Source organism: Podarcis liolepis, assembly GCF_965112155.1.
Source record: "Podarcis liolepis genome assembly, chromosome: 1".
In the NCBI taxonomy this organism is placed as follows: domain Eukaryota; kingdom Metazoa; phylum Chordata; class Lepidosauria; order Squamata; family Lacertidae; genus Podarcis; species Podarcis liolepis.
The window spans coordinates 9,100,146-9,165,915 of record NC_139554.1 but is presented as its reverse complement, the minus strand read 5'-3'; the positions used below and the strand labels follow the sequence as shown (position 1 = coordinate 9,165,915).

At 45.8% G+C, this 65,770-nt stretch overlaps 1 protein-coding gene and 1 long non-coding RNA gene across 2 annotated transcripts; one reads left to right on the top strand and one right to left on the bottom strand.

The window, feature by feature from the left end:
• Positions 1-8,842: 8,842 nt before the first annotated feature.
• Positions 8,843-35,590, top strand: LOC310713490 (homeobox protein SIX4-like). Its single transcript, XM_083517696.1, has 3 exons — positions 8,843-10,016; positions 26,732-27,432; positions 32,917-35,590. The coding sequence occupies exons 1-3, from the start codon at positions 9,130-9,132 to the stop codon at positions 33,702-33,704; spliced, it is 2,376 nt and encodes a 791-aa protein (XP_083373822.1). The 5' UTR covers positions 8,843-9,129; the 3' UTR covers positions 33,705-35,590.
• LOC310685892 lies at positions 34,293-41,249 on the bottom strand. The gene is made up of 3 exons (XR_014515585.1): positions 38,496-41,249; positions 37,255-38,181; positions 34,293-36,871 (listed from the first exon to the last, which is right to left on the bottom strand). It is a non-coding gene; the product is annotated as an uncharacterized lncRNA (long non-coding RNA).
• Positions 41,250-65,770: the final 24,521 nt, after the last annotated feature.

The following is a 65,770-nucleotide window of genomic DNA, read 5'->3' as shown; positions in this document are numbered from 1 at the left end:
ATGCTCAAGTCGATAACGGTGTCCCAAAGGCATTAAAATCGCAGATAACCAAAATGGGACTGGGTGCTCTGCAATAATGTCACAATCTGACACAGATCCAGGCTTGGTATGCAGTTAGGGGTCATGTCAGTCAAATCCTAACCGTGAATGCGCTGATTTCAGTGGGGACTTGCTCCCGAGTAAATTGGGTCAGGAATGCAGCTTCCCCACACTAGAGGGAAATCGTTTTTCATTCACAGGGTCAAAGTACTTTTTGTCTTCCAAAACAAAGCCTAACCTGTGTTTATTAAGATTTTCTCAAGAACAGAGAATAGGTCTATAGGGCAAGGATTGGGAGCCTGTAGCTTTTCAGCCAGCAGGAGCAGTGGTTAGGGATGATGAGTCCTGCAGTAGCTGGAGGTCCGCATGGCTGCTATATGAGAAGGGTTCATGCTAAATGACTGGCTTGGGACTGGGAGTTCAATTTAGGGCACAGCCTAAGTTCCTTATGGATCGTGTCTGTCTTGTCAGCAATCTACAAGGCGCTTGGGGATCTGTCGGACTAGTCCAGGCGGCAGATGGAAGAGAAAGACGTCACATAAAATACAGTTGGTGGCTTCTGAGCAGAACAGTCACAGCCGCTTTTATACATGAAAACTGATTTGCAATCTGTACTGCCAATCCAAGTTAATAAATTTGCTAGGATCATACATCTGATGTCCTTTCCCATTCCAAACACCTCCGTGAAATCAGTGTCTGATTTTGATTCACAAAACACGGGAATGTGCCTGTCTCTGCTGCGGTGAGCTGAACCCAGGAGTAACTGTTAAGTTGTGGGTGAACATATCAGACGACACAGCAGTTCTTCAACAGCTCTTGTTTATTCACAGGCCAGAACAGATCTGAACTGAAAGGTTCAGCCAGCCTGCTTATATAGAGCTCCAGTACAACGTAACTGTAACAAATTTCTGTAACTATCCAATCACTGAACGTCACTTTCGATCCCTTATTTGCATATGTGGACCTGAACTATCTACAGTATCCCCCTGCTGGCTCAGGGTGAGAACTTCAGTGCATAACAGTAACAATCCACTGTGTCCGTGGGTGAAAGGAAATGTTTTAAGAAAATGAATGAACTCTTCCCAGACAGAGAAAGGAACGGCTGATCAATCGTACTTTTTTTTTAAAGGAAGCTGTTTTGTTCTCACTCCTGTGTGCCATACTCAAGTGCCTCTTGTGCAACGTATAGTATTACGCACTATACATTTCAAACACATTTAAAACCTTAACACACAGTAATGATCCTGAGAACCGTACTTTGTTAATGGTGCTGGAAACTACAGTTTCCATGATTCTTTATAGGGAAAGGTGTATTTTCAGTGTAGAGAGTGTACTGTATAGGCCCACTTAACTGAATCGCGTTTACTCGAAAGTAAACATACATAGAGTTGTAGCCTTGCCGTTTACTCCCATATATGCTTCCTTAGAGGACATGGGTGGCGCTGTGGGTTAAACCACAGAGCCTAGGACTTGCCAATCAGTAGGTCGGTGGTTCGAGTCCCCGCAACGGGGTGAGCTCCCGTTGCTCGGTCCCTGCTCCTGCCAACCTAGCAGTTCGAAAGCACCTCAAAGTGCAAGTAGATAAATAGGTACCACTCTGGCGGGAAGGTAAACGGCGTTTCAGTGCTCTGCTCTGGTGTGCCAGAAGCGGCTTTGTCATGCTGGCCACATGACCCGGAAGCTGTATGCCGGCTCCCTCGGCCAATAAAGCGAGATGAGCACCGCAACCCCAGAGTCGGCCACGACTGGACCTAATGGTCAGGGGTCCCTTTATGCTTCCTTAGACTTAAAGCTGCAGTTTTGTGTACCGATATTTGAGAGGACAAAGGCTGCAATCCTATGGTTCAGCTGGGAATAAGTCCCTTTACAGTTAATGAAACTTATTCCTGAGTAGAAATGTGCTGCGTAGAATTGTGCTCTTAAGTCCTACTACAAACTATGAGTTTGGGGAGGCTTACTTGCAAATAAATGTGTTTAGGGTTGCAGCTATGATGGCGTAATCCAGGGGTATTCAAAATAGTACCAGCCAGGTGTTGTTGCTGTTTTGGACTCCAACTCCCATCAACCACTGCAAGCATGGCCATTGGTCTGGAATGATGGGAGTTGTAGTTTAAAAAAATGGTGGTGGTTAGCACTTGCCTGCAGCTGATAGAATCCATTATGAGAATCTGCACAAGAGAGTGGCGGCCAGGAGTTCAGTGTTATGTACACTGTGACTTGAGGTTCCAAAGATAGCAGCTTTGTATTTAGACACAACGCGCTCCCTGTTTATACTGCACTGTTTTAAGCACTGGCTTTCATAAATCCAAAATCAAATAAATAAACGTCATGTCACTACTAGTACAGGAGCATTGCAACAAAAAACGGGAGATTCTTCCAAAGTTAAGTTAAGCACATTTAGACCACAGTCCTATGCACAATTACCTGGGAGCAACACACACAATGTAACAGGCTGTTTTTGACTATGTAACTTCTATTTCAAACACAATTCAACATATAATATCTCACAAAGTGGTAGAGCATCCCATTGAAAAGCAGGACTTGCTTCTATGTAGAAACACATCAGAATGTGGTTTAAATTTAATTTTAAAGTGCTTAACTTGGCTGGACTGCATCATTCTTTGCCTTCTTGAGCGGCTCTTTATGATGACACTTTTGGTTTTAATCCATTAATGTGCTTCCCAACATTGGTGGTGGGCAGAAAGTAATTTGGGATGGGGGGGCAACTTTGCAATAGATTGACAAGGTTTTCGGACTCATAAGAATTTAACAACTTTTTTTCTTTCTCCCTAAATTAGGCATTAGGAGAAAACCAGGAGTGGATTTTTGGTGCGTAAGGATTCTGAACTCAGTTCAGATTCATAGAATCTTAGAGTTGGAAGGATTCTGAAAATGTATTCAAGGTTAAGCAATTTCTCAAATGCTCCTTGTAACTGAACACTGCTGGACACTTGTGTCTTCAGAGAAGGAGAAGAAGAAGAAGAAGAAGAAGAAGAAGAAGAAGAAGAAGAATAGTAGTTTGGATTTGATATCCTGCTTTATCACTACCCAAAGGAGTCTCAAAGCGGCTAACACTCTCCTTTCCCTTCTTCCCCCACAACAAACACTCTGTGAGGTGAGTGGGGCTGAGAGACTTCAAAGAAGTGTGACTGGCCCAAGGTCACCCAGCAGCTGCATGTGGAGGAGCGGAGACGCGAACCCGGTTCCCCAGATTATGAGACTACCGCTCTTAACCACTACACCACACTGAACAGGGTAGGGACCTTTAGAAGCAGGCAATCTCTTGGGTCCTCCAGTGGGAGACTTGCTTAAGAACCCTTGGAGCTGTTACAGGAGGAGGAGGAGGAGAATTTATTTATATGCCACCCATCTGGGTTTCCCCAGCCACTCTGGTCATCTTCCAACAAACGAAAACATCAAACACAGGGTTGTTTCAGAAGTCTTCTAAAAGTCAGATAGTTGTTTATGTCCTTGACATCTTTTTTCCCCCATAAAATATTTATTAAGATTTTTTGAAATATTACAGTAAAAATGAAAAAGAAAAATACAAAATAAAAGCAGTTAAAAACACACGTATTTTCTATTACTTATTTTCCTTTAGCTTATTTCCCTGACCTCCTCACCCCTCCCTTTTTTGTATTCCACTTCAATTTATTGGTTCAGCAAATCCTTACCATTAGATTTTAACCCATTTATAACCCTTTTTTCATATTATCTTAGATCATTACAGCTGGAAACCCCTTAATTGCTATCCAACATCATTCTATCATTCATTAATTTTACAATATTTCTGTAGATAGTCTTTCAATTTCTTCCAGTCTTCTTCCACCGACTCTTCTCCCTGGTCTCGGATTCTGCCAGTCATTTCTGCCAATTCCATATAGTCCATCACCTTCATCTGCCATTCTTCCAAAGTGGGTAAATCTTGTGTCTTCCAATACTTTGCAATGAGTATTCTTGCTGCTGTGTTTATGTCCTTGACATCTGACGGAAGGGTGTTCCACAGGGCCGGCGCCACTACCAAGAAGGCCCTCTGCCTGGTTCCCTGTAACTTGGCTTCTCGCAGTGAGGGAACCGCCAGAAGGCCCTCGGAGCTGGACCTCAGTGTCCGGGGAGAACGATGGGGGTGGAGACGCTCCTTCATACAGGGCCACCACACCCTCCAGAATACTGGCACTCGAAGGCTGCATCTACAGACCCAGCGTTATCACGCAGCATGTGAGTATGTAGTTTACTTGTAAGTAAGCAATCTCTGAATGAGCAGCTTTATATAAGGAATGCATATAAAGGCATGGTTCTCAAAGAGTGTGGCAAAAGGATGACCGTGGCCGGAAGATTCAAGGACAACTAAAGAAACATTTAAACCTGCAGTATAGTATAGTAACAACAACAAAAATATTTGCAGAAGAGGTTTTGTTGTTTTCTTTTGTTTTGCAGTAAAAGTATGCCACTGGATTATTTTTGGATATACAACCGGAAACAGTATCTGTGCCTCTCTTAAAGAGCATTGGATTTTTTTGTGTGTTTTTTATAAAATATTTATTGCAATTTTTAAACAGCAAAGAAGATATCAAATACATAACAAATGAAAAAGATTGAAATAAGATTATAAGAAAAAGTAAGAAAACACAAAGAAAATACAGATAAAATAAAAATATTCTTAAATCATAATTTCATAAACTTTGGACTTCCTCACATCCCCCTTCCCTGCGTTCTCAAACATATAGTTATATGCAGCAATTTGTTACCTTGCTTCCATTCTTATTTTATAGATCTCAAATATTCAATTTCAACTTTAGCATGTATTGGTCATAAATTGAATTACTTAGCTTGAACAAAATATTACTTCGAATTTCATCATTTCTTTAAACATCACATATTATCATATATCTTACAATAAATTTACTGCTGCCGTGTTTCTTTCAATCGTGCATTCTCCTAACATTCATACAATTTGTGGTGTTTTTGTAAATAGTCTTTAAATTTTTTCCAGTCCTCTTCCACCATCTCTTCTCCCAGGTCTCGAATTCTGCCAGTCATTTCAGCCAATTCGATGTAATCTATCAGTTGCGTCTGCCATTCTTCCAGAGTGGGCAAATCCTGTGTCTTCCAGTGCTTTGCAATGAGTATTCTTGCTGCTGTTGTTGCGTACATAAAGAAAGTTCTGTCCTTCTTTAGCACCCCTTGGCCCACAATGCCCAGAAGGAAGGCCTCTGGTTTCTTAAGGAAGGTATACTTAAATACCTTTTTTAATTCATTATAAATCATTTCCCAGAAAGCCTTGACCCTTGGGCACGTCCACCAAAGGTGAAAGAATGTTCCTTCACTTCAAGAGCATTGGTTAATCTTCTACAGTTCCATACGACCGTATTGCTGTGAACAAGGATTTTCAACTCTGACAAATACAAAAAATCAGAAAAGAGAAAGGCTATTATGTGTTGATGAGGAGATGAGAGTTTATCTGTCTCAGATTAGACCTAATATAAATAAGATTACCCAGCAAAAGCAAACACACCTCTCATTGAGTTTGTATACATACTTAAGATATATATATATAACAGGCTCGTTTCTAATTATATTTTGGTAATGATTCATGTTCTGCTGCACGCCTATGCACATTTAGTGGACTCAGCGTGACGTGTGTCTAGATTGCAGCCTTATCTGAAGTAAGCCCTTTTGAAACTCAGTGGAGTTCCCTGCCAAGAAAACACCTTTGGGGGTTTATTCTAACATGCAGCTAGACACATCTTGTGCAGAGTCACGGAAATTGTGCAGTGTGAAATAAGCTTGTGCTGCAGTTGGGCACCTGGGATTTAATAAGGAGATAGGTAGAGTCTAAGAAGAGGAGAAAATGGTTGAGAAAAGACAAAAAGAAATATATATATATATATATATATATATATATATATATATATATATGGAGTCTTTGTCCTTGCCAGCAAGGAACTCTTTCCAAAGGCAAAGTGTTGTGGTTTAGTGTTCAGCAGTCTGTGGTCCAAAAACTGTCTCCAGCAGTTGCAGTTCTCCACAGGCCTTGAAGGACTTTTCTACTCAGCCTTTCAGTAGAACATAGACCTGGTAGCCCAGTTAGTGATTTCTCCTTCAACAGACAGTTTGGCAAATCGCAGGATAGCGCGCACACACACACACACACACACACACACACACACTCCCAGCCAACTATCAGCTCAGCTCTTTGCATCCCTTTCCCCTCCCTTCTCTGTCTTCACTTCTCAAGTATAACAGCAGCTGCAGCCTGGCAAAGGTCTCTGCTGCGTCTTAGGCCACGTTCTCACCATACCTTTATAGCACTATGATACCACTTTAAACAGCCATGGCTCCCCCCTCAAAGAATTATGGGAGTTGTAGTTGCTTACGTGTTCTGAGAGTTGCTAGGAAACTAATGTTTCCTGCACAGAACTCCTGGTGAAGATGAATTGATTGTGAAACCACTCTGGAAACTGAAGCTCTGTTGGGGGAATAGGGGTCTCCAAACAACTCTCAACAGAATCATAGAAATGTAGAGTTGGAAGGGACCCCGAGGGTCATTTAATCCAACCCTCTGCAATGCAGGAATTGCAACTAAAGCATCCATGACAGATAGCCATCCAATCTCCACTTGAAAACCTCTAAGGAAAGAGAGTCCACCACCTTTGGAAGGCCTTTGTTTCATTGTTGAACTGCTCTTGCTGTCGGAAAGTTGTTTAGTGTCAGAATTTCTTTTCTTGAGACTTGAATCCATTGGTTCGAGTCCTACCCTCTGGGGCAGGAAAAAACAAGCTTGTTTCCATCCTCCATGTGACAGTCCTATAGATATTTGAAGATGACATATCTCCTCTCAGTCTCCTCTAGGCTAAACATACCCAACTCTTTCAACTGTTCCTCATAAGGCTTGGTTTCCAGACCCTTGATCATCATGGTCACCCACTGCACACCTTCCAGCTTGTCAACTCCTATCCTGGAGAACTAATCCTCGAAGAAGACTTCTCCCAAATGGCAAGGCATGTGGACAGTTCAGAAGATAGCATCACAAGGCTGAGACGATTCCTCCTTTCGTCCGCCAGGCCCAGCAGAATGAACCAGGTAGACCAAGAGGTGCAAGGTCACCAGACAAAAACTGAAGGACAGGCAGACAGATCCACTGATATTAATTAGTTTGTTTTCCGGACCTTATTCCAGACAGTGTTGTAAATAATACATGGGTTAGAAGCAGCAGCAACCCTGCAGCTTTTGAGAAGCCATTTTGCGACTATCCTTCATTAACTCTTAGTATACCGCAGCAGTAAAAGTAAACAGAACCTTCAATGTATTTTACAGGGAGAATAGTCATTTTGTAACAGACTGCAAATCCTAGTCACAAAAAAATAATATTTTGGGTGGGGGCTCAGCTTTAGAGTTCTGTTTTGAGCAGGAAGGGAGTCTTGGTGCCAAACTGCAGGTTAAGAAAGGGAAATAATCTCTTTGCCCAAGAAATTGCTGCATCCTTTTCGATGAAACTTTGCTTTTTCTTGCTCCCTGTCTTTCTCATTTCCCCAAATTTCCAGCCTTTTTCCTGTGCTGTTTTCTTCTTTTTCCCTGCCTCTTTCTGTGTTAATTCTTGTTTTCTCTTCCCTCTTTCATTTTCTTTCTTTCATTTTGGGGATGGGCAGAATACTGGCTGCTTGTGTGGTGGGGGGGGGGTGTCAGAGTTTAGAATAAACCCTACTTACACTCCCATATTTTATCCCCCCAATGTCCACATAAGAGTGTAAGAAGATGGTGACTTACAGCGCCACCCTATGCTTGTCTACTCAGAAGCAAGCCCCATTCAGTTCAATGGGACTTCTAGATAAGTAGATACAGGATTTCACAGGATTCAATCCCACAGACGTGCTTACCGGTAACTGGGGTTGAGAAGCTCAATGGGGCTTACTTCTGAGCAATCCTCTACGCACTTTGGAGTAAGAACCGCTGAATTTAATGGCTCAGACTCCTAAATATATATGCATATATATGCATAATTAACCAAGTTATGTGGAGAGGCGGGGTTTGAACTCTCTAACCCCTACACTAGCTGTCCACAGAAAGTTATCTTACACTCTCAACCATTTATTTGGAAACCTGAAAGTTTAACTTAACTGGGAAGCTTAACTGGGACTGACTGAGCTCAATGAGACTTTATTTCTGAGCAACCCTCTGCGCACCACGCAGTAAGAACCACTGACTTTAATGGATCTAACTCCTAAATATACGTGCAAAGTCCTGTGTTATAGACCAAGTAATGTGGAGAGGCAGGTTCTGAAGTCTCCCTTAGCTAAGCGCTACAACTCCATTGAAAGATATCCACTCTCTCAACAATTTACGTATCTCGAAACTTGAAAGTTTTGCTTTTAAGGATGCCTAGAAAGAGGGACACCTACGCTTCCCTTTCGGGTTTTTCCCTGCATCTCCCCCATCCCAGCCGCCCCAGGGAAGCATTGCAGGGGAAGAGAGAGGGGGTGGCACAGACCAGCCGCGCACGCCCCGATCTTCCAGGTAGAGGTGTTTCGCTTTTCGAAAAAGGAGGGAGCAAAGCCTCGCCAAGCGGGCACCGACGGGAGGGGCGGGGCGGGGGAGGGGTTGATTGACGGTTCCCATAGAAACCCCGGGATGCCCCCGCCCCCTCCGCACTGGGCGGCCAATCCGCGCCCGCGCCCGGGTCCAGGAGGCTGCTTGTGCCATTAAAGAATATGTAGGCAGGCGAGAGGCAGAGAAGGCTTTGGAGGAGTCACGTTGTGGTGGTAGTGGAGGGGGGGCGGGGGGAGAGGAAGAAAAGGGAGAGGGGGGGTTGGGGAGGAGGAGGAGGTCGGACGGGGTGGGGGGAAAGGAGCCGCGATCCGCTTACACAAAGTTTTGCTCGAACAAGCTGTCTTAATGGTTCCTGCGCGGCGGCGAAGAAACCTGATCGGCTGAACGCCAGCCGGGTGGCGGGGCAAGGAGGAGGAGCAGGAGCAGGAACGGTGTGTGTGTTTGTGTATTGCACTGGGGAGGGGGGGAGAGAGAGAGGAAAGGGGGGGGGAACCCACAAACCCACACCACCCAACTCCAAAACAAGGGAGGGGGCGGTGGAAAATGTCCTCTGCCTCCCCCACCGCCCCGATCCCCGGCGTGGTGGCGGGGATCAAGCAGGAAAACGTGCTTGCGGACATGCTCTCCGGCGGCGTCGGGGCGCAGGAGAAGGCAGCCCGGGAAAGCTGCGCGCCGCCTTTCGCCAGGAAGCAGGAGGAGGACGAAGACGGGGAGGACGAAGACGACGACGAGGACGAGGAGGCAGCGGCGGAGGCGGCCGACCAGGTCCTGCTCCACGCCGAGCTGCTGGTGCGCAACCAGCCCGTGCGCCACGCTGCCCTCTCCGCCGCGCCCGCCTGCTCCTCGCCGTCTCCCGCCTCGCCTTGCTCGCCGCCGGCTCCGCTGGCTTTCTCCCCGGAGCACGTCGCGTGCGTGTGCGAGGCTCTCCAGCAAGGCGGCCACCTGGACCGGCTGGCGCGGTTCCTGTGGTCGCTGCCGCGGAGCGACCTGCTACGTGGCAACGAGAGCCTGCTGAAGGCGCGCGCGCTGGTGGCTTTCCACCAGGGTCTTTACGCGGAGCTGTACGGCATCCTGGAGAGCCACAGCTTCGACGCCGCCAACCACGCGCTGCTGCAGGAGCTGTGGTACAAGGCGCGCTACAGCGAGGCGGAGAGGGCCCGCGGGCGGCCCCTGGGCGCCGTCGACAAGTACCGCCTGCGCAGGAAGTTCCCCTTGCCGCGGACCATCTGGGACGGCGAGGAGACGGTGTATTGCTTCAAGGAGAGGTCGCGCAACGCGCTCAAGGAGCTCTACAAGCAGAACCGCTACCCGTCGCCCGCCGAGAAGCGCAACCTGGCCAAGGTCACCGGGCTCTCGCTCACGCAGGTCAGCAACTGGTTCAAGAACCGACGGCAGAGGGACCGCAACCCCTCCGAGCCGCAGTCCAAGAGGTGAGCGCGCCCGCGGGAAAGGGAAAAAACTTTCGCAAACTTTTTGGAGAGAGAAAGAGGAGGAGACAGGGAGTGGGGAATCGGCCGGGGACAAAGCAGCTCCAGAATCCGGGAGCTCCTTGAGGCGGGGAGAGAGGGAGAGGCTGGCGAGGGGGACGGAACTCTGCACATGGGCAGGGGGCGCAGGAGTGCGATCTGGCGTAGCAAGTCCCCGGGTTAAGAGACGGCACAGCCTGAGGCTCTTGCTGGACGCGGGGGCTCCGCGCTCTGCTTGATTTCCACTCTGTTTAGACCTTGTTCCCTGCCCTTTATCGCCTGTTGTCTTCCCTTCCCCAAAACTTCCTGCTGCTTTGCTTGATTCCTTGCCACCCCCCTCTCTCTCTTCTGCCCTCTGCCTTGTTAGATATGCTAATTTCCCGGCCCCTCAAAAGGCCTTTGGTGCCCCCACTCTACCCCAATGCCTCATCTTGATTTCTGGTTTAGCATCCATAATTCGCACTCTGAGCCACTGCCTCATTTCCAGCTTATTTCCCCCCTTTGCATCCCACCCCCATCCTTCTTGCCTGACTCTCTCCTTCCACCTTGTCTTTCTTTGTTTCTCCAACCACCACATGCCATCTCTTTTAACACCTTGCCTGCTCCTTTGCTTTTCCTGTCCTCCCCCCTTTCCCCTCCTGTCTGGCTTGCTCCCTCCCTTCCCCTGCCCTGTCTGTCCTAGCCTGGCTCTCATTCCTTGACAAACATGGCGTTTACCTTACAGCTTTCTTCTCTCTCTCTCTCTCTCTCTCTCTTTCCCTTTCCTCCCACCACTGCCCCAAATCTCTCACTTTTAAAAACACACACACCCTCTTCTTCCTTGCAGAGTGTAGAGCAAAATAAGTGTCTCTGGTAATCTCCTTGTCCCTTAAAAGTACTTTCTTCCCACTTCCTTCATCCTGCACTCAAGGCTACATAATTCCCCCACCCACCCACTAAAAAAGAAAGTGGTTATTTTGCTTCCAGATTCCCTGGATGGAAAATCTCTCCTCCACCATGGCTTGCACCCCATAACCTTCAAGGTATCAAGGGAGCACTTTTTGTAGCTTGATTCGTCCTGGGGTGGGGGTACCCCTTTATTCCTCTCCCAGTGCGAAAATATAAAAGTTCCTCTCCCCCTAGTGCTCCCCACTTTATCCACCAGCAAAACAGCTCCCCCCTCCAACAGCAAAACTTCTATGTGTTCTTTCCAATGCCATATTCTTTATTTCTCTGTTTACTCCTTTCCTTGCGCACGATTCATGAAATTATGATGTTCTGTATACATGGCCACAAACCGCCAACCTAACATTTAAAATCTGCTGTTGCCGCGGGGTGTGTGTGAAAAAAATGTTTCCAGATCTGCAAACTCCATACTACCATGGGAAGAAAAGTTTTCTTTCTCCATCTTAACCCTCTGCATAAATAGCAGCAGCCTCCTTTCCTAGGTTCCCTCAACACACCCAACAAACAGGCAGTCGTCTCTGATCATCTCCTCTTCTTGTTGCCCAAGGAAACTTTCTCTCCCCTCTCCCATTTTTATTTGACAGCGTTAATCATTTGCCCAGGTTTTATGTCACCAAGGGGTGGGAAACAGAGAGAGGGAAACTTGAAGCTCCTTCCCTGGCGGCAGGAGGATTGCTAGTCCCTCTCCCCACCCCCTCCTTGCACACTCACTCGGGTCTCTTGTTGTGAAACTTGATTCTGCCTTCGGTTCAGATCAGTTTTCCTTTCCCCCACAAGACAGGAACCGGGGACTGCCCAGGTCTATAATCCCAAGCAGCCCCTTGCCCTCAAAGGCTCCCAGGACAGAGCACCACCTTTCTGATCTCCCTTTATTCTTTCCCTCGTTCCCACTGAAAATATACTGGTGCGTGACTTATTCCTAAAATACCACAGAGGTTTAAATGTCTGAACCTGCAAAGCCTGCTCTCTCTTTTTCTTCCACTAGATCTGGGCCAATGGTCGGGTCAATTGTCCAGGGCTAGGAGACTTAAAATCGGGGCGGGGGGGGGGGGCTTTGGCTAGTGAGAGGCCACCCCAGAGGTATTCTGCTGGGCCAGCCAGGTGAGCTGACCTGCTTGCCTGCCGAAGGCACATTCCTCTCCTCCTGTTCCTCCTCTTCACTTTTCTTGCCCTCTTGCTTTCTTTCAAGAGGGGCTGGTTGACAGAAGGCAGGAAAAGTGGCTGGGTGGTGGTTGTTTTTTTGTGAAAGGAAAAACACCACCCTCAGCGACCCATCTTCAAGCAAGGACACACAGGTTGTGCTGAGGCAGGGAGCTCCTTTCAGTCCTTGGGGGACATAACATCAAAGCTACGAGTGGCAGGCGAGGAAGGAGGGTGTAAAACCGGGAGGACCAGCTGCAAAAGTCCGGCCCACGGAAGTTTGACCAGGCTGCAATTCTTGCAAGGCCAGTTGTTCGTTTGTTTGTTTTTTCTGATGGGTGTAAGGGGCAATTTGCTTCATTATTATTATTTTTTGCTGAGCAAAGACCCTCTGGCAAGCTTTGCAGGCTGCAGTTGCCCTCTTCCAGTGGTGGTTTAAATCAGTCCTTAAAATCCTGGGTCTTTTTATCCCTTCTTTTTTCTAAGCACCCGGAAGCAAACGTAACCCAGTAGGAGGTGTTTTATACCTCCGTGGGCTATATCACATGTTTTTATGTGGCTTAAGAAACACAGACACACACAAAACACTCCAGAAAATATTTGATTCTTGCAGACATGTGTTTGCTATCAGCAAGTGTTGTAGCAGGAACACGACTGGCTGTGACTTCCTGGAGCCTGTTATCAATGTTTTCAGTTTAGGGGTGCGGGGGAGGTATGCTTCACTCCCCAATTTCTCCCAGCCCCTTCCTCCAATCAGATCCCTGTTCTTCAGAAACCTCCATATATCTCCAGTCAGCTCACTGGCTTAGCAGGGCTAACTTGTTATAAGACTGAACTGTTTGTGTTCCGTGTATCTTGAAGGCAAACTGGATCCTAACCACTATCACCCCAGCTCCCCCCCCCCAGCCCTGCTTCCCCTCTCCTCTGCATGGATAAACTCCACCATCAAAACTAATTTGAATACTATTTTTTATAGAAAAGGGAGTGTAAAACTTAGAACTAATTTAATCCCTTCTGGGTCAATGAGGTGTAGGGACGGAGATTATGTGTGCACAAACCCACAGGATACGCTTCACCTCATAGCAAATATTTATTCCTGCCCCTATAACTTAAACCCTATGGGGAGAGGAGGCAGGCAGCCGAGTGATAGAATCATAGAGTTGCAAGGGAGCATGTGTGAAATATTCTTGCTTTCTTTGCTGATCTAAAATAAAGTGTTCATTTGACTTCATGGGATGTGTTTAGGGGCATCTATCTTCCTCAGAAAGCAGGTGTGTCAGGTTAGGTCAAAGGCAGAAGTTGTTTTTCCTTTAAGGACTATTTTTTAAACCTGCGTTAACACTTTTTAATAGTTGCAAGGTATAGATAACCAGCTCCTGCAAATATTCTTTAATCATTCTGCTTTGTGCAGTTTAATCAGGAGCCTATCCCAGAGCAGGCCCTTCACGCCTCTTCCATCTCATCCCTCCCAAAATCTCTATATTGGGGTTGGCAAGGTTTACCTTGCCTGGGCTGGTTTACTGCTGCAGAGCCTCCTCTGTGGACTGGATTGCGGGTGTGCATGAGCGCGCCATCCCACAATTTCTGGCATCTGCGTCCGCACAGAAGCGTTGCTGCTCGGCAAGTCCCCGCACCACGGTGCGTCGGTATAGGGCAGTGTGCAGGGACTCGCCAAGTGGGTGGCTCGGGGGCCGGCAAACCGACCCCCGTGAGCCGCTTGTGGCCCATGGGCCTTAGGTTGCCGACCCCTGCTCTATATCTTTCAGTTTTTCCCAAGAAGACATGCTTAATTTTGCCCTTCCCCCATTTTTTATCCTCACAACAACCCTTTGAGGAAGGTTAGGCTGAAAGAGAATGACTAGCCAAGATTTGCCCAGTGAGGGTCATGGCTGAGCAGTGATTTGAACCTGCACGTTCCGGGTCAGACACTCTATAAGTGCAACACCACACCTGTTCTCTTGCAGAAATCTGATGTTGTGTCCCTTTGCCTGCATTAAGACTTGACTGCTTTTCAGCTTTTAGCAATATTGGTTATTGCGATGAATCTGCCTGGCGAGCAATTGTCATCTCTTTCCCTGGCTATTTTCTTTTTTGGCTGCAGAAAGGGGGCCACTAAACATTGCATACAAATTTATTATCTTGTAGCTGTGTTTATCAGTGCTTGCATTTAATTCTTTTTTTTTGCCATCACTTGAATCCTTTCCAGTAATGGTTTGTTTTGCAAATGAGTAAGATACATGGGCTGTAACATCCTCTTAGTTTAGACCACAAGCATTGCAGAAAAATAAACAACTCGGCTCCTTTGCAGGGATGTGTGATCATCCCACTTCCAAACCCCTCTGAAGCTTCACAGCTGCAATAACCTTGGGGGGCTTACTCCTTTCATTTCCCCAGTGGGCTATTCCTTTCCTCCCATTAGGAAGTGCCAAGGAATTGAGGACATCTGACACATTTTGGCCAAGCTGTCACGGTGGTGATAAATCCATCAGTTCAAAGAGCTTTTAACAGGCTGTTGTGTCTGAGACCAGCCAGTGACATTTTGGGACAACTCTGACATTCTGCATATTGCCTGGTTGGCCATGTCTTGAAGTCCGTCTTCCAGATGTCATATTAAAGACTTCTATACTTTTTGTTTTCCTTACATGGGGAAAATGGCATCGCTTGGTGGTAGAGTACCTAGTTTTCACGCTGAAAGTCCCATGTTCACTCCTCCCAGGTAAGGCTGGGAAGGACTCTTACCTGAAAGCCCTTCTGTGAGCAGGTACATCATCTTAAAACAAAACCAACTATGCTTCTTGCTTCAGAATTCTTTCCTCCTGCATAATAGACAGATCAGCTCATGTAATGGATGATTTGGCTAAAATTCCAGTATTTTAGGTTGGACCAGATGAACCTACTCCACAATTCAGTGATTCTATAACCCACTAAAACAGGCATGATAATTATTTAAGTGAAATATTGTCCATACCTCAGGTTACAGACACTTCAGGTTGCATGTTTTCGGGTTACGGACGTGCCAAAACCTGGAAGTACCGGAACGGGTTACTTCCGGGTTGCAGCACGCACACATGTGTAGAAGCGCTAAATCGCGCTATGCACAGAAGCGCCGAATCGCAACCCGCGAGTGCGCAGATGCGGCGCTGCAGGTTGCGAACGTGCCCCCTGCACGGATCTCGTTCGCAACCCGAGCGTCCACTATATTTAATTTATTTCATTAACAAGTCTCTTCTTGTGAAACATCTCAAAGCAATTGGCTAGTTAGACACACACACACACACAAAAAAAAACTTCATTGCTTTATTGTCTTTTTTTTTAAAAAAAATCTTGTACTGAGATACTGTGAAGAGCGGGTTATAAAAGCAGCGTTCTAAATTCATTTTGCATGTGCCTATCGGCCATTAGTGAAGATGCCCAGGTGCCAAGATGACGCCTGACGTTTCCACCACCTGGAGGTACAAGACTAGGGATCCTGACTGTTTTCACACACTAACAACACATCCTGTAGAATTTTATCCATTATCTTTTATCTGCACAATCGGAATGAATTTCAGGAGCCAAAAGGTCGTATTGAAAAATACGACTTTTGAGCCGTCTGGACCCAAAATGGCAGCTAGGCATTCCGTTTTGTCAACTGTAACCCTGGTTTAAGGAGCCATTTGGCACCTACCTGTGGCTTATATATCTGAGTTTCTAACACTGTCAATAAATAGTTAGCATTTTAGGCCTCAGGCAGACGTGTAGAGAAAGAGAAGATAAATTAGCCACCTAATGTGTGATTCATGTAGTGCATAATTAATTTATAAGATTTGCTGCCGTAAGAATTGAAGGCCACTGTCCTGCTTATTTGAAATATTGATGGGCTGCCTTTCGCGTCCTGTCAAGGCAAGACCCAAATGTAATAAGCCATCATAAAACTTAATAAAACACCAGCGAACCAGCCCACTAAGCCCATCATCAGAACGCTAAAATCAAATGCTCATAGTTGAAACGGCACCAATTCAAACAGTTGTGCTATAAAACCCATGATGCAAAAGCAATTTTAAACAGTTGGGTTGTTAAAGCCCACTTTAAAGCCAGCAGTGATGGGACTTGGCAGGCATCACTTTGTAGCAGAGTTTCACAGGCATGGGGCCATAGCTGAGAAGGCCCTTTCCCCCTCTCTACCTCCCAGTCTAATTGACCTTGAAGGCAGGCACACTAGCCGGGCCTTGGAAGATGACTTCAAGGTGCAAGTAGGTCGTCTTTGGAATGCTCTCCCCTGTGGAGTTGTGCCTGGGCCTCAAGAATCCCCCAGATAATTCCAGAATATTCTGAATGTCATGGCGTGCAGCTCGCGAGGCCATAGCATGTCACAAACCAGGTTACCCAATGCTGATTTCTGAGCGCTAAGTCTGAACTAGGGCTAGTGGAAGGTTATTAGCCTGTCGGCAGCGCTCTCCAAAGCAGGCTAAAGCTGCATTTATTTATTTTTTGCAAACATGATGGGATATATTGGCAGTCAGGAGGCATCGACGTCTTCATTTTTAATGGAGTTGCAGGCTTATTCAAAAGTAAGGTGCTGGAAAGTATTCAAGTCTCTGTCTTTCCTTCCTCCATCCTAAGTAGAAAGAAAATGGCAAGTGTGTGCTTAAGCCATTTTTTCTTTAAAGGCTTTAAAGCCCTGTATGGTCTAGGACCCTCGTACCTACGGGACCGCCTCTCCTGGTATGCTCCATGGAGGACCTTATAGTCTGCAAACAGTAACATCTTGGGCCTCAAGAGAGGTTAGGCTGGTCTTGACCAGAGCCAGGGCCTTTTCGGCCTTGGCCCCAGCCTGGTGGAACGCTCTGCCACAAGAGATCAGGGCCCTTGGTCGGGGCTCAGCCTGACTCCCCTTCCCTTTTTGTATAAGAACTAGTTTGAAAGAGGCCTCCCAGCCTTCTCACAGGCCCATATAAGATCAGCGTACAAAGTTGAGCATTTACTGTTCCCAACCCAAATCCTGCAGAAAGCCATCTAATTCAGATTTTTTATTTTATCCCGACTTGTTTTTAAGAGGTGATTTAATTATTGTTTGATTTTATATCAACGTTTATATTTGATGTTAGCCGCCCTGAGCCCGGTCTCGGCCGGGGAGGGTAGGATACAAATAAAAGATTATTATTGTTGTTGTTGTTGTTGTTATTTCTTATACTTGCTGAGGAAGGGGTAATGACTGAGAAAGTGGCATGCATGCCGGAGGTCTCAGGTTCATCTCACAGCATCTTCAGCTGAGAAGGATGTAGCTGAGAAGGGTGTCAGGAAACAGGTGATGTGAAAGATGTCCGCTAAGGAGCCACTCTCAGTCAGGGCAGGCAGTTCTAGAATAACGACAGGTGAATTGTTTGTTCTGACAAGGCAGCTTCCTACGTCCAGCTCCGAGGGCCTTCTGGTGGTTCCCTCCTGCGAGAAGTGAGGTTACAGGGAACCAGGCAGAGGGCCTTCTCAGTGGTGGCACCCGCCCTGTGGAACGCCCTCCTGTCTGATGTCAATGAAATAAACAGCTATCTGACATTTAGAAGACATTTGAAGGCAGCCTTGTTTAGGGAAGTGTTTAATGTTTGATTGTATTTTTAATATTCTGTTGGAAGCCACCCAGAGGGGCTAGGGAAACCCAGCCAGATGAGCAGGAAATAAATAATAAATCATTATTATTATTTATTATTATTACGTACCTTTGGTCTCAATTCAGAGTAACCCTATGGAAATTAACGGACATGACTAACGTATGGATATGTGGCTGGTGACCTCATTGTATTGTTCTAGTCATCCTCTGAAAGCGGCTTTATTTTGGCAACCTTACCCAGACATACAACCAGTCGTCTATCTTTATCGTTAAACTGATTTTTATCTGTGTTTTAATGATAATTATTTTATGTACACTTGTTCTTACGGGTTTCCTGGATTTTACATGTGTTTCGTCTACAGTTTTGTTATATGCAGCCACTTAGCTATCTGATTTCATAAATATTTTGACATTAATGCAAGTGCATTGATTTCAGTGGGTCTACCGTGAGTAGAGCAGAATTGGATGCAATCAGACCCTCCAAGTGTCCCTGTTTTTCAGGGACTGTCCCAGATTTACAGAAGTCGTCACAGTTTCTGGTTTGATCCCAGAATGTCCCACTTTTTCTTAGGACGTTCCTATTTTCATCGTAGAAATGTTGGAGGGCATTAAGTTATGTGACCCCTGAGCCAAGGAGATAAGTAACTATTCAACCTTTAGAAGACATCTGAAGGCAGCCTTGTTTAGGGATGTTTTTAAAAAATGTTTAATGTAATATTATGTTTTTATATATGCTGGTAGCCTCCCCACAGTGGCTGGGGCAACACAGTCAGATGGGCAGGGTATAAATAAAATAGCAATAATAATAATAATAATAATAATAATAACAACAACAACAACAACAACAACAACAACAATAATAATAATAATAGAATAAGGTGTCCCTATTTTCATCAGAAAAATGTTGGAAGGTGTGGAGTTTATGAATCCTGGAACAGCAGGAGCTCCTCTAACCTCAAATAAAATTACAAAATGTGTTTTTAATAAACCAACCCCTCGCCTTCCCAGGCTTCAGAAGTGACATGTGTTGCAGCATGTGTTATTGTGAGAAACCTCAACACGCATGCAGAGCTTTGGATCATGACCAGCGGTTTTCTTAGGATGGTGCCTTAGCTTGGGAGCTACTTTCTGTAGGCTGGGGGGGGGGGGGGCGAGGAATTGTCCAAGGATTCCCAGATCTCAGAGTAACTTCAGCTGCTGCAGAATTCAGCAGCCAGGTTGCTCACCAGAGCAAGACGGTCTGAGCATATTACACCGATCCTGGTCCGACTGCACCAGCTACCAATTAGTTTCCTGGCCCAATTCCAAGTGCTGGTTTTGACCTCTAAAGCCTTAAACGGCTCAGGATGCAATTCCCCAAGGACCGCCTCTTTCCATATGAACCTACCCAGACTCTGAGATCGTCTTCTGAGGCCCTCCTTCGTGTGCCGCCTCCTCGAGAGGTCCAAAGGGTGGCAACGTGAGAACAGGGCCTTCTCTGCAGTGGCTCCCCATCTGTGGAATGCTCTCCCCAGGGATGTTCACCTGGTGCCTTCATTATACACCTTTAGGCACCAGGCAAAAACGTTCCTTTTTCACCAGGCCTTTGGTTGATCTGATTGACATCCTATGCCCTTTTAAAATGTGGGGTTTGTGTGGAGAGGAGGTTATTGGGTTGTTGTTTTGATTTTGACTGTGCATTTTGTGGTTTTACATTTTGATTTTACTCTGTGAACCGCCCTGAGATCTCCGGGTATAGGGCAGTGTATAAATCCAATTAATAAAAATAATAACAACTTCAGAACCCAAGGCAAAGCGCAGGAAGCAGGAAGTACAAGTGTCTCATTCATTCTTATTTTCTTTTATTCCTCTAAATTTTCACAATGTCCAGAATAGATTTTTCACGTCTTACCCCAGTGGGGTGAGGCAGGTCATGAGCCAGCCTTCGTCAGCACGGTGAACTCCAGCTATCTTGGACTACAAATCCCATCATTCCCAGTCAGCACACTGATGGGAGTTGTAGTCCAAAACAGCTGGGGGCTGATGGGAGTTGTAGTGACAGCTGGATATCACCTGGTTGGTGAAGACCATAGCTGTCAACCGTCCCTTATTTGGTGGGAAAGTCCCGTATCCCAGGGCCGTGGCCGTGTCCCGCTGCTGTCCCATATTGATGATGTCCCTTAAATTTCCCGGGTTTCAAAGGAAGCAGCTCCTGCCCCTCCTTCCCTGACGGCCAGGGAGGAGGGAAGCTCCAACTGTGTTGCTTGGCTGCGTTGCTCACCCAATAAGGAGTCTGAGAAGGACTGGGGGGATGGAGCTTGCATGCCTTGTGCCAATCAAATTGGCCGCGTTGCCTGGGAACTCGCCTTTGCTCAGCGCTTCCCAGCGGAGAGGTGACGGTGGTTTCCCTTGCTGCATCCCCTTTGCTGGGTTGCTGCGCTGTGGGAACCACCGCTTGAAGCTTCGTTTGGCTGCTGGCTGGGCTTTCTGCCTTTGGCTTGGAGGGGCTCAGAAGTTGAACATACCTGTGTTCGGAAAATCCCTTATTTTGGCTGCTGATCCCTTATTTTTGAGGCTGCTGGTCCCTTATTTTCAAATCTGTAAGTTGACAGCTATGGTGAAGACTACTTGTGAATAAACTATGAAGGGGGATCAAAAACGACTATAAGTCAGTGCAGAAGCACACATGCATGTGTGCCTGGATGCAGAAAAGTCTGCTACATGGTTTGGCGTTCCCAATGCATTTCAATATTTATCAAGGGTAAAATGATACGATCGAAACGTGTTTGGATGATCAATCTTTGCAGCTCTTTTCCTCTCTTCGTGTACACATGCAAGCTGTCCCAGCCTCAGCCTGATGGTTGAAGCTGATTGTAACTGACTGAATTGTTTTCATAATGCACCTACTAGCCCAAATACTCTGGATGCAAGCCAACCAGGTTTAATCGTTTTCAAGGGCCCATTGATCCCAAAGGAAGAATTAGGCATTGGGCTCACATCTCACCCATTGAAATCAGTGGGGTTTGAAAAGTACTGAAATTGGGCTCGACTGTGCCTTAAATAATTAAAATGTGCACCATAAATAATGCAAGAATTTAAATAGTATAAATGGCATGGGGTTAAGTGAGAACCTTCTTGTATATTTATATGCATGTAGTTGAAAATCAATAACAAATACTAATATAAATTATTTTTTTTTTTAAAAAAAAGAAATATCATGTGGGACCTGGAAATCACGTGGGACTAGATTGCCATAGCTTTAAAGACATTCTTTGTCCTTGAGAATAAATATATAGCTTCCAATCTTTGCTCAGAAGCTGCTTGCATTTTTCTGCATGGTAGCAAGTTCAGATAGCAGAAAATATTTCATCATTTAAAAAAAAATCAGCGGTGGGGAAAAAAAAGAAGTTACATAGGTGAGAAGGAATGATAGCCAACTTTGAGAAAGAATTACAGGGGTGTATGTCGTCCGTATAGTAAAAGCCATGGTTTTCCCAGTAGTGATGTATGGAAGTGAGAGCTGGACCATAAAGAAGGCTGATCGCCGAAGAATTGATACTTTTGAATTATGGTGCTGGAGGAGACTCTTGAGAGTCCCATGGACTGCAAGAAGATCAAACCTCTCCATTCTGAAGGAAATCAGCCCTGAGCGCTCACTGGAAGGACAGATCGTGAAGCTGAGGCTCCAATACTTTGGCCACCTCATGAGAAGAGAAGACTCCCTGGAAAAGACCCTGATGTTGGGAAAGATGGAGGGCACAAGGAGAAGGGGACGACAGAGAATGAGATGGTTGGATGGTGTTCTTGAAGCTACTAGCATGAGTTTGATCAAACTGCGGGAGGCAGTGGAGGACAGAAGTGCCTGGCGTGCTCTGGTCCATGGGGTCACGAAGAGTCGGACACGACTAAACGACTAAACAACAACAAACAACATGTCGTCCATAATTTTATCATTCCAAAAGTTGATAACAAGGCGCATCTTTCTATGAATTTATAATGTTGGTTCTTTGTTGCCCTTTTTGGTAAGTTACCATAAAGCCATTTGTCTTTTCCAAATTAAACTTGGGGAAGGGCTTCAGCCAGGGTTAGAAAGGGAGATATATAAGCTAGGTGCCAAATGGCTCTTTAAACCAAGGTTACAGTCGCCAAAGCATTGCGTCTAGTTGCCATTTTGGGTTGTTGTTGTTGTTTAGTCGTGTTCAACTTTGTGACCCCCTGGACCAGAGCACGCCAGGCACTCCTGTCTTCCACTGCCTCCCACAGTTTGGTCAAACTCATGCTGGTAGCTTCGAGAACACTGTCCAACCATCTCGTCCTCTGTCGTCCCCTTCTCCTTGTGCCCTCCATCATTCCCAACATCAGGGTCTTTTCCAGGGAGTCTTCTCTTCTCATGAGGTGGCCAAAGTCTTGGAGCCTCAGCTTCAGGATCTGTCCTTCCAGTGAGCACTCAGGGCTTATTTCTTTAAGAATGGAGAGGTTTGATCTTCTTGCAGTCCATGGGACTCTCAAGAGTCTCCTCCAGCACCATAACTCAAAAGCATCAATTCTTCAGTAATCAGCCTTCTTTATGGTCCAATTTATGGCCATTTTGGGTTAAGATGGCTCTAAAGTCTTATTTTTCAAATGGTGGACTGGCTGTGATTGATTATCAGTTAAACACCTGGCTAGTTCAGATGACAACTTTAGCTAGATTAAAAGATTTGTGAACTTAAAGAAGAAAAGTCTCTTGATCCAGGGACAGTCCACATATATATTGGCCTGTTCCAACCTCTTTTTATTAATGGGGAGTGCTCCTGCTCAGGTTGCACAGAAAAAGCATGTTGGTTCCTCAAATTCATTCTGATTGTGCAGATAAAATATAATGGATAGAATTCTGCAGGATGGGGTATTAGTGTGTGAAAACAGGCAAGATCCAAGGATCCCCAAACGTGCACCTCCAGATGATGGAGATGTCAGGCGTCTTCATCCTAGCATCTTCATTTGGCCGCAAGTGACCAATAGCTGGGTGCAAAATGCTGGCTGCAGCTTAGTAGCAGAGCCTCTGTGTTGCTTTCCAAAGGTCCCAGGTTCAGTGATAGTGGGCACTCTGGAAATGATCTCTTTCAGCTTCTGCCTTCTGGAAGAAGGTACAGGGTTATAAAGGCTAGGACTAGCCACCTGAGAAACAGTTTATCCAAATGCGATTTTGGTTTTAAACGCAGTGTAAGGTAGTCTCTGTGGGAGAAAACTGTATTCAATTATGGGGTATCAGAGTTTTTAGGGGGTTAACCAGGCTGGGATAGCTGGGATAGCAGGCTTGTGGGTTTCTGAATGTCTGGTGTAGATTTTTCAATTTCGTTGTTCTGTATGGGACAATGGCAATAAAGATTATCTTATCAATTATTGTGTCATATCGTATTGTATCCTAGGATATTCTGGTAGGCCTGGGAGAGAACCCTGTCCAGAATCCTGGAGAACTGCTTTCAGTGGTGTCCAAACTTTTTTCAAAGGGTGTCAGATTTGATGAAGTGAAGTTGAATGGGCCAGACTAAAGGGACAAAAAGGACTGATAATCCCGGGACCGGGGGGAGGGGACGCTGGAAGAAGATTGGATTGTTTTTATTCTCTTTTTTTTCTTTTATCGTCAGAAATGTTTTTATGAAAGTTGCAAAAATGTTGAAATGGATTTACTAGGCTCTTGTAAGAATGCTTAAAGAATTAGGTAAAAAGGTAGTGGTTATGAGAAGCTGGAATAAATAAGATTTAAATTTTAAGTTTTAAGGTTTAATATAAGATAAGTTGAAAATAGAGCAAGGTAATGTATTGACAGAATTATGGAAAGGATTTGCTGTGACAATTATCAATCAAGATACAAGAGACGGGAGGAGGAGGAGGTCAGGGAAAGAAGGTAAAGAAAGTGGAGAATTTGAAAAGGATGGATTTATTTTTTATTTCTGTTATATTTTTTAAAAAATGTAATTTTGTTTTTCTTTTTTCTCTGTGATTTAAAAAAATTCTTTTTTCAATAAATATCATTTTTTTAAAAAATGATGAAGTGAAGGGCAGTGAGGATCAACCAAAATTGTTGACCTTTTTCAAGGATTGAAGTTATTGAGTTTAACTGCCACAGGTGCCGGATTAAACCTACCGGCAGGCTGGATTTAGGGGGTGAGGAGTGCAGGGGGGCATACCCCCCCAGCAGTGCGATCCTGGTGGGGTGCCATTGTGGCTGTCCCCTCAGGCGGCGCACCATGCCCCCAGGACATGCACCACGCCTCAGCGGGCGGCACACCACACTCCCGGGATGCGTACCTGTCCCCCCGCCTGCTCTCCGCTCCCCCCCCCCCGGTGCCAGAGCATGAAGCTCCACCACTGGCCGGATTAGGTCCCCAAAACGGACTTTGGTCATGCCTGGTAGATGGACCAGTGGTTTAAACTGTCTATATGAAGCAGCGAATCTAATGCACACCTCAATTTTCAGAACCTTGAAACCAAAAAAGCATTTGCTGGGGAATGTAAATGTGTATCAAATCTACTGCGCACCCTAATTTTCGCAAAATTGCATTCGAGTAAATACGGTTAAAGGTAAAGGGACCCCTGACCGTTAGGTCAGGTGGACGACTCTGGGGTTGTGGCGCTCATCTCGCTTTATTGGCCGAGGGAGCCGGCGTACAGCTTCCAGGTCATAGAATCATAGAATCATAGAGTTGGAAGAGACCACAAGGGCCATCGAGTCCAACCCCCTGCCAAGCAGGAAACACCATCAGAGCACTCCTGACATATGGTTGTCAAGCCTCTGCTTAAAGACCTCCAAAGTAGGAGACTCCACCACACTCCTTGGCAGCAAATTCCACGGTCAAACAGCTCTTACTGTCAGAAAGTTCTTCCTAATGTTTAGGTGGAATCTTCTTTCTTGTAGTTTGGATCCATTGCTCCGTGTCTGCTTCTCTGGAGCAGCAGAAAACAACCTTTCTCCCTCCTCTATGTGACATCCTTTTATATATTTGAACATGGTTATCATATCACCCCTTAACCTCCTCTTCTCCAGGCTAAACATGCCCAGCTCCCTTAACCGTTCCTCATAAGGCAATGTTTCCAGGCCTTTGACCATTTTGGTTGCCCTCCTCTGGACACGTTCCAGTTTGTCAGTGTCCTTCTTGAACTGTGGTGCCCAGAACTGGACACAGTACTCCAGGTGAGGTCTGAGTCATGTGGCCAGCATGACTAAGCCGCTTCTGGCGAACCAGAGCAGCGCATGGAAATGCCATTTACCTTCCCGCCTGAGTGGTACCTATTTATCTACTTGCACTTTGACGTGCTTTCGAACTGCTAGGTTGGCAGGAGCAGGGACCGAGCAATGGGAGCTCACCCTGTTGTGGGGATTCGAACCGCCGACCTTCTGATCGGCGAGTCCTAGGCTCTGTGGTTTAACCCACAGCACCACCCGCATCCCTGTAAATATGGTAGTTTTATATAATTTTTTGCAACTGGGGTTCTAAGGAAAGGTCGAAAAATTAATCCTGATAACATTTAGGCTGGGTGTGTGTGCTCCTCTATGTATGGGGTTGCCTAATGCCACACTCGATAGCAGAGAAGATGCCAAGAACACATTGTTCCCCCTGGCATTTCTCCAAATGGCTGCAAATAGCTGGGCGTCCCCCACATTTGTGCCTCTCTTGAGGGCACTTTAGCAGGAGGCAGAGAGGCTGGCCTGAGGCTATATCTTTCCTTTTGATTCCTTTTGCAATAAACATGTTGGACTGCCCTGGAAATAGGAGCCGGAGAGGACATTTGCCTCTTCTCTGTGCTTGAGGAAATGGAAATACAGTGGTACCTTGGGTTAAGAACTTAATTCGTTCCGGAGGTCTGTTCTTAACCTGAAACTGCTCTTAACGTGAAGCACCACTTTAGCTAATGGGGCCTCCTGCTGCTGCTGTGCTACCGCTGCACCATTTCTGTTCTCATCCTGAAGCAAAGTTCTTAACCTGAAGCACTATTTCTGGGTTAGCGGAGTCTGTAACCTGAAGTGTATGTAACCTGAGGTACCACTGTATCTGGATTTGAAGGTTTTTTAAAAATTAGTTTATAGAAGATAGAATGGTTGGATGAGTTGAATACTCTATTTAGCTGCAGGACAGAGAACCGAAAGTCTTTTTTTTCTTTATAATTTTCTTTCTTTTTCCTTTTCTTCTTCTTTCTGCTTCTGTTCTTTTTTTAGATTAAGTATCTGTATTATTTCCATGTATTATAGAAAGAGGCTTAGTAATGGGTGTGAATTTTTGTATATGCTTGAATAAATATCAATAATAATTTTGTTGTTGTTGTTATCAGCAACAACAAGGTGGCCCATTGGCCTGACCCAGCAGAGTTCTTATCCTGGGCTGTATCATTTCAGGTGATAGGAGAGAGAGCTGTGGGTCTGCTGTCCTTTAAACTCAAGACAAAAAGCAGTTTTCTCTATATGGAAAATGTGTGTCTTCAGGGAGGATGGCCTCAAAATCTTTCCCATCACATGCTAGTTTTCTGTGTGCAGGGAGACTCTCCCTGCCCCCAGAACAAGGCTTTGTTCAAATCAAATTGGAGGCCTCGGTCCAGTATACCTGAAGGAGCATCTCCATCGTTCTTCCCGGACACTGAGGTCCAGTGCCAAAGGCCTTCTGGCGGTTCCCTCGCTGCAAGAAGCCAAGTTACAGGGAACCAGGCAGAGGGCCTTCTCGGTAGTGGCACCCGCCCTGTGGAACGCCCTCCCACCAGATGTCAAAGAGAGAAATAACTACCAAACTTTTAGAAGACATCTAAAGGCAGCCCTGTTTAGGGAAGCTTTTAATGTTTAATAGGTTATTGTATTTTAGTGTTTTATTGGAAGCCACCCAGAGTGGCTGGGGAATAAAATAATAATAATAATAATAATAATAATAATAATAATAATAATAATAATAATAAACATCAACATTATTATTATACATTATCATTAACATTATTATTATTCATTATCATTAACATTAACATTAACATTATTATTATTCACTGCTCTTTCTCTCTTGCCTTGCAGCGAGTCGGATGGCAACCCCAGCACGGAAGATGAGTCCAGCAAGGGGCAAGAGGACTTGTCTCCCCATCCGCTTGCCAGCGCCTCTGACGGAAGTGCCACCTTGAGCCTTCCTGGCCACATGGAGCCTATCTACATGCAGCAGCTTGGAAACTCCAAAATATCTCTCAGCTCCCCCGGGGTTTTGTTGAACGGGAACTTGGTGCCTGCCAACCCGTCCCCCGTCTTCCTTAACGGCACCTCTTTCATCCAGGGGCCCAATGGGGTCCTCCTCAACGGGCTCAACGTGGGCGCTGCCTCGCCCTTGAATCCGCCCAAAACGTCTCCGAGCTCTTTGAGCAACGGCATGCCCTTGGCCGACATGCTGGCCTCTTCGTCGGAAGACGTGAAAGACTTCAAAATCCTCCAGACTTCCATGTCCAACTCGGCGGCCCCGTCGACAACGACAACGACAGCATACAGCCCCAGTTCTGCCTCTTTCTCAGGTCTGATACCAAGCCTTGAGGTGAAGAGGGAAGAAAGCGAAGAAGCCATCGCCTCGCAAGACGGCAGCTCCATTGTTACCTTCACAGGCCCTGTCCAAATAAACCAATATGGCGTCGTCCAGATTCCCAATTCGGCAACAAACGGAGGCCAGCTCCTCAACGGAGGCATCAGTTTTTCACCGGTCCAGCTCCCTCCTGTATCAACAGCAACTTCCCAAGGTAGGTTTTTCTCTTTTGCCTCAGGGTTTGGAAAGCTGAGCCTCTTGCATATTTTCGTAGCCGTGCTTCATACATCAAATTTCACCCACCTGCTCCCCTCCAGGACCGCAACCCCCATCAGCCCCTGCCAGCATGGCCGTGATGTCTATGGCTGTGCTTGTTGAGGCTGATGGGAGTTGTAGGCCAAAACATCAGGTGGGTGAAAGCTCCTGTATGGAATGCGTAAGGTCATTTGATGAGAAGGTCATTTGAGCGTCTCCACCTCCATCGTTCTGCCTGGACACTGAGGTCCAGTACTGAGGGCCTTCTGGCAGTTCCCTCGCTGCAAGAAGCCAAGTTACAGGGAACCAGGCAGAGGGCCTTCTCGGTAGTGGCCTCCGCCCTGTGGAACACCCTCCCACCAGATGTCAAAGAGAGCAACAACTACCAAACTTTTAGAAGACATCTGAAGGCAGCCCTGTTTAGGGAAGCTTTTAATGTTTGATGGATAATTGGATTTTAATATTTTGTTGGAAGCTGCCCAGAGTGGCTGGGGAAACCCAGCCAGATGGGCGGGATATAAAATAATAATAATAATAATAATATAAATTGTGGCAGATTTTGACAATCCTCCTCCCTGGGCCACCTCACATGCTGTCCCTGAGGGTTGTTAGTGGTCTCTCTACAGCCTCCTTCCCCCAAAATGGCTCCTGGAAGTTGAGTCCTCTGGAGCAGAATGGCTCCTGGTGGTGAAACGGAAGGCTGAAACAGAGAGGCGGCGTTACCAGAAAATTGAAGAAACCCCCCTCCTCATGTGTGGCTTATTCTCATTGATCTAAGCCTAGGATTCTGGCTGCTAGACATTGAGGATCCCTCCCCCCACTCAAGTGTCACATGCATCCAATAAATAAATGAACTGCACACCATCTAAATCAGACCTGCAAAGTGATGTCTATAGGGTACCTTTGGTTGAAATTTAAAGCACTTAAACAATGTCGAATCAGGGGGAAGCAACCATTTTCTCCCACAGTTTTCTAAAACGCGCATCTCTTCAAATATGTCTCTTGAAATAGCGAAGCAAGCTTAGCTTCGTGTGTGTTTTTATTTTATTTTTTAAAAAGTTATCCTGCTCTGTAAAAGTGGCTAGCATACATGAAAAGGAGTGGAAAGGAAGTTTCTCTGTTGGGGAGCCAACACTGAGAAGGCCCTCTCACAGATCCCTACCTGCATTGCATCTGAAGGGAGAGGGCATGTGTAGAAGGTTCTCTGGGTAATAATAATAATAATAATAATAATAATAATAATAATAATAATAATAATAATAATTTTATTATTTGCATCACACCCATCTGACTCATGGCATATGCAGGAGGAGATGGCCATTAAGATAGCCTGGTCCCAAACCATTTAGGGCAGAGGTGGCTAAGCTGTGACTGTCCAGAAGTTGGACTACAATTCCCATCATCCCTGACCATTAGTCATGTGGACTGGAACTGATGGAAGTTGTAGTCCAAAGCACCTGGAGGGCTACAGGTTAGCAACCCTTAATACAGGGCTTTAGAAGTCAAAACCAGCATGTTGAATTTGGCTCAGAAATGGATTGGGAGCCAGCATAGCTGTTTTCAAACTAGTTAGATGTGTCCCTTATTCCCAGGCCCTGTTAGTAACCTAGATTGCCATAGTTTCCAAACACTATTTTTTTCCTTTGGTCGTTTTTGCATTTATAAAAGGCAACCAAAGTAAGCAGATCTCAAATGCAAACAGTAAGCTAACCTATGTTGGTCAAGTGAGAGCTCATTTTCTGAACTTGGTATATGATCTCCCTGGACTGAATTTTAATTGCATCAAACAACTTGCTGCAAGGAGCCAAGAGCTTCACATCTCCAGTCTCCGTTTTTCTTCTACCCTGGAGGAGATCCTTATAAATAGTTCTCCACTCCACCATCTGGGCTTCTCAAAATACCTCTTTGTTCTTTGCTCAGCTAGAATTTGCATTCCGGTACCTTCTGCAAAAAGACTAATCTGACTGCAGTTCACATTAAGTTGCTTTGCTTTGCTCTCCCCCCCCCCCAAAAGTTTTTTTTATTCATTTTATAACACAAATAAACAACACAAACAGAAAAACAAACAATACAAACAAATTCTTGTCTTATCCTTATTTTTTCTAAACATTGTTAGGTGAGCTTCCCCAAGTCCCCCCATCTGATTTTCACTTTACCTCATCTTTAGCAGTTTACATATATCATAATTTTTTAGCATTTTTTTATCACACTTTCTTTTACCATAATAATCTTAACATTTTTTTATCCCTGGCGAGTCCCCAGGCAACGTGGCCGGGCAAAATGCATGCAAGCTCCACCCCCAGTCGTTCTTAGGCTCCTTATTGGGTGAGCAATGCAGCCAAGCAACATAGTTGGAGTTTCTGTTCTCCCTGGCCAGCAGGGAGGGAGAGGAGCTGCTTCCTTTGAAACCCGGGAAATTTAAGGGACATCATCAATAAGGGACAGCAGCGAGTCACAGCGCTGGGATAAGGGACTTTCCCACCAAATAAGGGACGGTTGACAGCTATGGGTTGATGCGAGGATAAAATTGGTGCAGGGGAGGGGGGAGAATCATAGAGTTGTGGAGTAGGAAGGTCCAACCCCCTGCAATGCGGGAAACTTTTGCCCATCATGATCCCACAGCCCTGAGATTAAGAGCCTGATGTTCTACCGACAGAAAAAAATTAATCGTGCCACAGAACCAGAAACTGATTATTCAGCCTGGCTGGGGCTGATCTGAGCTGCAGTCAAAAACATCTTCGATGGCACCAGGTTCGTGAAGGCAGTGGCCTAAGAGTGATTAGCAGTGCATCATCGTTCTGAAGCTCCTTTTCTCCTAATTCAGATCTTTATAGATCTAATCCAGGCGCCTGGAGCCAAGCGTTCGGATGTGTCATATCCTGGTCTTGGCAAGGCAGCAAGAATAGCACTCAGATGAGCAACTTGCTCTGACAACGCCTGAGAATGAACAGAAGGCTTAAAGTCGAGGTGGCTAACCTGAAGCCCTGCAGATCTTTCTGAACCACAATTCCCACCACCTCTGGCCAGTGGCTGGTGGGAGCTGTACTGCAGCAGCATCTTTTTGGCCATTGATTAGCAATCCTTGGCTTAAAGGGGCAGGCCTTTCTTTGGCTTGGAGCTTAGAGCTCCTCTGTTAAATTCCTTTGTGTGCATTTCCTGCCTTGCTTGAAAGACATACATTGGCTCCCAGTATGTTTCCAAGTACAGTTCAAAGTGTTGGTGTTGACCTTTAAAGCCCTAAACAGCCTTGGCCCAGTATACCTGAAGGAGTGTCTCCACCCCCATCGTTCTGCCCGGACACTGAGGTCCAGCGCCGAGGGCCTTCTGGCGGTTCCCTCATTGCGAGAAGTGAGGTTACAGGGAACCAGGCAGAGGGCCTTCTCGGTAGTGGCGCCTTCCCTGTGGAACGCCCCCCCCCCCATCAGATGTCAAAGAGATAAACAACTACCTGACATTTAGAAGACATCTGGAGGCAGCCCTGTTCAGGGAAGTTTTTAATGTGTGACATTTTAATGTACCGTAATTTTGTTCTATAAGACTCACTTTTTCCCTCCTAAAAAGTAAGGGGAAATGTGTGTGCGTCTTATGGAGCGAATGCAAGCTGCGCAGCTATCCCAGAAGCCAGAACAGCAAGAGGGATTGCTGCTTTCACTGCGCAGCGATCCCTCTTGTTGTTCTGGCTTCTGAGATTCAGAATATTTTTTTTCTTGTTTTCCTCCTCCAAAAACTAGGTGCGTCTTGTGATCTGGTGCGTCTTATAGAGCGAAAAATACGGTATTTTTAATCTTTGTTGGAAGCCACCCAGAGTGGCTGGCGAGACCCAGCCAGATTGGTGGGGTACAAATAATAAATTATTATTATTATTGCTGGGGTGACAAGGAGGGGGCTGGTGGTTACTCAGAGTGGGGGGGAGATTGTAGGTTGCGGCTTCAGGTGTGGGTTCCGACTGGTTCTTTCCCCCCAAATCCATGTGGGAACTTCAGCCTTCTTCATTCCTGCAGCTCTTGGGGTGATGTGCACCTCTGCTCTCAATCATAGGAGCCAACTCCTAGGGGTCAAGGTCCCTGTGCCCCCCCCATAAAATATTAGAGTGGCTAGGCCTCCCCAAAGTTGATTCAGATGGTGTGCGTGCACCGCATCATCTGATTCATCATGTGGGGTGGGGCTTACCCCCCCCCCCAATATTTTTTCAAGTTGGCACCCCTGTTCTCTATCCACTCTTTTTTGTCTCTCTGACTGAGTTTGGACCTAAGGAAGCCATATTTCCCTGCTATGTGAATGAGTTCAGACCTCAGTGCTCTCTCTTCCTCTTGTGTGGCTTAAGAGAAGGTGCACAGAATCTTCTGCTTTCACTTACAAGCTAGCACAGTTCCCCATGATGGCTGAACTCAAGAAACCATTGTTTAGCACAACTATGGTTGGTGGGAACGTGCTGGTATCAAGCTGTAACTCCAGGCTACTTCTGGCTTGTCCTCAGGCTGGTGACTGTGACAAAATCTGTTAAATCTGTTAGAGCATCATATAATATAGGTGTTTGGGAGGGGAAACAGAGATATTTCCACACCCCACTTAGGATTTCATGGTGAAAAATTTTTCTGCTGCTGAAAAGCTAGACTGTTGTTAAAATGCATCTTTTAGGAAAGCCCAAGAGACACAGAAACACATTATTATTATTATTATTATTATTATTATTATTATTAACATTTTCATTAACATTATCAAAAATTTGTATAACGCCCTTCATCTGTAAATCTCAGGGCAGTTCACAACATAAAATCACAATATAAAAAACACAAAATGCATAATAAAAAGAAGAACAAAAACAAACCAATAATCCCCTCCCGCAACACATTTAAAAGGGCATTGGCAGTCAATCAGCCTAGGAGAAGAGGAACGTTTTCGCTTGGAGCCTAAAGATATGTAAAAACAGGGAACCCTGCAGAAAAGTCCCCTTTTTCTGTTGCCACCAACTGGACCTCTCGCGGAGGGCCTCAAAGGATGATCTCAGGGTCCAGGTAGATTCGTATGGAGGGAGGTAGTCCTGAAACATTTTATGATGATGATTATTATTATTACTATTTAATTACAGTGGTACCTCAGGTTAAGAACTTAATTCGTACCGGAGGTCCGTTCTTAACCTGAAACTGTTCTTAACCTGAGGTACTACTTTAGCTAATGGAGCCTCCCGCTGCCGCTGCACGATTTCTGTTCTCATCCTGAAGCAAATTTCTTAACCTGAGGTACTATTTCTGGGTTAGTGGAGTCTGTAACCTGAAGCGTATGTAACCCGAGGTACTACTGTAATGTGTCTTTTAGGAAAGCCACAGGAGACACAGAAGCACATGGGCTGTGGGACCTTGACTTTGCAATCTTTATTCTACACTGATGCACAACTTTAAGACTGTTCCTGTTTATTTGTTTTTCCCTTCCTCTCCCACCGCAGGCAACTTGCCGCTAAATCAAAGCACCCCCAGCAGCGGCACGTTTACAAGCGACTCCGCCGCGACGCAGCAAGGGAAAGTGTTTTTCAGCAATCTTCCTCCCAGCGCGGTGGTGTACACGCTCCCCAACTCCAGCCAGGCAATCGGGCCAGTCAAGCAGGAAGGCCTGGAGGCCAGCCTGGTGTTTTCTCAAGTGATGTCCCTCGGCCAGAACCCGCAACTCCACGCAGCCCTGCCTTCGGACAGCCTCTCCGGCGGGGGGCCTTCCTCGCTCGTCAACGTCACCCTGTCGCATAACTTTTCCCTGGGACCGCCCACTCTGATAAACTCGGAAGAACTCGGCTCGCCCGTGTCCGAGAGCCCGCCCCTGTCGGCCCCCGCCACAAGCGGGGCGACCGTGGTTTCCATCACCAACTCAAACTATGCAACGCTCCAGAACTGCTCCCTCCTCACCGGTCACGACCTGATGTCCATTTCAGCAACGCAGCCGGCGCTGGGGGGGATCGGCCCGGCCATTGGCGGCCACGTCGGACCCCACCCGTCGGCGCAAGTGCACCCCCATTTCGCCCGGGAGCAGCGGTTGGTGCTGCAGCCGGTCACCAGCCTAAAGGAAAACTTCTTGTCTGAGGCAGAGAGCAAGTCCGCTAGTGGCTTGATGATGCTGGATTCGAAAACCAAATACGTAATGAGCAATATGGTCGACGCAATGTGCGAGGAGCTGGAAACAGACAAAAAGCAGCTGGCCAAGCTCCAGACAGTGCAAATGGACGAAGATATGCAAGACTTGTAAATTAATAATAATAATAATTAATTTTTTTGGTTCATATTTCCATAGAGAAGTCTCTTCCTCACGAGGCCGTAGGACGCACAGAGTGTTGCTGTTATTGTTTTTCTCACCTAGTCAAGATATGCATACAGAATAACCAAAAAAAGCACATTTTGAAGGGTCTGCTACAACGAAGTGGAAATCTCCGTTAGAAATATGAGATTGGCCATGCGTTTTTTGCATGAACTTTGACCTTTGTTAAACTTGGTAATGGGGGCGGGCCGGGCGGGGGGGGGGGGAGGTACAACATAGCAGTCAGATACGGGATTGTTTGGCTTACTAATATAATCCAAATAGTTTTATTAGACATGCAACACTTCCATGTATTTTCAGAAAGTATATCCTCCAAATATTAGATAGGAACGAGAATTACCTTTTTGAAAAGTCTGGGTTTGGGAAGCCAGTGTCTCGCATTTTGTTCTGGATATTTCTGGGCATTGACGAAGGTGGTGTTTGTTTTTAAGGAATATTCTAGATGATACCTCATGAGCTGATGTTACCTCCTTGGCGGAGAAAGCGCAATGGCAAACAACTTTTGTTTTTGTTTGGCGGTTTCTTTTCCTTTCCCTCTTTCCCTTTTTGCAGCAGAGTCCTTTTTGCAACCGAAAGCTCTGGGCCCTCAACCTTTGTGGTTCCTGAAATGTTACGTGACTTTTTCTTTTTCTTTCCTTCTCTGTAAGGCCACCGTCTGCACTATATGTGTATTGAAAGCACTCTTACACCACTTTTAAACAGCCATCGCTTCCCCACAAGAATGCTGGATACTATGGGGGTTTAGTTTTTAAAAGTTGCTGCATAAAGCTGTGATTCCCAGCATAATCAACCCCTCTCCCTAGGAACTCTGAGCAACTTCAACAAACCGCAGTTCCCAGGTATGCTGCTGCTTTCAATGTATAGAGTGCAGATTGCGCCTTAGGTAGGATTAACCAACGTGGTGCCTTCCGAATGTTGCTAAACTACAGCTCCCATCATCCCAGATCATTGGCCATACTGGGTGGGAATGATGGGAGTTGGAGTCTTAAAACACACACACACACACACACACACACACACACACACACACACACACACCTAGAGGGGAACCATATTGACAACTCCTGCTCTAAGAGTTTAGAATCAGTGCTGTGGAAGAAAAAGTCCGTTTTGCAACTTGAAATCATGCAACGTAGAATCCTCCGCCCCACTATTTATGTAAATATTGTTTTAATTGCTCCAAAGGGGACTTCTCTTTTTATTAGTATGTTGGGTTGTATTTATAACTGTTGGTGTCCCATTTATCATTTTTAGACATGTTGGAACAGTTTTTGCAACTGCTTAATTTATTTTTGATATTTTTGAACAGGACGTCACTTCTGACCATTTTAAAAACCTTCCCCGCCCCCTCTTGCTAGGGCTTGCATCAATTGGTGGTGGTGGTGTTTTAAAGAAATGTTTTTTCAGACTGATTTAGACTAAAGGTTAAACTTTCTGATGTTGGAATATAAATGAATGCAATTTGGAGAGTCTGGGACATCCCCCCCCCCCCCCCCGGCACCGCTTCTGCCCTGTGAATTTGTGTTTTCTTCTTTAAAGTAATATTACAAGGTTCATGTATTTTTCTAAAGAAGAAGAATCCTGCGTGCCTTTTTGCCTAGTGGCCTTACATCTTGGTGACAACAAGCACAGCTAATGTACAAAATGTGAACTCTGTTCTGCAGCAATCTAACCTGATTTATCTTATTTATCTGCGCAGTCCCCTTGAAACCAGTGCCGGTGCTCTGATAAATATGGAAATTGTGATTGGTTACTTGGGGTGAAATTATCCCCTTGGCACACAAAGCGAACAGATTAAACCATTTGAAACTGGATAACTCTGCCCCAACCACCCCGTACTGCCCTTTCTTCTTACTTTACTTTTTGGAGTTGGGAGTGATTTTGGCAAAGGGGGATTTTTGAATATAAACCTTGATGTCTGCTTCACAGTTTTAATTCGGGGTGTGTGTGTAGAATCCCTAGGTCTGTGAAAGAAGGATTCCACTTGGTTGAACTCAGCTAGTAATCTCCTCTTAACTCAGCCCCTTAACTCAGAAATAGAATTGCTGTAGTGCCATTTGCAACATATACAGGAGGCTTGGAATCTCAGCCTGGCCAAATATTTGATCCCTTTTGTCACTGGGTTGTATTTTGCCCTTGTTTGTCTGCGTCTTTAATAACTCTGAAGATGACGGCAAAGGATTTGTTTGCACATTTTACTTTTTTGAAACAATAAACTCGAAGGGCATTTCCGCATGCTATGCTTAAACCTTGCTTTAAATTGCTCTCGGCTTCCCCTTCTGCCGTGGTCCCAACCTGCATTAACTGCATCCATCGCTTGTGACATGAACTGCAAGGGAGATGCTCAGAAGTCCCTTGTAGAGCGAGATGTCTTCTGAATGTCAGGTAGTTGTTTATCGCTTTGACATCTGCTGGAAGGGCGTTCCACAGGACGGGCGCCACTACCGAGAAGGCCCTCTGCCTGGTTCCCTGTAGCTTTGCTTCTCGCAATGAGGGAACCGCCAGAAGGCCCTCGGCGCTGGTACCTCGGGTTAAGTACTTAATTCATTCTGGAGGTCCGTTCTTAACCTGAAACTGTTCTTAACCTGAAGCACCACTTTAGCTAATGGGGCCTCCCGGTGCCGCCAGAGCTTGATTTCTGTTCTCATCCTGAAGCAAAGTTCTTAACCTGAGGTACTATTTCTGGGTTAGCGGAGTCTGTAACCTGTAGCGTCTGTAACCTGAAGCGTATGTAACCCGAGGTACCACTGTATTACTGGCCCATTTACAAATGCAACTAAACATTTGATATTGCTGTTATCAAGTGTGAACCGGGTCACAATCCTGCACATTGTGGTCTGCCAGTGGATGTCTGTCCCCTTCCCAAATGTTGCATTCCAAGGCGCAATCCTTCCATGTCAAGCATCCTTTATTTTTGTGTATCCTCTCTTGGGCAACTCTTGGTTTTTGACTGCATGTCAGTCATCCTTAGTAGGCCCCCTTGCCCGGGTCTTTTACCTTGCCTCAGTTTTCTTTCACTTACCTTTTGTCATTGTCGAACCCTTCTGGGGAGTTGTGCAGATCTTCTCTTAAATCAGACAGGATCATGGTTCCAAAACCTATTCCGAGGCCAGTACCGTATTTTTCGCTCTATAACACGCACCAGAACATAACACGCACATAGTTTTTAGAGGAGGAAAAACAAGAAAAAAAAATATTCTAAACGGAATAGTGGATATATGATTTTTGTGGTTCATGCTGTGGCCACAGACATGTGATCACAGACAGTGAGTTTGGAGTAGCCCAGTGCAAAAATCCTGAGGATCCATGTAGATCCATGCTTTGTAACCACGGAGGAGGGAAGGAAGGGGAACCATGGATCCTCTGCTCACAACTGCAGCAGATCCCCACCACCACCCGCAGGCATTCGCTCCATAACACGCACAGACATTTCCCCTTACTTTCTAGGAGGAAAAATTGAGTGTTAAGGTGCAAAAAATACGGTATTTTGTTATGCAAAGGCTTTTTGGGGGGGAAGGAGTAGCGTTGAGCAAATATTCTTTGATGGCGTGCTAAAGGAACTGGTTCTTTTCATGGAAAGGCTTTGTGGTTCTGCCAGCACCTGTTGCCCCTAACTCTTGATCTGACTGTTATTTTGAAGTGTTTTACCAAGACTCCTAATTGCAGCTGTGTGCGTGCAATCCCATTGTCACAGAAAGCAATGCAGCAAGAACATAAGATATAGGGCGGGGGAGAGATACATGCTTGTCCATACATCCTAAAAACACCTGTGCATGCAACAGCTAGTTATATGTACCTGCCACTGCTTTCCACTTCAACTGTGAAGTGTGGAGCTGCCCTGCAAATGCGGTGCTGTGTATCAAGGCAACATCTCTTCCTATCCCAGAGGACAGGCTCTTTTTACTTTGCACTGCTCGCTGCTGACAATAGCTCTGAAGTCTTCCAGGAAGCAAATAAGTGTGCGTTGAGCACTGGTGCTTTAAGCCTGTGTCCACTTAAGACAGAATAAATATCTCAGGCTGCCTCCACTCTACAGTACTACCAGTTGGTGGTGTTTGCATCTGTTTGGAGACCTCTCAACAAAGGCTTCTGGGGCGCACATTCGGTGCACCTAGAGCCAATCTGCACATGAAGAACTATGTTGTGATATTTTTTTTCACCTGGGCTATAACACTTGGTGGTATTGTTTTGGAGAAATCTTGTGCCCCATGGGGTGGGTGGGTGAACCTTAGGGAGAAAAGCTATACTGCGAGTTTTGGTGACAGAGAGAGTCCGCCTATCACTGGGGGTTTTCAAAACAAAATACACAATCATCATCATCATATGCTATGCATGTACAGTCCCATTTTCCAGGTAGTTTTAAATATGCCCAGACCCTGAAACTCCCAGACACGGTCTGAAAATGGTTCTACAGTGGTACCTCGCAAGACGAAAAACTCGCAAGACGAAAGGGTTTTTTGTTTTTTGAGCTGCTTCGCAAGACGATTTTCCCTATGGGCTTGCTTCGCAAGACGGAAACGTCTTGCAAGTTTGTTTCCTTTTTCTTAACACCGTTAATACAGTTGCGACTTGACTTCGAGGAGCAACTCATAGAACGCGGTGTGGTAGCCTTTTTTGAGGTTTTTGGTGGTTTTTGAAGCTTTTCCAAAACTTTCCCGACACCGTGCTTCGCAAGACGAAAAAAATCGCGGAACGAATTAATTTCGTCTTGCGAGGGACCACTGTACTGGTAACCTATTGTAACGATGACTCCACTGCTAAAAGTCTGTTAGAACAATTTGCGATGCTACGTGTTTGTTTTTTCAAAAGATCTCCCGTAAAACTAAGCAGTTCAAGAAACATGTGTTCTAAATAATTGTAATCTTGTGGTTTCTGCAAGCAGATAGGATCGAGGCCAAGTCACTGCACCCTCTGGGGGTGGTTTGTTTGGTTTTTAAACTAGTGTATTTCAACTAGGTTTTTCATTCATGTCTCTCTCCAGTAACACAGGCAACTGCTTTTCAATTAGGAAATGTGTATACATGTAATTCAGAAAGGGTGTCCTTTCTGTTTCCATGCCCCCAGTACAATTATTTGTCCACAGCTGCCTTAAAACTAGGCCTTTGCTTCTCAGAAATAAATCATAGCCCAGCCTACCAAGGTCTGATTCCCCCATTTTTGTGGTGGGGGATATCACAGAATAGAGGGTGTGATGATTTGTTTTGTGAGCTTTTCATGTGGTGGTTCTCACCAGAGCACTTCACCGTACAAAATGTGAGGTGGAGACTTGCCTTGTGGTGTCAAAAAATAGCCACGTGAAACCCAAATACATCCCAGGAATGACAAGGCCAGCAGTAAAATGGGTTATGATGACTCTTTAGGAACCGGCTATTTTCTTCTGGCGATATTTAGAAACGTGGGATAAATCTCAAACAGAACGGAGGTGTGTGGCAAAGCAGTGTGTGGCGGTTTCACTCTGTTGCCCTCCAGATATTTTGGACTGCAGTTTCCATCAGGCCAAACGAAACATCTGGAGGGTACCAGTTTGGCTACTATAGAGCTTGGTTCCAAGCTAAATAACTTCTCACAGGTGTTTTTTTTAAAAAATATTTCTATTTGGGTTTGTTCTGCAAATTGGCTTGGAACAAACAACATGTTTCCATGGAGTGTGGGGAGCCTATAATCATTAGATAATTTGCTAAGTCGAGTGGTAGGTTATGAGAAATGGGGAGGCAGTGGGAAGAATGACAGGGGGTGTTGTCAAAATTACAATAGTATTTGTCCAGAAGTGTTGCCTAACATTTGGAATCACTTTGATGCAGTTCAACTTGAAATGAAGTCTGGTTCCTCTTGCAGACAAATAAAATTCTGGCTTTGATCATTAAAAGCTCAATTTCCAAATTTGCAAAATATAATCGAGGAAATCCCAGTGTTTTTCATTTGCAAGTGGGCTTGGGTGTGCTGCCCTAAGTCACACTCAAGCCATGTCCCAATATGTGGGAATTGTCTGCGTAGCACATTCGCCAGCAATTCAGCTGAGTAGGACAGTCCCTGCTCACAGCTCCCCGCAGAAGAGAGAACCACAAAAATACAATCCTTGCATGCCGAAGGGCTGAATGAGAAATTGCTTTACCTAGAGAACACAAAATCAGAAATTCAGAATCTCTTGGAAACGTGAGCAATACTACAAAATCCATGTATGTTGGAATATTTTGATCACACAGCCCCGTTCCTTTTAAGTTTGAAATCTGTGAAACCGAATTCTCCGTTTGCTTAGTTAGATTTGTGGGTGAAGGGTCGTATCTCGTTGAACTCCACAAAAATTTGTTCTTCGCTGTCTTCACAGTCCCTGAATAGGTTGTGGCTGTCGGAAAGTATTACTAGTTTTTTTTTATAAAATTATACACATCTATATAATATTTATTTTCTGTATACTTTTTGCTTAAATTAAAAAGGAATCCAGAAATCATCTTGGAAAGCTGGCAGCGAGGGCTATTAAAAATGATGTCTGTGTGTTATCCTTTGGTCATTTTGTGTATTGGGTACCTCCTTGATAGCTTGTCACCAAATCATGGCTGTTGGTGAACTTAACTGGAACCAGGCAAGCGTATATACAGGGGAATCTTCCTTTGCTGTTGATATGGGGATGCTCGTGTGGACTGGTCCATTAGGGTGGGCGACTGTCTCACCAACCTCAGTTTGCCCTCAAGCAGCTCCCACCTGCCTCCTTCCCTCCTTAAAACCAGTCATTGAGGGTGGGGGGTGGCTATGCCTGTCTTGGCTCTAGTGCCCCCTACTGATGGCCTCCCTGCTTTCTGACCTACCAGTTCAGTGGGCACCAGCCACCACCGAAGGCAACTGCTACCAGGAGCAAATGCAGCAAAGCTTTTAATATATGCATAAACTCTTTTGCCGAAACTTTCCTGTATCTCTGCAAGCCGCCATTTCTTGAAGGGTGGTTTTAACATAATGCATTTTGTAAGTTTCTTTTTTATAATAATTAATAATAATAATAATAATACTGTAGGAAAGCTAATAATACAGGGAACCTTTACATTTCTCAGCTGTAAAAGAAAAGAAAAAGCATGTGGATTTCTTAGTCTTTGGAATTTACGCTTAGGAAGTCTCTTTTCTTTCGTTGCGCACAAACTGTATGCCCAGAACTGTAAATCAATATGGTTTTGATTGTGCCTTATGACAAAGGATGGAATCGTAACACGAAAGGTAGATGTTTAAAGAGGCAGAAGTGTTGTTTGCTGCACTGTCCGGGATGATGCATTGCATGTCACAAGAGAGATTGCCGTGCTTTTAACCCCCCAACCAAAGAGATCGAGGGAAAAAAATATGTGTGTATGTATGTTGTACTGTAATAGAAGCTTGTGCCTGGAAAAATTTAAGTGGTTTTTTTGTGTGTGTTTCGTTTTGTTTGTATTCTGAAATGTGAACTTATTTTTCTAAACACTATATACTGAATAAACTTTATATTTATACATAACTTGTGTAACGTTTGGTGAATTGGCTTTTATACCTGTAAACTGCTAAGAAGCCGCTTTCGGCTTAAAGTGGTATATGCAGAAATGAACATATAGCCCCTTTCCTTCTGTTCAAGTCAAGCGTTCTAGCCCAGGCATACCAATAGCCAGTCACCTGATCACCTAGGGCGAGTAAAATTCACCTGTAGGCTGGTTCTCACACTGGACCACCCCCCCAGCTATTGAAGCACCACAGATGTCTCATATAGGTATTTGAGGGCAGATGGGATAGGAACTGGCAGAGATATCCAAGCCTCTATCCTTACATTGGCCTGGGATTGGCTGGAAGCGTCCCCCTGCCCAGCTGAGATAGCCACACATTGGTTGTCACCAACCTCCCCTATTAAATATGTAGGTAGGATTCTATTGGCAGGCTGTCTGCTGGTGGTAGCCAATGGAAGACCCTGAAACAGCATTTTGAGAATGGAGAGGTGGTTGAGTCAGGCCTGGTTGGCTCCTCCCTTTTCCAGCCTAGTCGCCATTTCAAGCAGTGTTGTGGATGTACCTGGCATCAGAATACCTGAAGGAACATCTCCACCCCCAGACACTGAGGTCCAGCTCCGAGGGCCTTCTGGCAATTCCCTTCCTGCAAGAAGTGCGGTTACAGGGAACCAGGCAGAGGGCCTTCTTGGTGGTGGTGCCCGCCCTGTGGAACACCCTCCCATCAGATATCAAGGAAATAAACAACTATCTGACTTTTAGAAGACATCTGAATGCAACCCCGTTTATGGAAGTTTTTAATGTCTAATTCTATTTTTAACATTCTGTTGGGCGCTGCCCAGAGTGGCTGGGGAAATCCAGCTAGATGGACAGGGTATTATTAGGTGAAGTTGGATTGCACCCTTATTTGCAAAGGTGTCTCAGTCTCTCTGCCTCCTTCCCTCCAGCGAACCGGCCACAAACCCTCACTCCCTGCTTGCTGTCTTCCGTATATCACGTGCTCTTCTAAACCAAACGCCTCTGAGAAATGAGAAACAACTTCTGATTGAAAGTTCATTGGCTCGGCAGGAAGAATCGAGCAAAACAGTTAATCAATAAAAAGCATTTAAGAGCAACCGCAATGGCAAGGCAGCATTTGTGCCTCTTTTCTTTAGTGACTATAAATAATCCATACTTTCAAAAAGGGAGTAAACTCCATTTAACTGCAGCCTGCAAGAAAATGAAAGCAAGTCACTGGCTCTGTAAGGGCACTTAGCTTAAAGCCAGTGGGCAGGGGGAGGAAATCTATTAGAAGTATCTAAAGTGGATTACAATGGAACGGGTTCTGAACCACAAAGTTTGACCTATATCGAGCTTTCTAAAAGCATTCAAGGCCTTTCTTCAAAAGGGTGGAGGGGGGAGGCGGATACAAAATCAGATCACCACCAGAAATTAAGCATACTCCAGACTTTGTCTAGAAAGACGTCACTCATCTTGGGAAGTTCCAGGAAAAGCAGCTCAATGATTATTAATAGTAGCTTGATCCACATTTCTCTTGAGTGCTGGGAAATTCCAGAGTGCCTTTTGAGGGTCGGTTTCTTTTGCAGAAGATGACAATCGATATTTGGGTGTCTTTGTAAATAGCCCGAGAAGGACAGGTAGTAGGGATGGAGGAGAGAAATCCGATCCACTTTGCACGCTTCCCGAAGCAATGCGCCAATCAAAACCATGCCATCCTTTGAAGTTTGCTTTCCTCCATATTTTGCAGTGGAGTTCTCCAGTTAAGTAATATCCACAAAAGTGCCAGCACTGGGGTAAACAGTGCAGAAATATGCATTATTTGTTGTTGTTGTTGTTTAGTCGTTTAGTCGTGTCCAACTCTTCATGACCCCATGGACCAGAGCACACCAGGCACTCCTGTCTTCCACTGCCTCCCACAGCTTGGTCAAACTCATGCTGGTAGCTTCGAGAACACTATCCAACCATCTCGTCCTCTGTCGTCCCCTTCTCCTTGTGCCCTCCATCTTTCCCAACATCAGGGTCTTTTCCAGGGAGTCTTCTCTTCTCATGAGGTGGCCAAAGTATTGGAGCCTCAGCTTCAAGATCTGTCCTTCCAGTGAGCACTCAGAGCTAATTTCCTTAAGAATGGATGCGTTTGATCTTCTTGCAGTCCATGAGACTCTCAAGAGTCTCCTCCAGCATGATAATTCAAAAGCATAAATTCTTCGGCAATCAGCCTTCTTTATGATCCAGCTCTCACTTCCATACATCACTACTGGGAAAACCATAGCTTTAACTATACGGACCTATGTTGGCAAGGTGATGTCTCTGCTTTTTAAGATGCTGTCTAGGTTTTTTCGTTGCTTTTCTCCGAAGAAGCAGGCGTCTTTTAATTTTGTGGCTGCTGTCACCATCTGAAGTGATCATGGAATCCAAGAAAGTAAAATCTCTCACTGCCTCCATTTCCTCCCCTTCTATTTGCCAGGAGGTGATGGGACCAGTGGCCATGATCTTAGTTTTTTTAATGCTGAGCAGTGGGAATAATGTACAGAACTGCTTGATTATCTGAGGCCCTTCTTCTTTGTGTGCCCTCTCCGTGAGAGGTCTGGAGGTGGCAAGATGAGAACGGGCCTTTTCTGTGGTGGCTCCCTGCTTGTGAAATGCTCTCCCCAGGAAAGCTCGCCTGGCGCCTTCATTGCATATCTTTAGACACTAGGCGAAAACATTCCTCTTCTGGCTAAATAAACAATCTTATGGCCTTTTAAACTGTATGTGTGGGGTTTTTTTGGGGGGAGGGGGTTATTATGGTTTGTTATTGTGGTATATGTTTTTGTGTTTTTATATTTTATATTGTAAACTGCCCTGTGAGTGGCAGTATAGAAATTTAACATGGCGATAATGGTGATGAACCTCGCGAGCTGTTCTTTTGGTTTTGGTTTTCCAACTTCAGATGCTTCAGATCGAGAATAGTTTCACCTATAGGCAATTGTATTATTTAATTTACCTCTTACAGCATCTGATTGGGTTTGTAAGAAGGGCTGGAATGTTATTTATGAGCAGGTGCCATTTTTGCGGCTGCGCTCCAGCAGAGGGGAAGAAGGAAAGGTCGAGAGGGATTATATCAAAGAGGAGGGATTTGCTGGAGGATCAAACTTGGCAAGATGAGGTCCTGACGGGAAGACCGAGCAAAAATAAAGTCTACCAACATCTAGGAGGCATCGGCTGTTGTGCTGTGAAGAACACACTGCACTGAGAAGTGTTTAAAAAAAGAAATCGCAGTCCGTGTTTGACAAACAGACAGTCCCAATCACAGAGACAAAACTTCAACAAGATTTCAATTGTGTGGTTGTTGTTGTTTTTTACCTTTTCCTCTCTGATTTGCTTCAGTTATAAAACCTGACAGTGGGAGCGACCGGCTGCGGCACACCAACTTGGTATCCACTGATATTTCGGACCGCAACTCCTCTCAGCATACTGGCTGAGACTGCTGGGATCTGAAGTCCGAAATATCTGCAGCTGTGAAAAAGGCAGTTTCCAGGCTAAGGATCATTAGAAAAGGAGCTGGAAGTAACACTGTCAGCGTCATCACACTGTTACACAAATCTATGGTGTGGCCGCATTTGGAATGTTGCGTACGGTTCTGGTTGCCTCGTCTTGAAAAGGAGATGGAAAAGGTTCAGAAAAGGGCAACCAAGATGAGGAAATGTTGCAGCATTTGGGATTTTTTTAGATTAGGGAAAAGTTGAGCAAGATGATATAATTTTTTTTAATTATGTATGGCGTGGAGAAAGTAGATAGAGAAAGATTTTTCTCCCTCCTTCATAACATTCTAACTTGTGGACACCCGGCGAAGCTGAGCGTTGGAAGGTTCAGGACAGATAAAAGGAAGGACTTATTCACGCAGCGCACTGTTAAACTGCGGAACTCCCAGCCACTGGAGGCAGGAACGGCCACCAACTTATATGGCTTTGAAAGAGGATTGGGCAAATTCAAGGAGGACAAGCCCATCAATGGCAGCGATGCTTCTGAATACCTGTTGCTAGAGACTACAGGAGGGGAGAGCGCTGCTCCTGCGCCTGGTTCCTGCTATTTTCTGGTGGGCACCAATTTGGCAACAGCTGGACTACAGCGTTGGAAGGAAAGATGCTGGCCTGACAGGCTCATTTAGGTCCTGGGACAGAGGTTCCCCCCACATTGCCCTGGAGCATTGAAGAGTGGAATCGACAAAACATAATAATAATAATAATAATAATAATAATAATAATAATAATAATATCTTTATTGTCATTGCCCCCTTCGGGGACAACGAAATTACTTGACTGCTCCATAAAAACACTAATTAAACAATACAGTATAATACAGCAAGGGAGATTAGATGACTTTCAAAGTCCGGGCTTCCCATTCAGGGCCGAGATCGCTCTGGAGAAGAAGCTGTTCTTAAGATGGCTCGTTCTTGTCTTCATCGTCCTGTATCTCCGTCCCGACAGCAAGAGCTCGAAGAGACAGTGACCAGGATGCGATGGATCTTTTACTATGTCCAGTGCCTTCCTATGGCACCTTGTGGCATAAATCTGCTCTAAGGTGGAGAGTGGGCAGCCAACAATGCTCTCTGCTGCCTTAACAACCCTGCACAACCCCATCCTGTCCTGGGTAGTACAGCTTCCGTACCACACACATAAGCCATAAGTGAGCATGCTCTCAATGGCACAGTGATAGAAGGCAAGCAGCAGTTTCTGCGGAAGATGGTTTTTCCTTAGTATTCTCAAAAAGTACAGTCTCTGCTGCGCCTTCTTCACAAGCCCCCTTGTGTTGACACTCCAGGACAGATCCTCTTGTAATTCAATGCCCAAAAATCTGAACGTTGTTACCCTCTCCACACAGACCCCATCAATCAAAAGTGGCTGGACGTTGCTCTTCTGTCTCCTGAAGTCCACCACAAGCTCCTTTGTCTTCCTTGTATTTATGAGCAAGTTGTTAGCTCTGCACCACTCTGTCAGCCGCTCCACCTCATCTCTATAATCATTCTTGCATTGCAGGGGGTTGGACTAGATGACCCTCAGGGTCACCTCCCAACTCGAAGTTGCTATGATTCTCGGGATTTCCCACCCTTGCAAACAACCCCGAATTAGCAGCCGAAGCAATCTAGGGCATGGGTAGGCAAACTAAGGCCCGGGGGCTGGATCTGGCCCATTCACCTTCTAAATCCGGCCCACGGACGGTCCGGGAATCAGTGTGCTTTTACATGAGTAGAATGTATCCTTTTATTTAAAATGCATCTCTGGGTTATTTGTGGGGCCTGCCTGGAACCAGACAGAGGGCCTTCTCGGTGGTGGCGCCCGCCCTGTGGAACACCCTCCCTTCAAATGTGAAGGAAATAAGCAGCTATCTTATCTTTAAAAGACATCTGAAGGCAGCCCTGTTTATGGACGTTTTTAATATTTAATGCTGTATTGTTTTTAACACTTGATTGGGAGCCACCCAGAGTGGCTGGGGAAACTCAGCCAGATGGGCGGGGTATAAATAAATAAATAAATAAATAAATAAATAAATAAATATTATTATTATTATTATTATTATTATTATTATTACATGAGTAGAATGCCTGCTTTTATTTAAAATGCATCTCTGGGTTATTTGTGGGGCATAGGAATTCGTTCATCCCCCCCCCCAAATATATAGTCCGGCCCCCCACAAGGTCTGAGGGACAGTGGACCAGCCCCCTGCTGAAAAAGTTTGCTGACCCCTGATCTAGGGTGTCTCTGATCACAAAAAGCGACAAACATTTGAAGCAGTGCCAAAACATGAAGCTCTCCTGCAACGTCTGAGGCTGCAGGGGTTTTGCTATAGGAAAAACAAATATTGTCCTTTCAAACAAAGGGGGCTGTTTGTTATATAACAGGCTGGGAGGCTGCCGCTGGTGCTGCTTCTCCAGACCATGCTAAGCTCCCTGGAGACAGCCGCCTCCCAACCCGCTGCCTGCAGGGCTGTTTGTCCAGGCTGGGATGGGTCTCACATGCCAAGCCAGCTCTTTCACTGTTGGCTACGAGATGACAGGGAAGCTATTCTGAACAAGTAGGTTATGAAGTGAATGTCTGCCTGTCCCCATAAATAGCCGCCTTCCTTATCCGGCGGGGATTCAGCACCCCGGCAGAAGTCCCGGTTCTCAGCCTCTTCCAGGGTCCCCTAGCATATTTTGGGTGCATGGAGCCGAAAAGCCAAGCAGCGTCCCCTTCGCGCACACACACACAAGTACACAATGGATGCATGCTCTTGCCCAGCTTCAGTTAATGTCAATAGGTCAGGTGTGGGACCCTCAGGCCACACCTCTGTATCTGGCCCTTTGGATATTGCCATGCCCACCACCGACTCTTGCCTCCCCCACCCCACAGAGTTTTTGCCCTGCTGGAATGTGTCTTTCCTTCTTTCTCTTCTAATTTATCAATATAAAATTTATTTAATCTCTTGATAGAAACACACACAAAATGTCCAAGGTCCAAGTGATAAGTGTAGCCGATACAAAGGCATGTGGAAATAGAAAAAGTAAAATAAAACGAAGATGCAATGGGGAGGGAAACTTGAAAACAACTGATAATGCAATACGACATTCAGCTATCACATAATAAAATAGGCGCTCCTATCCTTGGAGCGTGGTACCGACTCGCCCATCATGCATAAACCTCTTCTGTTTAGGCTTCTTGCTGCAGCCAGATTCTCAGTAGCCTCCCACTGGAAGTCCAAATCGACTCCTTCCCGAGAGGAGTGGCTAGCAAAAGTATGGGACGTTGCACCGTCATAAACAGAGAGTCCTCATAATTTGCACTAGCTGTCTGGGCTGAACTTAAGGTGTTGGTCTTAACCTTGAAAGTGCAGAAGGCTGGAGATCTGGGTACCTTGGGAGCTGCCTTTTCCTTGCACCCTCTGACTGACATCTGAGGCCCGGCTCCAAATCCCTCAGCAGCCAAGGGTGGTGTCAACTATGGGCAGAGCTTTATCTGCTGCAGCTCCTAACCTTTGTTGTTGTCGTTTAGACATGTCCAACTCTTCGTGACCCCATGGACCAGAGCACGCCAGGCACTCCTGTCTTCCACTGCTTTTGGTCAAACTCATGCTGGTAGCTTTGAGAACACTGTCCAACCATCTCGTCCTCTGTCGTCCCCTTCTCCTTGTGCCCTCCATCTTTCCCAACATCAGGGTCTTTTCCAGGAAGTCTTCTCTTCTCATGAGGTCCCCAAAGTATCGGAGCCTCAGCTTCAGGATCTGTCCTTCCAGTGAGCACTCAGGGCTGATTTCCTTCAGAATGGAGAGGTTGGATCTTCTTGCAGTCCATGGGACTCTCAAGAGTCTCCTCCAGCACCAGAATTCAAAAGCATCAATTCTTCGGCGATCAGCCTTCTTTATGGTCCAGCTCTCACTTCCATACATCACCACTGGGAAAACCATAGCTTTAACTATACGGACCTTTGTTGGCAAGGTGATGTCTCTGCTTTTTAAGATGTGTGCCTTGCCGTGGCAAAGGGGCTTGAATAACTCAGAGAAGCTATGAGCTGTGCCGTGCAGGGCCACCCAAGATGGACAGGTCATAGTGGAGAGTTTTGACCAAACGTGATCCACCTGGAGCAGGAACTGGCAAGCCACTCCAGTATCCCAGCCAAGAAAACTCCATGGACAAAGACAACAGGCTCCTACCCTAAGGAATGCTTTCCCAGGTGAAGTCTGTCAGGACCCACTGCTACTGAGAAACTTTCAGTTAATTGTGTAATTTTTTCTGGTTCAGTTCAGTGTTATTTTCGTGCTGCTGCAATTTGTTAAACAGGTTGGATAATGTTAACTTAAATAGGGGCCTTGGAGCTGCAATGTGTTGACATCTCAGTGCATATCTTGTCCTCATATTTTTTTCCTCTCTTTTTTGGCAAAGAAATTAAAAGGAAGCAATTGCTTTCTTCTGATTTCTGTAAATAAATTAAAAGGGAGCAATCGCAATCTTCTGTAAAGCTTCTGATTTTGTTTTAAAACATTGATGTTTTTATTATGTATAATATGATGAGTGAAATAAATTAAATTAAATTAAAGCCTAGGTGGAGCTTAAAAACAACAACAACAAAAACAACAGAGAGTCCTTAACAGTCTGTTGTTTAGTTATTTTGCATATTTTTTGTATGATTGCTGTCCAGTGTCCCTTTGTTGTTAGAAGGAGGTTTTCGAAGTCACCCCAGAACTGGCCCTACTAAACATCTTCAAAGATAATAATGTCCATTTACACCGCAAAGAGCTCATAATCCGCTTACTCTCAGCAGCCAAAAGCATCATAGCCAGACACTGGAGAGACCAGTCAGGAGTAAGCATGGACCAAGGGTACCAAATAGTATGGGAAACAGCCTTATTAGAAAATCTAACCAATAAACTGAAACTGACATGGGGACAAATATGCCTTCACCCTGGTATGGCTCCCCTTTATCACACACACAGCCCAACAAGACAATGACAAGAATCCGCCAACAGCATACGAAACAATCTGGCTAACCTGATCCAAAAACACCCACCCACCTCACTCACACACGAAAACCAAGTTCAACACAGCCAACCACAAATGAACAGCCACACCCTAAGCCAACTCCAACCTCTCTCACCACCAAAGGAGTACAAGCGAATAGTAAAGAGAACTTGACCTGCACAAGCGACGCTGGCACAACCCTTCACACACACTAAGTAGAATAAGAGAAGCATAACCACCCGACCCCACCCCACTCACCACTCCCTCTCTCACCCCTTTTTCTTCTTCTTCCTAATTGTTTAAACCAATTCATGAACCAATAATTTATACATTTACCACTAATAATGAAACATATGTTGTAGATACTTTCCCACATTTATTATGCTATTTTTGTGATATACAAATGGCATGAGAAAACTTGGTGCAGTGGTAACCTTGGGTTACATATGCTTCAGGTGACATACGCTTCAGGTTACAGACTCCGCTAACCCAGAAATAGTACCTCAGGTTAAGAACTTTGCTTCAGGATGAGAACAGAATTCGTGCAGCGGCGGCGCAGCGGCAGCAGGAGGCCCCATTAGCTAAAGTGGTGCTTCAGGTTAAGAACACTTTCAGGTTAAGAACGGACCTCCGGAACAAATGAAGTACTTAACCTGAGGTACCACTGTACAGTCATTCCTCGGGTTACAGACACTTCAGGTTGCGCTTTTTCAGGTTACAGACCGCCGAAACCTGGAAGTACCGGAACGAGTTACTTCTGGGTTTCGGCGGTCACACATGCGCAGAAGCGCTGAATTGTAACCCTCGTGTGCGCAGACTCACCACTGCGGGTTGCGAATGCTGCAGGTTGCGAATGTGTATCCCACATGGATCACGTTCGCAACCCGAGTGTCCACTGTATACTTAGTTGTATAACATTTTCCCGCTCTATAAACACTCACACACACACACCTCCAAAAGCCCCAGATCATCTTTATTCAACATGGCGTAAGTTTTTCTCCTGTATTAACTCAATCGAACAGCTCACTAAACTCCCTGTTCTACAGAGAAACACGTGGAGAAGCTTTATTGTGTCTTTCAACCGGGGTGGCCTTTCAAATTCAGCGGTGCCTTGGGCGAGGCCAAAATTCAGTGCCTCCCCTCGCCTTCCATTCTGCACGTGTGCTATGGCATAGTTGCAGCACCCTGAGGCACCCTGCTTGGCTTGGCACCCAGTCGCGCTGCCACAAATCCGCCTCTCTCTCAACTCTTCATAATGCTTTTGGCTCACCTGGATGGAGGAGCAAAGTGTTTGCAGGAACGAAGCTACAGTACAAAAGGTAAAATCTGAATTTTGTAACTCCTCCAACTTTTGCCTCTGCCCCCCGCCCATCACCAGCACTCCACCTATCTCCGAATAAGTTCCACTCCACCTATCTCTGAATAAGTCTGTGATCCTAAGCGCCCTTCTCTGGATACGTCCTGCTGAAGCTAAATGAGGCTGGCTGGCTTTTGCGCAGTCAACTACATTCCAGTCACACAAAATCCAGAGAATTATACACACATAAACACACACCATACAGACAGGGAACAGCTCGGTCGGCACGGCATGAAACTCTCAATCTCAGGGTTGTGGGTTCGAGGACCACGTTGGGCAACAGATTCCTGCATTGCAGGGGGCTGGACTGGATGACCCTCGTGGTCCCTTCCAATTCCATAATTCTATGATTCCCAGCCCTACCTAGAGATGCTGGGGACCAAACCTGGGATCTTCTGCAACAAAAACAGGTTCTCTTCCACTGAGCTTTGGCCTTTCCTAGAGCTGTGTCCCTCGAGTTCCCTTGGCAATATCAGGGAGAATCCTCAAAACGAGCAGCAACAGCACACAAGAGCTTTGTTTTGTTTTGCTCCTGAAAGGCAAAGTCACAGAACTGGGGTGTGTCTGATGTACTCTGTCGCAGGGCCAAATTCCACGTCGGAGTGCCACATTGAGCGCTCCTAATGTAATTTTATTTCGTAAAAGCATCTGTCCACCCCGCTCCCTGTCACAATTTGGATCAGGGCCACGGCACAAGGGAAGGAGGGGTCTACCTTTTCCCTGCCAGACTACAACTGTGCTCCAGATCAGCCCCTCATCCCGAGCTGTTGTGAGTCACAAAAGAAGGGCGAACCAAACAGCCTAAATGTTTAAGCCTGCAACTTTCATCCTCTATGGCTAATAGCAGTTCGGCGGTTGAAGGAGGGAAAGCTGGATCAGGGCCACAACTCAGGGGGCAAGAATAAGACCCCACACCTGCAACACCACACCACTGAACCAATTTTTTTCCCCTCCCCTGCCCCGCAACCGCTCTTGCGAAAAAGAATGCGGTTTCACTGCAAATTCCACTTGAATGTGTGGTTTTGTTCGCCATTCACTGGGGGCAGTGACAAGACACATCAGGGAAGGCTGGTCTGTTGTAGGGTTGCCATATGTCTGGTGATTCCCGGACATGTCCTCTTTTGCCCATCTGGGGGGGAATTTTACATTTTAAAGCAAATGTCCTGGATTTTGGGTTAAAAAAGAAATGGCCCACGGTCGGGTATGGCATGGGCGGCCATGTTGAGCCCTAAAAAAGCTCAGCAACTTTTTGTCTCCAGATTTTTACCTCTTGAAATATGGCAACCCTGTTTAGGATGAAGGGGGCAGCCCATCTTGACCTAACCTGCCTTCTTACATGAGCAGACCAGGGGATGGATAAAGAAAACTATGTCTTCTTGCAGCGCATACTTAAACTATGAAACGGCCACCAACCTGGATGGCTTTAAAAGAGGACTGGACAGATTTTTTAATTGAAATTTATAGACCCCCTTCACCCGAGGATCTCAGGACGGTTTGGGAGATAAAAATGCAGGATAAACAAGATAAAAATGCAAGATAAATTCGTGGATGACAGGGCTATTGGCGGCTACCAGGCATGATGGCTACGTCATACCCTCCAACATTTATCCGATGGAAATAGGGACATCCTATTCCATCATCAACATCATGATAATTTTATTTTTTATACCCTGCCTGTCTTCTGGGTTGACCCAGCCATTCTGGGTGGCTTCCAACATATATAAAAACATAATTGAACGTTAAAAAACTTCCCCATTCAGGGTTGCTTTCAGATGTCTTCTAAAGGTTGTATAGTCACTTATCTCCTTGGCTCAGGGGTCCAATGACTCCACGCCCTCCAACATTTCTCCAGTGAAAATAGGGACGTCCTAAGGAAAAGTGGGGACGTTCCAGGATCAAATCAGAAGCTGGGATGGCTTTGGTAAATGCAGGACTGTCCCTGGAAAATAGGGAGACTTGTTGGAGGCGAACAGTGGGAGGCAGCAACTCTTCTGAATGCCAGTTGCTGGAAGCCACAGGAGAGGAGAGAGGCTCTTATGCAAGAATTCTGCTTGCAGGTTTCCCAGAAGACATTTCTGGATCTAGAGATTACACTAAGACATTTCAAGGATCTAGAGATTACACTAAGGGTGGCCAAATTCTGTGCGACTGCCATAAAACTTAGGGAACAAGCTGTACTACCAAAATGATTAAGGTTTTAAATGATAATTTTAGGTTATATTTTAGTGATCAAGATTTTATATATATATAGAGATAGAGAATATATATATCGAGATAGAGAAACACCCTCACAACATGAACAAGCGTGACGACACGTCCCGCCTGCCAGACATCTGGAAATTAGCCCTCCCCACAAAAACCGACACCAGAACCAGAGGCACACAGAACGCCATCACCAATCAACCACACCAGACCCAAACCCAGACCCTCTCCACAGATAAATTACAGACACCATCCAGTAGCCAAACCATAGTGGCACCTCCGGATGCTGCACCCCCCTGCAATCCCTACACAGATCTGGCTGGCACAGGGCACAAAACCACAGCTCGCCCCTATACACGAAGCCAAGCCAGAGCACAACTAAGTGCAGTACAGCCATCTTCTCAGAAAAACTCTTCACAAGCTCAAGAGGTCAAGACACGAAAGCTTTAGCAACTAATCCACACCTAATGACCCACCTAAGTGGTACTCAGAATATCACTCAAGAAATCACTCAAGATATCCCTCAAGTAATTAAGGAACAAAAGAAGAAAAGGCACACTAACCTGGGAACTTCCTCTCTGCCCAGAACGTTTGAGGCTATACACCACACCCCCTCAACAGTATTTATAGGAACTCAAACACTGAGATCCTGCTCTGTTCCAGTAACAAGAAGCCGAAAGCACCAGCCTGAAGATGACGAGTGAGACCTCGTCGAAACGTCGCCTAGACACCCCAACTCTTACACGGGAAGACACCCGAAGACACCAAAACCTGCATATATATATATATATATATATATATATATATATTAACTGCCACTATATCTGAATTGTCAGTGTTATACCTAATTGCAATTCCCTGTTGTGTTTTATGATTTTCCTGATATTGTAAGTGACCTGGAACTGGTCTGTGACCGTAATAATAATAAAATTCTATTCTTCCCCAGAAGAGGCATCTGGTTGGCCACCAAGAGAACAGAATGCTGGACTAGATAGGCCCCTGTCCTAATCCAGCAGATTCTTCTTATAGTCTTATGCCTGCCAGCTGCTTCCTCCTCCTTAGTCTCACTGTTGCTCTTGTAGAATTCAACACAGAGGAGGAGCAGGGGGACGAAACCAGAGTAGGACTTGCCGATCAGAAGGTCGGCAGTTCGAATCCCCGTGACGGGGTGAGCTCCCGTTGCTCGGTCCCTGCTCCTGCCAACCTAGCAGTTTGAAAGCACATCAAAGTGCAAGTAGATAAATAGGCACCACTCTGGCGGGAAGGTAAACGGCGTTTCCATGCGCTGCTGTGGTTCGCCAGAAGTGGCTTAGTCATGCTGGCCACATGACCGGGAAGCTGTATGCCGGCTCCCTCGGCCAATAAAGCGAGATGAGCGCCGCAACCCCAGAGTTGGCCACAACTGAACCTAATGGTCAGGGTCCCTTTACCTTTTTATTACTGGTTCTGCCTGCCACTGGCTCTGGCGCCCCCTATTGTCAGGCTCCATGCCTTCCACCCTACCAATTCCCAGTGCGCTCCAGCTTCCACTGCTCCACCGTAGGCCTGGCTGACCTTCTGGGTGGGGTGATCAGGCTGCATATCCTACAAAATGCCCCGGACTCTTCTGCAAGACTTAGTAGTTCTGTGGGGTGTGCGCACAGGGTTCCCAGAAGACATGAGAGTTTGAAAGCCCACTATCCTACAGTTAAAACCAGATGTGAAATATCACAATGCCCCAGAGGGAATGGGGAGGAACAACTCAGAAGAGCCACCTTGCCAAATGCAATACTCAGCGGACGAGAAGAACGGCAGAAAATCGTTTGGCTGTCATACAAGCCTAACAGACAGCAGTCCCACTGCCCCACCCAGGGAGATTTCCAGCTCAGAGGAATGCGGAATAGAAAAGTTTTGTGGATATAAGAGACGGGGGGAGGAGGGACGGACAGAAACTACGCTGGCAGCCAGCCTGCAAAATGAAATTCGTGGAGAACTGCAATGTACTTGGAATCCCAAACTGGGCATTCCTCTTGATGAACATAAATAACTTTCCATGCAACAGGGGGAGCTCTAACACTAGGGTGGCTGAGTTGTGGCATGGAGGCACCAGAACAGCTCTGGCCGAGCTCTGGGTCTGGGGTTGTTGTTGTTGTCATCCGTCTTCCCCTGCCTTTTCTCCACTTTCATCAGGACCACATCCATGCTCCCTCCTTTATCCTACAGGAAGGGCCGTAGCTCAGGACGTAACATCTGCCTGGTGTACAGAAGGTCACAGGTTCAATCCCCAGCGTCTGAAAACTTGGAGAGCTGCTACTGGTTAGTGTAGAAGAGTTTGGATTTGATATCCCGTTTTATCACTACCTGAAGGAGTCTCAGAGCGGCTAACATTCTCCTTTCCCTTCCTCCCCCACAGCAAACATTCTGTGAGGTGAGTGGGGCTGAGAGACTTCAGAGAAGTGTGACTGGCCCAAGGTCACCCAGCAGCTGCATGTGGAGGAGTGGGGAAGTGAACCTGGTTCACCAGATCACGAGTCCACCGCTCTTAACCACTACACCACACTGGCTCTCCATACAATACTGAGTGAGATGGACCAATGGCCTGACTCAGAGGGCAGCTTCCTGTGTTCCTATGTGGAGCGGCTGCTTTGCACACAAGTCTCATGTTCAATTTCCAAGATTTCCAGACAGAGCTGGAAAATATCTCTTGCCAGAAACCCTGGGAATCTGGTGGCAGTCACAGTAGACAAAGGTGAGCTGGATGGACCCAGGATCTGATTCCTATGCTCTTCAGGACTGCCATTAGCACCCATATCCTTAGGCAGGAGATTGCTACCTGTCAGAGCTGCTTCCAGATCCTAGCTCACAGAGGATCACGCTAGCCAGCGGTCACTTGTAAAAGTCTTTTATTGAGTTACAGTTTCCATTCTCAAGCTGCTGCGCGCAACTCTACGTCTTAAGGGTTAGACCGGCGAAGCTCCGTCTGAGTCTCCGCCCCCTGTACACCAACTTAATACCCTAGCCTTACTCCACCTTTTCCGCCTGACTGTTCTTCTCTGGGTCCCTCTGCCCCCCGGGGTCTCTTCCTTCCGGGATTCTTCTGACGCTGACCCCCCGGACCCTCCTGTCTCCTTGCGCCGGGCTTTAGGACCTGGCTCCCTTTCCGGGCTGCTTACTGCGCCACCTTCCTGTGCATTTGAACTTGGCGCGCGCGCCCAACCTTCCACTTTCCGTCTGACCGTTTCTTCGCTCCCCGATGGAGGTGTGGCCACTCCTGACTCGTGCCCTCCCTCCTGTTGTGAGCTTCCAGCGCTTGATCCCTGGCGCCCTTCCTCTCCCCTGCTCTCTGTTGGTGACGCTGGTCCCGATTTCCAACTGCTCCCCTCTGAGCCCCCTCTGGCCCTTTCTTCCTGGGGTGTCCCCCTAGGCTCCCCCCTTGCCCTGGCCACTGGTGCTCCTTTCTGTGAATCTTCTGATTCACTGGAAAGACTCGGAGATCTCGGGTCATCGTCATCACTCATCTTTTCTTCTGCCTCCTCCCCCTCGCTCTCTGTTTCCTCCCTTGCCCTTGCCTCTGCTCCTGAACCCCTGACACTACCCCTTGCAAATACCTATCCTTCCATTTTCTAAAGGCTCCCCCTGACCTGCCAAAGGGCAGCAAGCAGGGGGCATTCCTGGCCTGGAAGCTTAAGTTGCCAATGTGTCTATTTCAGGTATAGGCAAACTCGACCCTCCAGATGTTTTGGGACTACAACTCCCATCATCCCTAGCTAACAGGACCAGTGGTCAGGGGTGATGGGAGCTGTAGTCCCAAAACATCTGGAGGGCTGAGTTTGCCTCTGCCTGGTCTATTTGTTTATTTTGCTGGAAGTAGTGTGGTGCAGTGGTTAGAGCTCTGAGCTAGGGCCTGACTGACTAGGGTTGACTTTGCGCTGCTCATTGTCTCTACCTACCTCACAGGGTCGTTGTGAAGATAAAATGAGTTGGGGAGGGGAGAAACATGCAGGACACCTTGAGTTCCTCAGATGAAAGGTGCAATATAAATGCAGTGATAAATAAGCAATAATATATATATATATATATATATATATATATATATATATATATATATATACACACACACACACACACACACCTGTGACCTATGTAGAAATAAGCCATGGAATAATTGTATGGGTTTGTTCCTGTAGCTTAAAACCTGTATCCTAGGACTTGGCTACAGTAGTAAAAAAAATATTTTAAAAACATTATAAATGTGTTATAACAGTGTGACACCAGATGGCGCTGTAGAGCTGAAATCAGAACTCTATGAAATTTTCCATTGTGAGCTTTAAAACGTTCTGTTCTCCTCCCCAGAGCATTTTCAGAGCGTTTTTTTTTTATAGCTGTGTAGATGCAGCCCTAGAAGACAAGCCTTCCTCCCTGTAAAAATAAAACCAAATTAAATTAAAAACCTTACGTCCTTTTGATTAAGCGGGCTGTGGCAAAAGGATGTTTGGGTTCATTTTGACATCGGTTGGGAGCCACCACACAAAACAGACAACTCTGGCTACAAGGCCTCTTTTTCCAGGACTGGTCCTCTTTTTCATGGGCAGAGTCGTCATGGCAATCCATGGTTAAAAGCAGAAGTCGGCAAATGTGTCCTCTTTTTTTGCTATGATATGGCAGCCCAAGATGCTGCAATAAACATTTCCAGGGGGGTTGGACTAGATGATCCTCAGGGTTCCCTTCCAACTCTATGATTCTTTGATTTAAAAGGGCCACAAGTCTCTTTGGGGTCCTCCAGGTGTCCAATTTATTCAGCACTCATCCAGATTTGCCTTTGCGAAGCTTAGACGGTCCACGGTCTTTGCTGAGCATTTTGTTCTGATTTGTTTACATGACAACGAACATTCATCCTGATTTGCCTGAGGAGTACTGTTTGCACTTTTAATCATCTGTGCACCCCACACTTTGCTTTGCTTTTTTTAAAAAAAATGTATTATTATTTTATTAAACGATAAAACAGACAGTACATATGAAAAAAAGGAGGACAGACATTGACAACAACCAAAAAAATAGTATGACTTCAGTACAAGGAGTTTGGGATGATAAAATGAAAAAGCTATTTAAAAAAATCAGGAGAAAATGAAGTGAATATAGTTATAAAGTTATAAATGAGGTGCAGAAACACAACATTGAACGGAAAAGGGGGGGGGGAAGGGAAAGGTTTTTTTTCCAGTCAGAGCTCACCAGACCTCAGGGCAGGAACCTCTTTTCCTAGAAAAATAGGACTGGTCTTGCCTGTTGACAGATGCCCACAAATAAAATAATATTTCAAAGGGCTCTGCCACCAGTGTGACTGCATTGCCGTAGTAAATAACTAACCTCCAGATACGTAAAACCGGAAATATCAGTATCTCCCTTAGCTGCGTGAAGATTACAGGTCAATTTCTTTGAGACAGCAATGAACTTAACTTTCTTGAACCTGTTATAGAGGCATTTTTCCAGCCCTCATCCCACACTTAGCAAGGCATTTTCTTGTCACTTTCAAATTGAAAAAAGAAAAAAGAAAATCCGGTCTTTTTCAAAAGCAGACTTGTTGGCGCTAGGGAAACGTAGCGCTTGAGTGCGCCAAACTAACGTTCCCAGGCGCACTGGAATTCCCAGCCCCCTTCACTCCGCAAAGTTATGATACTGACAATCTGGAGGCCTCCTCCTTTGTTGAATTAGTTGCTAATGCGAAAATAAATAAATGTGGGGGTCTGCCGCTGTATACGAACATGCGTGTGGGGAGGAGGACTGCCAAGCTGGGTCTTTGACCCGGGTGAAATAAAGCCTAGTTTCTTCCCTGCCTGCAGTCAGGAGACCCAAGCAATGTTGGTGGTGATGGCGGCAGATGGGACACCCACCATGTTTGCTCGGAAAGAACTGATAACCTCCCCCTTTCCTCAACGCTCGCTTATTAAAGATGACCTTTCGCCTCTCTAAAATTTCAAAGCTGGCATTCTGAGGGCTGAACAGACTGTGCGCCATATGTAATGTGACCTCGCTCTCTGTTGTGCTGGAGCGTTGATGGCACCACTAATGGGGGGTGAAAGGTCCTCCCCCCCCTCTCTCTCTGCAACTCTCCCTGACTCACCAAGTCTGAATTAAGGTTATCTCCCTCCCCTTCCCCAACAGGCCAGCTTCATTGAACAAATGGAGGGGCCTGTCTGGAAGCACTTAAAAATATATTTTTTAAAAAGGGGGGGAAAATGTGGCATGCTGGTTTGCTTCTCATCACAGCTCAATGACAAGAGTGCGCAACATGGCCGGGACTGGGGTGGGGGTGGGGATATATTTGTTTTCTCGCAGGATGCAAAGAGCGTTAAGTCAACAAGGCCTCCGATGCAAATCTCAAAGAGCATTCAATCAGGCATCCCTGGGAGCGGCTGGCTCTGGAGAGAATGGATTAAACAAATCGCAAGATCCAGGTGTGTTGCTATACGTTTTTTGTTTTTTGCTGTTGTTGTTTTGCAGGAGAAAGAAGTCTGTGGATGAAAGCAGGCTGACCCACCCTTGCTCGGTTTAAACTCTGAAACTGTTAGCAAAGGAAATGAAGGGAGAGAAAAGAAAAGCATTCATTGCCTTGACCCTTCTTTTATCCATCCTTTCAGATTTAGGTAACAGTTAAAGGACCCCTGGAAGGGACGCGGGTGGCGCTGTGGCTTAAACCACAGAGCCTAGGACTCGCCGATCAGAAGGTTGGAGGTTCGAATCCCAGCGACAAGGTGAGCTCCCGTTGCTCGGTCCCTGCTCCTGCCAACCTAGCAGTTCAAAAGCACATCAAAGTGCAAGTAGATAAATAGGTACCACTCCAACGGGAAGGTAAACGGTGTTTCTGTGCGCTGCTCTGGTTCGCCAGAAGTGGCTTAGTCATGCTGGCCACATGACCCGGAAGCTGTATGCCGGCTCCCTTGGCCAATAAAGCGAGATGAGCGCCGCAACCCCAGAGTCGGTCACGACTGGACCTAATGGTCAGGGGTCCCTTTAACTTTACCTAAAGGACCCCTGGACGGTTAAGTCCAGTCAAAAACGACTATGGGGTTGCGGCGCTCATCTCACTTTCAGGCCAAGGGAATCGGCATTTGTCCACAGACAGTTTTCCAGGTCATGTGGCCAGCATGACTAAACTGCTACTGGCGCATGGAGGACCATGATGGAAACCAGAGCGCATGGAAACACCGTTTACCTTCCTGCTGCAGTGATACCTATTTATCTACTCGCACTGGTGTGCTTTCGAATTGCTAGTTTGGCAGGAGCTGGGGCAGAGCAATGGGAGCTCACCCCGTTGTGGGGATTCAAACCGCCGACCTTCCAGTCGGCAAGCCCAAGAGGCTCAGGGGCTATGCTTTCAGTATGACTGACAATGGGCAAGTTCGTTGATTTCATTGGGTCTATTTTGAGCATGATTAGCATTTGGCTGTCACCCTAGATCTTGAATGGGATTTCAAGTCCATCTAAGTCAGTCACTGGTTCAGGCTGAAATAAAAACAACAAGAATAGCATTTATATTGCTATACATTTCAAGTATTCTGACTATGTTATATTATTATGGTAATGATAATAATTACCATATTGGTAATTATAATTTTGGTAATTATAATATTGGTAATTATAATTACCTTTATGGTAATGATAATTGCCAACAAAGGTCCGTATAGTAAAAGCTATGGTTTTCCCAGTAGTCAGGTATGGAAGTGAGAGCTGGACCATAAAGAAGGCTGAACGCTGAAGAATTGATGCTTTTGAATTCTGGTGCTGGAGGAGACTCTGGAGAGTCCCATGGACTGCGAGAAGATCCAACCTCTCCATTCTGAAGGAAATCAGCCCTGAGTGCTCACTGGAAGGACAGATCCTGAAGCTGAGGCTCCAAGACTTTGGCCACCTCATGAGAAGAGAAGACTTCTTGGGAAAGACCCTGATGTTGGGAAAGATGGAGAGCACAAGGAGAAGGGGACGACAGAGGACAAGATGGTGGGACAGTGTTCTCGAAGCTACCAGCATGAGTTTGACCAAACTGGGGGAGGCAGTGGAAGACAGGAGTGGCTGGCGTGCTCTGGTCAATGGGGTCACGAAGAGTTGGACACGACTAAACGACTAAACAACAACAACAATAATTACTATTAATTAGACCTATTAAGATAAGATGCCTGTTACTTAAAGGTCTCCAAGTGACTTAACAATACATTTAAAAACATAGAATTGTAGAGTTGGAAGGGACCCTGAGGGTCATCTACTCCAACCCCTTGCAAGGCAGGAATATGCAGCTGTCCCGGGGATTCGAACCTGCAACCTTGGCATTATCAGCACCACACTATAACCTACTAAGCTATCCAGGTCTAAACATAAATACATCAGAACTTTAGCAGAATACAGACAACACGCAAACACACAATTTATTTGCACTATTTCTATATGGCTTAATAGGTAAAACAACTCTCTAAGCAGTGCACAGAAAACTAAAGCAACAACAGACCACTTAAACAACAACAAATATTACAAAATTGCACTTTAATTCTAAGTTACTAATCATTATAAATCAGTATTGATTCATTTTCCTTCCAACACCCCTCCTCTCTTAGCTTCCTGGCTCTCATCCAGGACTCCACCCATCCAGCCTGGGTCTCTCTCAGGGTCCAGACTCGATCTCAGAGGACCCACAAAAACCTCACAAAGAGGAAGATTCCTGGAACCAGCTGACATCGCCCAGACATCTCAGAGCGGCTTAAGAATCCATCGCTCTTCCCGGGAAAACTCAGGGGAAAGTAGCTCTTCTGTATTTTGAAAAAAACATTTATTCAAAACTTACAATACAATACAGTTACAATACAATACATTTTCAATCAATATATTCCCTCTACAGACATATCTGTGATGATGGTGGCATTAAAATAGCCTGTTCTTCTTCAATAAAAGAGAAAAAGGGAGACCAGATTGCGTCAAAGGAATCTTTTTTGGAGATGCCTTTGGTTAGTTGCTGGTGGTATGTGAGGTGTTCTGATAGAGCAATGCTCCAGATGTTATTAAACCAAGCCTCTACAGTCGTACCTTGGTTCTCAAACTCCTTGCGACTCGAGCGTTCTGGCTCCCAAACGCCGCAAACCCAGAAGTGAGTGTTCCGGTTTGTGAACGTTTGTTGGAACCCGAACGTCCGACGTGGCTTCCGTGGCTTCCGATTGGCTGCAGGAAGCTCCTGCAGCCAATCAGAAGCAATGCCTTGGTTTTCGAATGTTTTTGGAAGTCAAACGGACTTCCGGACTGGATTCCATTTGAGAATCAAGGTACGACTGTATTGGTGTTTTAGAAGTTTCCTTCCATTGTTGGGCAAAAACTAGTCTAGCTGCTGTGAACAGGAAGGAAAACATAGCTCTTTCAGGGGAATGGCGGTTTTCCTAACAATGCTCAGCACCCTTAACATGCGACAGCTCCCAGATTTCTTTGGCTCTCTAAAGTGGGATCATAGTGTTTTAACCAGGGGTGTCAACTTGAATGAAATACAGTGGATGCTGGGGTTGCGAACGTGATCCGTGCGGGATGCACGTTCGCAACCGCAGCGGTGCATCTGCACACGCACAGGTTGCGATTCAGCGCTTCTGCGATTTAGCGCTTCTGCACATGCGTGACTGCCGAAACCCGGAAGTAACCCGTTCCGGTACTTCCGGGTTTCGGCGGTCCGTAACCCAAAAAAACGCAACCTGAAGCGTCTGTATCCCAAGGTATGATTGTATTGTAGAGGCCCGGGCAAGCCCCGCCTCACATCATTGCTCACATGACACAGTGCACAAACACCATTTGAGTAGCAATGCCCATCAACAGGACCCTCACTTTCCTCTCCTGATGCTGCCTTGCAGCATAGATACACTTTATTTCCTGACTTTGCCCTGCCACTTCTATGAGCAGAGCACCATAGATCTATTTCCGTACAGAGATGCACCAAAGCTCAACCCCCACCCACCACCCAACGCAGTTTTCCAAGGCATAAAAACACACGCTCCTCTACCTTCACCCCCCCACCTCTCTATCACAAACAGGAAAAATAGGGGGGGGGACTGTCTCGCACCGCTTTGGGCAGACAGGAGATCAAAGGCGTCAAGGGGGGCGCAGCAGACAGATCGGTTCCTTTTAGTGCGCAATATTATTAGCAGAGCAATCCGCATTTTCACGGGGCATTTGTTTTTGTTGCTCTCCAGCCGCCTCCCCTCCAATTTCTCAGCATAATGGAATTTGCAGTAACCTGACACACGGATAAGAGAGACTTTCATGAGGGCTCCCCCCCAACCCCCACTTTGCAAAATAAGATAATGCATTTCGAATTAGGTTTTAGCAAAGCCTGTAGACAAATTGGGCCACGAGCGCCTGCTGGATTGATCGCCACTGGATGGGGCTGGGAAAGAACTCTGTCTTGGCAATTTGGGGTGCAAACATGCGCAGAGTTTTTCCTTGGAATGGGCCTGGGTTAGGGCCATTGTTGTTGTTTAGTCGTTTAGTCGTGTCCGACTCTTCGTGACCCCATGGACTAGAGCACGCCAGGCACCTCTGTCTTCCACGGCCTCCCACAGTTCGGTCAAACTCATGCTGGTAGCTTCGAGAACACTATCCAACCATCTCGTCCTCTGTCGTCCCCTTCTCCTTGTGCCCTCCATCTTTCCCAACATCAGGGTCTTTTCCAGGGAGTCTTCTCTTCTCATGAGGTGGCCAAAGTATTGGAGCCTCAGCTTCAGGATCTGTCCTTCCAGTGAGCACTCAGGGCTGATTTCCTTCAGAATGGATAGGTTTGATCTTCTTGCAGTCCATGGGACTCTCAAGAGTCTCCTCCAGCACCATAATTCAAAAGCATCAATTCTTCGGCGATCAGCCTTCTTGATGGTCCAGCTCTCACTTCCGTACATCACTACTGGGAAAAGCATAGCTTTAACTATACGGACTTTTGTTGGCAAGGTGATGTCTCTGCTTTTTAAGATGCTGTCTAGGTTTGCCATTGCTTTTCTCCCAAGAAGCAGGCGTCTTTTAATTTTGTGGCTGCTGTCACCATCTGCAGTGTTCATGGCCATAGGAAGCGGCTACTCCTGGATGGCAGCAAGGAGTCTCTCCCAGACATACCTGGAGACGCCAGGGATTGAACCCATGAGCTTCTGTACGCAAGGCGGATGCTCTGCCACTGAACTAGGAAGCTGCTTTATACAGAGTCACACCACTGGTGCAGGTAGCAATAATAATAATAATAATAATAATAATAATAATAATTTATTATTTATACCCCGCCCATCTGGCTGGGTTTCCCCAGCCACTCTGGACGGCTTCCAACAGAATATTAAAATACAATAGTCTATTAAACATTAAAAGCTTCCCTAAACAGGGCTGCCTTCAGATGCCTTGTAAAAGTTTGGTAGTTATTTTTCTCTTTGACATCTGGTGGGAGGGCGTTCCACAGGGCAGGTGCCACTACCGAGAAGGCCCTTTGCCTGGTTCCCTGTAACTGGGCTTCTTGCAGCGAGGGAACCGCCAGAAGGCCCTCGGCACTGGACCTCAGTGTCCGGGCAGAACGTAGCTGGGTACTGACTTCACTTAGGAACATATAAACATAAGAAGAGTCTGCAATATCAGGGACCATGCTTTCAGTAAATTAGCCCATGAGACTTGCAACGGCAAACAAAAGTCGTTTTTCAAAAAGTGGGGCCAAAAAGCCATACAATTATGCGTGTGTGTGTGTTATTAGATTAGTTATTGGTTTTATTCTGTGTTTTTATGTTGCAAACAGCCCTGGGATCTTTGGATGATGGGAAAGTGTCTGAATTTAATAAATAAAACAAAAAAACCAGCTTGGTTCAGTGTCCTGTTCTTACAACAGCCTAACCAGGTTCCGTTGCAGAAAACCTCAAACCAGACCTGACTGAGACCTACCTATGGTGGAGTTTGGTGCCTCAAATTTCAGAAGCCCCTCAAAGGGGTGGAAGGAAGAAGAAGCTCCGACAACAACAGACTAGCACAATAAACTACAAGAATTTGCTGAAATGGCGCAGTTGACAAATAGCCTGAGAGGCAATTCAAAACAAAAATTTATGGAAAAATGGGATAGATACAAGATATATATTCAAAAATATAGTAAAGGTTCGATATCTATGCTAGCATTCGATTGACGGAGAGAAAGTGAGCTAAGAAACAAGATTAAGGGCACATATTTATATAGGAATGTATTAGATAAAATGTAAGGAAATATACAATAAGAGTACCTTCGTTTGTAAAAAAAAAGAATATGCAACGAGATTGATAGGAAGTCCGTAGTGTTGGTACAAATATTATTTTGAAATGGCTTTATGTCTTTCTTTTTTCTTTTTTCTTTCTTTAGGTACATAAATTTAGTATATAAACTTTGTATACATGTTGGAAATTATATTATAATATGCCCTGTAATGAGAATGTATACATATGTGACATAAGAACGTTAATAAAAAAATTCAGAAACCCCTGATGCGATACTAAAATTTGAGGGGGGGGCAGGTCTCTTGTGCTCTGTTTC

Coding starts and splice junctions, on each gene's coding strand:
- LOC310713490 (XM_083517696.1), top strand. CDS start 9,130: ATGTCCTCTGCCTCCCCCACCGCCCCGATCCCCGGCGTGGTGGCGGGG. Junction 10,017..26,731: donor TCCGAGCCGCAGTCCAAGAG/GTGAGCGCGCCC, acceptor CTTGCCTTGCAG/CGAGTCGGATGGCAACCCCA. Junction 27,433..32,916: donor ATCAACAGCAACTTCCCAAG/GTAGGTTTTTCT, acceptor CTCCCACCGCAG/GCAACTTGCCGCTAAATCAA.